Here is a 70172-nt window from a genome sequence, read left to right as displayed (position 1 = left end):
CTTCCCCTGCCTAATCCCTGAACTTGGAAATCTCGTGTGGAGCGATAACTCTGGCACAAACACATTCATTTATCATAGTCTGCTTAGATGCATGTATTCCACCGTGAGACATGTTATTTGTGAAGTAACAACTGTTAAGCTGCCAGCAAACCAGTCAGTGGCATAAAATCCAGAAGACCGTGGGATAATACCTTTAAAGCTGAGGAAGATAATTATCAGCCTAGAATTTTATGTACGGCTAAGCCATAACATAGGGGGCAAAACTGGGAGGCAGTATTTTCAGAGCTACAGAGTGAAAGATAATTGAATTATTAAAGGATGTATTTCCGGGGCACCTGGCTTGCTCAGTCAGTAGAGAATGCAGCTCTCGATCTTGAGGTCATGAGTTCAAGCCCCATGTTGGGCATAGAGCTCATACTGAAAAAAGAAATACATATGTATGTATGTATTTCTTCCAGGAGGACAGAAAAGACTACCAGGAGGAAGGTGTGGGACATAAGAAACATGGCCAACATAGAAATTAATAAAATATATGGGTAAATTTAAGTGTTTTATGGATTATCTAGCTAAGAGTTATTTCAAGAAAACCCCATAAGGTTCTTACCCCCATCTGACAGATGAAGAAACTGAGGTAAGAGAGGTTAAGTAACTTGTTCACCATCACTTAGCTAGTGAAGGGCAGAGTCAGGATTTGGAGCGAAGCCATCTAAAGTTATGTGTCCTGGGCTCTCCAGTGCCTCTCCATAGGCAGGTGGCGATTTCCCTTCCCTCGGCTCTTACCTCTTCCTCTGGAGAGTACAGGAGCCCTGAAGGTGGGGGGCGGGGGTTAGTTGTTCTTGTGTCCTTAAAGCCATCACATCAGTGGGAACACGGCAAAACTCAACAAAAGCAGGTGAAATGGAACAGAAATCTTCATTTCTAGGTCAGTTTGGTCAGAAAGGATGTGTGATAATGGATGGCGATGATTTCTAATGGTGTTTTCCCCACAACACTGACTGTTCCAGGCAAAATGATGGTCATGATAACAATGATGACAAAAATGAGGGAATCTCTATAAAGCATAAAAAGAGAAGGAACCACACTGAAAATTCTGCCACTGCCTTTGTAAAGTGAGACTGTCTGGTCCATCCTACCACTTACCTCCTTAGGTTTTGATTATAGGGCTTTCTAATTAAATTTCTTATGGAACAGGTTTTCATAAAGTGTATTTCCGTAGATGGAGAGTAAAAAGGAAGGAGAGTAACATCTCTTCACCCTGTTTCTAAAAGAACACAAATAGATGTATTACAAAAGAATAAAGCTACCAGATCATAAGAATGTAAATCAAAGGATATATTAAGGGCTATGCAACCTCACAATTAGTTTTTTTAATTACTTGCCCTGAAAAATTTTCAAGACTAGTCATTTGGATGACTAGATCCAGACCATCATGGAATCATTGGAGATGACCTTTCAGGCCAGAAGAACCTCTGAATGTCTCTCAAAATGAATGAAATGGCTACTGGGCCAATGCAGAGGATAATTGTCCCTTTTCTAGTTTAAGGGAAACAAAATCAAGTATTTTCTTTTTTTTTTTTTTTTAAAGATTTTCTTTATTTATTTGTCAGAGAGAGAGGGAGAGAGAGCGAGCACAGGCAGACAGAGAGGCAGGCAGAGGCAGAGGGAGAAGCAGGCTCCCTGCCGAGCAAGGAGCCGGATGTGGGACTCGATCCTAGGACGCTGGGATCATGACCTGAGCCGAAGGCAGCTGCTTAACCAACTGAGCCACCCAGGCGTCCCAAATCAAGCATTTTCAATGCCATGTATTAGCCTACTCAGGTTGCACTCGTAATACACTGAAGCAGAAAACTTTCCCAAAAAATGCGGGTAAGCCTGGATTTATTCACAGACAGCATTCCAAAGTCTAGGTCAGTTTGGAAATTGGAAAGCAAATGGCTGTAAGTACCCATATGCCTGAGCAGACTGGGGTCCCTCGTCTCCCACGTTAAGTCATCCTCTGGGGGGTCAGGAACTTAAGGGACACCAGCGGGTTGGCGAGCATACAGAATTCCCCTACATCCAAATCAAAATCATTTTGCCACATACTATTATGTAGTAGGTTTTTTTTCCAGTATACTTGCTTTTTTTGCATTAATTCTGCTTAAGTTACAGTCTTCTAGTTTACTTTTACCCTTGAGGTTTTAAACTTTTTAGAATGGAAAAAAATCTCAAAAAGTCTTAAAAAGTACAAAGAACACTGAGATCCCCATTATTCAACAACTGTTAACTTGTGACCAATCTCATGTCTGCCCCTGCCTGCTTCCTGTAGTATTTTGAAGCAAATCCTAGGCATCCCATCTTTTATGCATAAATACTACAGTGCTTTTAAATACGTGTGTGTAATCTAACCTTATATACCTAAAAAATGGATAATTGTCTTAAGATGTCAAAATTTGTTGCACTCTTTTTTGAATGAAGACCCAAATAAGATAACTATATTGCGATACTGATGAGCATCGTAAATGTCTTCAGTCCGCTGTAGCAGTTTTCAAACTAGAGCTTGTCAGAATCCCCTACAAGGCTTATTAAAACAGAGTTTCTGATTCTAAGTCTGGGGTAGAGCTTAGTAAAGCTTAGTAATTTGCACTTCTGACGAATGCAAGGTGATGCTAAAGCTATCGGGCTCACTCACATTTTAGCTCCCCACTGTCTCTCATTTTCCCCCTTGCAATTTATTTATTGAAGAAACTAAGCTGTTTACCCTGTAGAGTTTCCCTCAGTTTGGGTTTTGCTGATCGTATCCTGTTTATTCTTGCCTGCACTTGTCGATGGGGAGAGAACACCGTGTGTGGACATCACTGGGCTCAGGTCCTTGTCACTGTACCCTGAGTTCACCTGCAGCAGCCTCCCAGGCTGTCTCCCTTACTCTGGCCTTTCGCCCGTCCTGTCTTGAGAATTCTTTCTCAATTGTCCGTCCAGCTCTTGCTTCGCCAAGGAAAGTGGTCCAGTGGCTGCCAGGAGCGTCTGAGTAAGCTGTTTGGCACCGGTCCGGATCTCTAGTCCATTCCGGTCCGGATCTCTAGTCCATCCCGGTCCGGATCTCTAGTCCATTCCGGTCCGGATCTCTAGTCCATTCCAGTCTGGATCTCTGGTCCCCGCTCTCACCCTGATAAACCTAGGCTCCAGTCAAGCAGAATTTATCTTGAGAATATATTTTCAGTCTTTTTGGACATCATTACCCTTGTTTTCTCTGCCTAGAATGTTCTATTCCCTTCTAGGCTCTGCTCAAGCATCCTCTCATAAGTTTGCTTTGACCGTTAGATGGCCGGTTCTTTCCCCTCTCTGTATCTCTGTGTTTTTCATATATGAATCACTTATCAAAAATGGGCAAGTGTCTTGACTTTCTAAGCCTCAACTGCCTCATCTGGAAAATGGGGTTACTATACTCTAGTCAATCTCCCTTATCCAACCTCCTCTTATGCAAGTCTTCCCCGCATCCTCCCTGTTCTGTGAATGCTGGCTGGTGCACACAGCACGTCAGATGCTCTTAGCCATGCTTATGCACTTGAGCCCCCACCTGGGAACTGTGGGATGTTATTTGTTTTGTTAATTTTCGTCACACAAATTGACGATATCTGCAGATTCATAAAACAGGAATGCAAAAAGAATTGCATCTATGAAAATGGTTTGGAATGACTCAGTAAAAGCAAGTTGCTAAACATAATTGCTCTGACTTATTTGTGGGTGAAATAACAGAGACTGAAAAAGTAATAACAATTTAGGAAGATTCAGCACTTCTATCATTTTTTAGGGTTTCAGTTCATATCCCACATTAAGGAAACCAAAACTGGACATCAGAGGCACTACGTTTGGTTTTAAAACATTTTATCTTTGGAAAGCATCCACCATAAAACGTTGGATTTTTGTCATTTCAAGTTCTGTTTGAATTCTTAAGATTTTTTAAAACCCTGAGTTGCGAATATTTGGTTCTTTTGTATTACTGCTAAAAAGTATGCATGGGATACAAAATAAAGATAATTTTTTTTTTCAAAATAAAGATAATTCTTTGGAGTAAATGAGCCAGTCATGCATGATCAAAACAAAACCAAAACCCCACAAAAAAACCCAAACTAAACTAGTGGGACTCCAAACAATAGGCCCATACTCAAGGAAAAGGCCTTGGCCCTACATCAAAAGTGATAGGGTATATATTTGTATGTTTTAAGTTACGTGTCTGAAGTATATAAAATATTTTTGTGCATGTGATTCTACTCTGTAATTGACCTTTTAGGTCAGAACAGCTCAGCAGCACCCAGTCACATACAGGGATTAACAACGTGGAGAATCCTCTAGAAGGATGAGCAGCACTCCTCTAGAAGGATGAGCAGCACTCATTGTAATGCATATCGCGATGGAAGTAGCTGCACAGAGAGAAAGGAACCATTGATGGTCTCTGGCAAGGATTTTGGGTACTGGTCAGCAAAAATTAGCAAAAACCCTTGCCTTCAAGGAGCATAGAGTATAGATGGGGCAGCATTTGAGGAAATCAACAGAGTTTGCTAAGTAGAGAGGAACCCTGTGCTCTAGGAGCAGAGAGGAGGATGTCTAATGGATCCAAGAATAGCTTCCTGGGGGTCCAAGCGTGGAATTCTGAAGTTGGCAGAGAAGAAGCTGCAAGAAAAGCATTGGAGACAGAAAGAATAACGTGGAATAATGTTCAAAAAAGGAAGCAGGCAGGAAACAGGAGGTCGTTGAGGATGACTGGATCATTAGGGAGAAATGACAAGCCATGTGGCCTCTCCATGATCGGGTAAGGGATACAGTTTGAAATGCCCAAGAAGCCCGTCTTCACAAGCAGAGAACCGGCGTAATCAGATGCACATTTTAAGATCACTCTGTGGCAGGGTGGACACAGATTAGAGAAGGCAAGCCTTCGGACCGGCCAGGAAGCCAACCACTCGTCACATACTTACTAAGCACTACTGTGTGCCCGGGATCCTGTGGTCACCAAAAATAAGAGTTACAACGAGTTCCAGTCTGGTGAGGGAAGTAGATGTCAAATTGTCAGACAAGTGGACATACAGGCACAAAAATTAAGTGTTTTAAGAAATCCCCGCGAATCACTGAGTATAACAGTGTGACTGGAGTATATGAGGGATTGTCTGGTGTTCCTTCTTCGGATCATGGTTTCCTCTAGGGAGCCGTGCCTCCCTACTCCATGTGGTATGTCGTGTCAGTCACACTGTCCCTGCTGTCCCTTGAAGATGGGCGCAGAACCAAGGCTAACCAGTTAGAGCACTCTGCCCTCCTGGCCCCAGTGACCAGGCTCCAGACTGGACGTACGGGCCAAACGAAAGCAATTGGGAACTACTCTAATGTTTGATATGCGGATCGAAGAGAGGACGCTGGGGTGGCTCAGACGGTTAAATGTCTGCCTTCAGCTCAGGTCATGATCCTAGAGTCCTGGGATCGAGTCCTGTGTCAGGCTTCCTGCTCATTGGGGACCCTGCTTCTCCCTTTGGCTGTTGCCTCCCCTACTTGTGCTCTCTCTCTGCGACACATAAATAAAATCCTAAAATAATAATAATAATCTATGTGTGGATCAGAGGAAAGAGAAGTCCTCTCATCCTTTGGATCACAAGCTGTAAGTACATTGGTTTGAACCATTCAGCTTTCTTTCTGATGAAGGTAGAGAACCAGAGAATGAATCCCATAAACATGAAGTAGTAGAGCAGAGGTGTGTGTGTGTGGTCTGAGTGGAGGGGACATTGACAACATTATTTGAGCCTCTAGATCTGCCTAAAGCTGAAGCCACATTTGAACTTCTCGGGTACACTGAAGGGAATAGAGGAGGAGGGACATGCTCTGGGGTACATAATAAGTCCATTTATTTTTTTATTTTAAAGATTTTTAAAAATTATTTGAAAGAGAAAGAGAGCATGAACAGGGAAGGGGGAAGGGGCAGAGGAAGAGGGAGAAGCAGACTCCCAGCTGAACAGGGAGCCCAACATGGGGATCAATCCCCGGACCCCAGGGTCATGACCAGAGCTGAAGGCAGAGGCTTCAATGGCGGCGCCCCATTATGAGTCCATTTAGACAAAAATGAATGAAAGAAGCTTGTGGGATAACGAGGCGGGAATGCCTCACGGAGGCCGCATACATGTTTCCAGCGTCCAGCACTCAGAAGGGACATCAAAGACGGAGTTACGTATTTGGGAGTCATCAAACACCAGTGAACGTTGAAGTCACAGGTTTGGCTGCGATTCTATGAGAGAATCTAGAGATCGTGGAGGAAGAAGACCGAATCCTGGGGACATTATCATTTAAAGGGAAAACAGAGATGTCAACACAAAATAACAAGAATACCCGGGAGAAAGGGAGGCTCCTCCAGCTGGCAAGGAATAACGTTAAGCTGTGGGCAGCCTTGGTTCTTCCCATGCACACTCCCCCCACCCCACCCATGAGCGTATCCTGCCTTTCTCATTCCCCCCACGGCGGTCTACAGTCCCCTCCCAGCTGGCTTATTGCATTAGCAGCCTGACTGGCCCCTTTGCTTCCACTCTTTTTGTGAGGTAACAACAATGTGTGATTCCTTTATTTATTTTTAAAGATTTTATTTATTTGACAGGAAGAGAAATCATAAGTAGGCAGAGAGGCAGGCAGAGAGAGGAGGAAGCGGGCTCCCAGCTGAGCAGAGAGCCCGAGGTGGGGATCGATGCCAAGACCCTGAGATCAAGACCTGAGTCGAAGGCAGAGGCTTAACCCACTGAGCCACCCAGGCGCCCCAATGTGTGATTCCTGTAAAAAGTAAGCCAGAGGGGTGCCTGGGTGGCTCAGTGGGTTAAAGCCTCTGCCTTCGGCTCAGGTCATGGTCCCAGGGTCCTGGGATCGAGCCCCGCGTCGGGCTCTCTGCTCCGCAGGGAACCTGCTTCCTCCCCTCTCTCTCTCTGCCTGCCTCTCTGCCTACTTGTGATTTCTCTCTGTCAAATAAATTAAAAAAAAAATAAAATCTTTAAAAAAAAAAAAAAAAACAGTAAGCCAGAGTGTGTTAACTCTTCCACTCAAAACTCCCCATTGGCTCCCTGGATTAGTTTGCTTCAGCTGCTGTAACAAAGTACCACAAACTGAGTGGCTTAAAGAACAGACACTATTATTATTATTTTTTATGGTCTGAGGGTAATGGGATCAAGCCCCGCATTGGGCTCTGCGCTCAGCGCAGAGTGTGCTTGTCACTGTCCCTCTGTTTCTCCCCTGGGAGATGCCCGGCCTCTCCAGTGCTCACTGGCTGGATCCGAGTCACACGTCCATCCGCAAACCCATCAAGGTCGAGGGCAGTAAGAACCCTGGTGGGCTCAGTCTACTCATGATTTGATCTAGTTATAGGAAGGGAGGTAGACACTGCAATAAAGTCAGGGCTCTGCTAGCCTGGGAAAGGGAAGAAACGGCTTTGGCCCAGGTTACTAATACTAGGCGGTACGACGGTTCAGAGAGGCCCCTCCAGGTAGGTCCCTGCCCGGCCGGCCGCCTCCCTTGTTCTGATTCTTGCTCTCTGCTGCCACCTGGTGCAGGGAGAGTTCTATCACGCCCAATATCCACCCAGCCTCAAGTTTGGGGGGTACGGGATAAAACACATTGGTGGTCACATTTCAAAAATGCCATAGCTGCTTGACTCTGTGATCCACATTCTTGAATTCCTTCTTTGTCGCGTGGGTTTGCTAAGAGTTTTCTAACTTTCCCGCGGAGCCCGCTCGACCTGCCGCTTGTGTGCGTGCGCCACCTAGTGACCGTAACTGGCTCTGCCTGCTCGGTGGCGCACGACGGGCTTTGTTCGCGGAGCCACCTGTCCGCTGTGCTTGGAGAGGCCGGCGGGGAGAATGGACCACACACCCCCAGAGGATTCTAGCAGGGGTGTGATGGGGCCAATGGGAGGGTCCCTATGGTTGGTCCTAAGATACAGACCTCACAGATGCATGGCAGGTGTGTTAACATTTTCCATTCCTAGACCCTCCTCCTGTCACTCCTGCTTCTAAGACATTTCCACGAAAAACAAAACAAAACAAAACACAATGAAAAGAATAAAAAAAGGTTTGTTCCTCCCTCAACATGGCAACCAACCTTAAAAATAGGAGAGAAAGGGGCACCTGGGTGGCTCAGTCAGTTAAACATCCAGCTTTTGATTTAGGCTCAGGTCGTGATCTCAGTGTCCAGCCCAGGGTAGAGCTCCCCACCCCCCAAAATCGGGCTCTGCACTCAGTGGGGAGTCTGCTTGAGATGCTCTCTCCCCTTCTCCCGCTCTCTCTGCCCCTCCCCCACTTGTGCATGCATGCACGCCCTCGCTCTTTCTCTTTCTCTCAAATAAAGAAATCTTTAAAGAAAAATAGGAGGAAAAGAGAGCAGTGGACCCAGGAGGGTCCCCCTCACCTCTCTGGTCGCCTCGGCATCTTTCCTCTTGTTGCACGTCTCCGTCCAGCCCCGCCCTTCCTCCTCCCTGTCACCTTCCCTCTCTTGCGCAATTCTCTCTGCCGGGTCCTCGGCCGCCCCTGTTCTTCCTTGAGACCTTGCTACATCCTCAGTTTTACCACAGAATGCCACTTTAACTAAATGCCTGACTTCTTCATGACGGAAATATAAATTACACAATTACATAATATAATTACATAAATATGTCTGATAATACATGTTCCAAAATAACCACTGCTCACACGTGGGTATCTGTAATGGTGTATTTTTTTAAGATTTTATGTTTTTATTTATTTATTTGAGAGAGAGAGGGAGAGAAAGATTGCAAGAAGTGGGGAGGGGTGGAGGGAGAAGCAGACTCCTGGCCAAGCAGAGAGCCCGATGCCTGACTCCATCCAAGGACTCTGGGATCATGACCTGAGCCAAAGGCAGATGCTTAAATGACTGAGCCACCTAGGTGCCCTGCGATAGGGTAAATCATGTGTCCGCTTGGCTAGGCTGCAATGCCCAGGTGTTGGGCCAAACACCATTCTAGAAGTTGCCGTGCAGGTACTTTTTAGATGTGATAAACATTTATGATCAGTAGACTTTGAGTAAAGCCAAAGATCTTCCCTAATATGGGAATGGAACCTCATCCAAGCAGGTGAAGGCCTTAAAAGTGGACTGAAGTTTCCCAAATCAGGAGGAATTTTCCTCAAGAGCACAACGTCGAAACTCTGTCTGAGTTTCCAGCTTGCTGCCCTGCAGAATTTGGACTCGGGACTGCACGTCAATTCTTACTTACTTACGGACTTGAGACTTGCCAGTCCCCAGAACCATGTAAGCCAATTCCTTAACCTCTCTCTCCATCTCTCCCTCTCACTCTGTCTCTATAATGTATCCTATTGGCTCTGTTTCTCCGGGAAACCCCACCTAACAGAAGCTCTGTGGTGGAGATGGCCAGCTACTCCCCAAATGCATACTCTGCTAACTAACTAGTTAACGAACTGTGAGTTGCACTTGGCTATGGCCATGCAACTAACTTCTCCCCACTGGGACGGGAAGAGAAGTGATACGAGACACTGTGATGCGGCCCCACTCCAGCTTCTCGCTCTTTTTCTTTTCCAGATGACTGCCAGGGTCACATGGGGAACATCCTTGGAAGCCATGTGTTGGTGATGGCATCCTGGGTCCTTCAGTAATTCTGGGCAGCAGAGCTCCCTCCTCCCCATCCTGGCCGCACAGCTCTTGCACATTCTAACCTCGATGTCCCTGGACTGTTAGGCAGGTTGTAAATAAATTTCTACTGTTTTCAAGTTATTGCATTTTGCATTTGTTTGATAAACTAGTTTAACATACCCTAATACAGAAATGGGTACCTTGAAGTGGAATGCTATTTTAAAAAAACACCTAGGGTGCCTGGGGGGCTCAGTCAGTTGAGCATCTGCCTTCAGCTCAGGTCGTGATCCCAGGGTCCTGGGATGGAGCCTTGCATCACACTGGGCTCTCTGCTTGGTGGGAAGTCTGCTTCTTCCTCTACCCCTACCTCCTGCTTGTGATCTCTCTCTCAGCTCTCTCTCTCTCAAATAAATAAATAAAATCTTAAAACAAAAACAAAAACAAAAACAAAAAAAACACCTAAAGTATGCCTGGATGGCTCAGTTGTTTAAGCAGTCAGCTCTTGGTTTCAGTTCAGGTCATGATTTCAGGGTCCTGGTGATGTAGGAAAGAATGTTGAGGTTTGAAGTGGATGGCAAGAAAGAACTCTTGAGACATCTTTGGTACAAAGAGGTGACTTTATTAAAGCATGGGGACAGGACCCGTGGGCAGAAAGAGCAGCAATGGGGTCATGAGAAGTGGCTCATTATATACTTTCAAGTTGGGAAGGGGTTAGGGATAATGTAAGTCTCTAAAGAATTTTGGAAGCAAGGTTTCCAAGACCTCGAGGAGGCTAGCTGTTGTTGGGAAAAGGTTATTTATTACCGTCTAATAAAACCTTCATCACGAGACCCTTCAGATGTATATCGGTGGACCACATGCTTGGGGGATGATTGCCAACACTTATCTTGGGGGGGTAGAGATAAAGGAAATTTCCAAAGGAATTTTTGTGTGTTAAAGTAGATTACCGGGGTAATCTACTGGGGTGAGGGGTGGTCAAAGCTAAGACGGCCTTTTGCCCTTAGCAAAGTGTCACCATCGAGGCAGTTGAGTCCCTAGAGGAATGTCACATTGCCTGTTTCAAGGACTTGTCAATGGGCTATAGGTAGTAAGGAAATTTAGTAATTTTTCATCTGTCTTTGTTTCCCACATCACTGGGATCAAGACCTGCTTTGGGGTGCTCAGCGGGGAGTCTGCTCAAGGATTCTCCCTCTCCCTTTTTCCTTTCCACCTGCCCAGGCTCTCATGCTCTCTCTCTCTCTAAAATAATAAATTTATTTTAAAAGATTTACTTATTTATTTATCAGAGAGAGGAGTATAAGCAGAGGGAGTGGCAGGCAGAGGAGAAGCAGACTCCCTGCTGAGCAAGGATCCCAATGTGGGACTCGATCCCAGGACTCTGGGATCACGACCTGAGCTGAAGGCAGACGCTTAATCTACTGAGCCACCCAGGTTCCCCTAAAATAAATAAATCTTCAAAAAATAAGATACACACGGAAAACACAGGCATTGGTTTAGTAGATGCCTAGCAGAAGGTTAGGAAGTGATATTACCAGCTGGAAAGCTGGAGTATCCGTGGTTGGTAAAACGTTGGTAGAACCGTTTTTGTGGGGACTTGATAGGCAAATCCAGTTCCTACTGTGGGTGGTACATCTAGAGTAGGTGTTTGGAATGAGCCAGAAGGTATGAGGTGGCTGCCTCCTGCTGTTCTTAGCTAGGTATTACTAGCAAGAAAGGAGCTCAGGTCAGGCTGCTGGTTTTGAAGCAGAAGAAGGGAACGAAGAGTCCAGAACTGGGGACCCTGGAGATATTGAAGGGCCAACTGCTTCAAGAGCATAAATAGCAAGAGACAAGACTTGTCTGTCTTGTCTCCGGGGCCTCTCACGAAGACATCTCAGGCCAACAAAGATCTCATCCCAGTCTTGCCTGGTTGTTTCGGGCGGTTCCACGGCAGGTGCTGATCAACTGGGGAAGAGGAGCCTAGGAGCAAGGAAGCCAGTCATGAAGCAGCTTACGGACTCTGTCTAGAAAAGGCTCCCGACACATGGACTAGATAGAAGCAAACATAGTAAATGCCTTGTATGTTTTTGGAAAGTGTTCCCGAAGAAACCACCGGAAGCCTGGCTGGAAAAAAAAAAAAAAAGTGTTTGTTAAAATAAAACAAATCTTGTGCTCCCAAACTTGCAGACATCAGGCTGTGAAAGTCACATAGTTCTCCAGAAGGCACACTCCTTTGCATCTGTTTGAGGATTTCTATTCACCACAGGTTTCTAGTATTTCAAACAGGACGTGCTTGGCTGTAGCTAATGTTTCTTCTGCTTGAAGTACATCAGACTTCTCGGATTGCTAAACTTATAGTTTTCATGAAAATTGGAAAAATGTTGACCATTATTTCTTCGAACATTTTTATTTTCACCTCTCAATGCCCCCACTTCTGAAATTCCAGTTACATGAATGTTAGGTCACTAGATAGTGCCCCACAGCCCAGAAATGCTCTGTTTATTGTGTTTTCCAGTCTTTTTTTCTCCTTGTGTTTCACTTTGGAGAATGTCTACTGCTATGTCTTCAAACCCGTTCCTCTTTTCCTCTGCATAATCCCATTTGGTATGCTTTTAAATATCAGATATTACGTCTTTCCTCTCCAGAAGTTTGATGCGGGTCTTCTATATATCTTTCCCTCTTCATCATGTTTATTTCTCCCCCTCTACCTTCATAACCATATTGAGTGCTTTTATAATAACTTTTGACATCCTTGTGTGTTAACTCTGTCATCTGTGTGGGTCTTTCTTTTGATTGATTTCTCTCCTGGTTGTTTGCATGGATGATAATTTTTGGTGGCTCTGGACATTCTGGATTACACTTTTTTTAGGTGCTAGACATTGTCGTATTCTTTAAATATTTGGGGCTTTTGTTCTGGGGCACAGATGAGTTACTTGGAATTGATTAGATCCTTCTGAGCCTGGTGGATAAGCGTTGTTACAGCAGACCCAAAGCAGCCACTAGCCTAGGGCTAATGTGACCCCACTGTTGAGAAAATATCCTTCTGAGGACCCTACACAATGCCTTCTATTTATAAGGTCTTTCTATTCTGGCTGGTGGGAACAGTTCCCAGTCCCATATGAGCTCAAGGGATATTCCTGTTTATTCCTTTCTGGCAGGTGTTCCCCTTGGCCTTGAGTTGTCTCCTCCCCAGTACTACAGATCAGTACTCAGCCCTCAAACCAAGGGCAGTCTGCTGATCTCCAAAGCTTTTTGTATAGCTCCTTCCTTTTTTAGCCCCCTTCACATTCTCAAACTGGAAATTCTGTCTCCTTGTTTGGGAAGACAGCCGGGCTCTACTTGGGTTCCTTCTCCCTGCCCTGTGACCTGAACGCTCTTTCTCGGCAGACAGCTGGCAAAGTTGAAGGGCTCCCTGAGGACCACTATCCGATGTTACCTGTTGTCCTGTATCTGTAAATTATTGTTTCCTATGTTTAGCCCAGTTTTCTCGTTGTTTGAGACAAGAAGATAAATCTGGTCACTGTTACTCCATCATCATTGGAAACAGAAGCTTCCGATGAGGAGAGCAGATACAAACAGTGCTACAGTCAAGGACTTAACATTGTCCGGGTTCTCTCAGAACTTTTTTCCCACTTCTTATCTTTATTAAGGTATAATTGACAAAAATGTATGTATTTAGGGTGTACGACCTGGTGTTTTGATAGAGGTATACACTGTGAAATAATCACCACCATCAAGCTTATTCACCTGTGCATCTCCTCACGTGGTTCTCGTTTTCTGTGTGTGTGTGTGTGTGTGTGTGTGCATGACCCTGGTGGGTAGCCCCATCCTTCTGTCTAAGCGAGGGACTGACCCGGACCATCTAGGAGCCTAGACTGCCACCAAGTCTCCCAGATCCTACCTGATCACCTGGAGGCCCTTGAGCTGGGGTAGCCCCGGGGTGACCCGCATCCATTCTCCCTGCCTCACCTCCCCGCGGCCCCGCCCCGCCCCGCCCCGCGGCCCCGCCCCCGTCCAGCGGCCCTCCCCTGAGGGCCGCTCCCTCTGCCAGCCGGTCTCTCCGCGGCCCCGCCCCTCCCCGAGCCCCGCCCCTTACCGCGTCCTCCAGGGCCCCGCCCCTCGCCGGGTCTCTCCGCGGCCCCGCCCCTCGCTACCCGCCCCCCCCACTCCCCGCCCGCCTCTCTTCTCCCGCAGGCCCCGCCCCTCCCCGCAGGCCCCGCCCCTCCCCGCAGGCCCCGCCCCTCCCCGCAGCCCCAAACCTCTGCTCCTCTGCCGCGCGCGTCCCCCATGTTTCTCCGAGCCCGCTCGGCAGCTCTCGTTCCGCTTCTCCGCACCCTTCGGCCTGTTCCTGTTGCGGCCATGAGCACCGGCACTTTCGTTGTGTCGCAGCCGCTCAATTACCGCGGCGGGGCCCGCGTGGAGCCGGCGGACGCCTCGGGCACCGAGAAGGCGTTCGAGCCCGCAACCGGTAACGGGGCGGAGAGGGGGCGGCGGGCCCTGCGCGGCGGGTGGCGGGGGCTGCGGCCGTGCAGGGGGCGGCGGCGGGGCCTGGGCGCGGGGTGGCGCTTCCCCGCCCCACTCTTGGAAGTATTCTGCCCTGAACCTTCATTTAGTGCGTTGGGCAAACGTTTGCTGGGCATACGTGAGTGGAGAACAGAGTTACGTGTGCAGGCAGCTGAGGGCTCCGTGCAAACACGAATGCATCTGGACGGGGACGGGAGGGGAGTCTAGGAAACTGGGACAGCTGGTGAGTTGCGTCTGGGGGCGGAGGGGTCGTGGGTAATGCTACAGCGGCTTGAGAAGAGTCTACAAAGCCAGGGTGCATGAGGTTGTGCCCCTGTTCGCTATTAAAGTGTATTCAACTTTGCGCACATAAGAGAATTAGGATTTCCAGAAGGACGCAGGTGGAAACATGAGTGTGGACAATGGAAAGGCGTGCGCAGATGACTCTAATGAGCATGAATGAGGACTTTGTCGCCATCTCCTAGCCTTAAACTATTTCTGTGCATGAATCAGAATTGGGGAAGGGGTAAAAAGGCCACCTTTTATCCAGTGCTGGAAGTTGCCAAACACTGCTGGGCCCTGGGTTTGCTCTGAGAATTCTGAAGATCACACAGCCAGTGAGGAAGAGGTTTTAGTTTTGGTTTGTGTTTGTTTTGCTGAGCTTTATGGAATATTTGTGGGGAGAAAAATGTAAATGTTTTGTGCAAACCAGAATGGCCTGTAGCCAGAGGGACAAAACTGGATTGCAAAGAACTGCAGAATTTAGAATTGATCAATCCCAGTGAACCACACAGCACTAGTAACCTTAGAGCAGGAAGGAGCCCCAGGGATCCGGGGACTTTGCTGGAGGAAACAGCCTCTCCACCCCCATCCCCATAGGCCTACAGGAGAGAGAAAAAATGCTCTTTATTTTAATTACCATCCTTAGCCACTGCCCTTACCGACTGGTAATTCAAATTTGTAGCAGAAATTGCAGGCTTGTGAAATCTTTCTGGAAAACGCAGAGTCCCTGGAGTTTTTGGTGGAGGGAAAAGGAACTGCCGATTTGGGGTACTTAAAGAATTCTTGTTGGTGGAGTCAGTCACAAGCCTTGATATGTGAGGTTCATATTTTGCACCGGGATATAGGGAATATGGTTGGAGTAAGAAAAGGAGAAACCGGATTTTTTTCCGTTTGAGAAAAATTTTTTCTTGTGTTTAGGGATAAGTTTTCCTGATGTTTATTAATCATATTCATGAGGTGTCAGCACTATGATTTGATTTATGTAGAATACAGAGCGGAATATAAAATCAGAGTTCAGGGGCACCTGGTAGCTCAGGTCATGATCTCAGGGTTCAGGCATCCAGCCCTGCCTCGGGGCTCTCTGCTCAGCGGGGATCCTGCTTCTCCTCCCCTCTCTCTGCCTCCCTCTCTGCCTACTTGTGATCTATCTTTGTCAAATAAATAAATAAAATCTTTAAAAAAAATAAAATCAGAGTTCAGAACCCAGGAGACTGAGGACTTTGAACTTCAATTTCGCAAGACCCCTGAGATTCTCAAACATTGTTAAGGAGGGTTGCAAAACCCAGCTCAGCTGTGAGATAGAGGAGGACATAAGATAGGGTTCGTAACCTGAAGTTCATGCTGTGCTTAGGGGCAAGGGACACGCTCTCTGTAATTCTCTGATGTGCTGACATACGTTTTTCTAGAGAGAAGTCTGCAGCTTTTATTAGATTCTTAAAGGGTTCCGTTGCCTCAGAACAGAGTGAAGAACCTCAGGCATTGGGGTGGTCATGAAGTCAGGCCATAGTTAAAAAACAGGAAGGGGGTCGCTACAAGGCGCTGTGGATACATAGTACTTCCTTTAAACTTGAGATAACTTGAGATAACTTTAAACTCGAGATAAACTTGAGATAACACTGTATTTCCTGTTACAGGCCGAGTGATAGCCACTTTCACGTGCTCGGGAGAGAAGGAAGTAAATTTGGCTGTCGCAGATGCAAAAGCTGCCTTTAAAATATGGAGGCAGAAATCCGGCATGGAGCGCTGTCGAATTCTTTTGGAGGCTGCCAGGATAATAAGGGTATGTTTCACTTTCTTTCTCTTTCAGAAATGTCCCCTTGGAGTTGCTCTGAGGGTTCTCTGTGCTCATCTGCCATTAGACTTTGATGCTGTGTTAGGTGATACTTTTTTTTTTTTTTTAAGATTTTATTTATTTATTTGACAGAGATCGCAAGTAGGCAGAGAGGCAGGGAGAGAGAGAGAGGAGGAAGCAGACTCCCCGCTGAGCAGAGAGCCTCATGCGGGGCTCCATCCCAGGACCCTGGGATCATGACCTGAGCTGAAGGCAGAGGCTTTAACCCCGCTGAGCCACTCAGGTGCCCCTAGGTGATGCCTTTTTTGCAGAACTGCAGAACATTTCCGTGTGCTCACCTGGGTATATGGGACATGATTTCTTTAAGTAGTTGCTGTCTGGATCTTGGCTCTCTCTGACCTCTCCTTTGGCAGGTTGTTTTCTCTATCTTTGTTCTAATGTGTCCTTTGCAGCTTGTCTCCTTTTTAACTCTTTGTATTTGTTTCCAGTTTCCTTTTTCCTCTGATGACTCTACCACTCTTTTTTCAGGTACATATTCTACCGTAATTGCCTGGGAAGATTTTGTAAATTTATAGATGTTTCCTTCTTAAAAAACAAAGTTAGGGTGAACCTGGGTGGCTTAGTCAGTTAAGCGGCTGACTCTCGATTTCAGCTCAGGTCGTGTTCTGGGGATTGTGGATGGAGCTCTGTGTCAGGCTCCGTGCTCAGTGGGGGGATCTGCTTGAGAGCCTCTCTCCCCCTCTGCCCCACCTCTGTCCTCCCTCCTGCTCACATGCTCTCTCTCTCTCTCTAAAATAGTGACAGAGTTGGGACGCCTGGTGGCTCAGTGAGTTAAAGCCTCTGCCTTCGGCTCGGGTCATGATCTCAGGGTCCTGGGATTGAGCCCCACATCAGGCTCTCTGCTCAGCAGGGAGCCTACTTCCTTCTCTCCTCTCTCTGCCTGCCTCTCTGCCTACTTGTGATATCTTTCTAATAAAATCTTTTGAAAAAATAAAATCAAGACAAAGTTAAAACTTCCTACAGTCTTTTTACAAAATTTTTATTTATTTATTTTGAGTAATCTCTACACCCAACGTGGGGTTCGAACTCATGACCCTGAGATCAAGAATTGCATGCTCCACCACTTGAGCCCCTAAACTTTTTAGTCTTTTTTTTAAAGAATTTATTTATTTGACAGAGAGTGAGATAAGGAGACAGAGCACAAGCAGAGGGAGCAGCGGAAGGAGAGGGGGAAGCAGGCTCCCTCCTAAACGGTCCCCGATGTGGGACTCGATCCCAGGACCCTGAGACCATGACATGAACTGAAGGCAGAAGCTTAACCACTGAGCCATCCAGGTGCCCCACCTTTTTACAGTCTTAAAAAACAGAAGGACTAGAGATGCTCATTACAAACAATTAGAAGTCTCAGAAGCATGTACACCAAAATATGAATCGTGGCTACCTCTGACTGGTAGAACTCTGGTGAGTTTTTGTTCTCATAAGTGTGTTAAGTCAGAAACTCTGACATGTCTGATAATTACCATATTTGCAAATATATATATGTGTGTATACACACACACACACACATAAATATATATATGTATATAGTGACAGGAGACATGAGTTGCTGGATTTGATAAATTTTTTTTTTTAGGATTTTATTTATTTATTTGAGAGTGAGAGAGTGCATAAGCAGAGGGGAGGGGCCAAGGGAGAAGGAGGCTCCTCACCGAGCCAGGAGTCCAACATGGGGCTGGATCCCAGGACCCTGAGACCATGACCTGAGCTGGGGGCAGACGCCTCACCGACGGAGCCACCCAGGTGCCCTGAGAAGGGTACAGTTTGTCACTCACAGCAAAGTGCAGCAGCGAGAGGGGTATATTAGCCCTAGTTTTCTGAGCTCCAGTCCTCGAGGGGAGATGCAGTGAGAACCACAGGTTACCCTGTTGCTTGCAGAGTTGCACCCCAGGAGGGGAACCCTCAAGTTCCGAGACTCCGTTTAGACAGGAGCTGCTCCCACACTCCCTCCCCTGGAGCGAGAGCAGTGACTCACTAAGCACATCTCCTCCGGGGTTCAGGGGGAAGGTGTTACCAGCTTTACTACCCTGGGAAGTAAGCAGGTGTCTCCAGAAATGGGAAGCAGTGAGCTGTGCCTCTGCACTTCCTTCTGGGCACGTCTGTCCTTAGGAAGACACTGTGTCTGCCTTCCAAGGCCTTTGTGTCTCCACTTTCCAGCGTCCTCTGCTCAGAAGGCCTGGTGACAGGGTTCATGGAGAATTTCCTCTCAACGAAGTATTTTCTTCTGTCATTAAAAAATTATTTTTAATAGACCAAAAGTGGTAACTCAAGCAGATAATTTATTATTTTAGTTTGTTTTTTAGTTTTCCTAGTGTGTAAGCATTTAGGGTTTTGTCCTCTTAAGAATTAGCCCTTTGGGCCCCTGGGTGGCTCAGTAGATGAAGCGTCTGCCTTTGGCTCAGGGCATGATCCCAGGGTCCTGGGATCAAGTCCCGATTCTCCCTCTCGTGCTCCCAATTCCTTTGTGTAGGCTTTGATTTCCATCTGGTGTCATATTTTTTCTGATTGAAGGAATTTCTTTAGCATTTTTTTTTCCTTAAGATTTTATTTATTTGAAAGAAAGAGTGAGTTAGGAGCACACGAGCAGGGGGGAGGGGCAGGGGGCAAGGGGGAAGCAGACTCCCAGCAGAGCAGGGAGCCCGACGCGGGGCTCCATGCCAGGACCCTGGGATCACAACCAGAGCCGAAGGCAGAGGCTTCACCAACTGAGCTACCCAGACACCCCATCAAACTGTTCCATTATGGGTCTCAAATTTGTTATGATTAACTTGAGGGGAGGATAGGGCTGCTGTTCGCAGTGAGCTTTTTCTCTCTCCCAAATGTAACAGCGCCGCTCCTTTCATTTAAAATGCAAGCGGTTCCTATTTTTAAAAATTGTGCAGTATATTCTGACTATTGAATATGGGGAGATGTCCGGTAATATATGTGTCTTTTTTTTTCTTTTTTTCTTTTTTAAAGATTTTATTTATTTATTTGACAGACAGAGATCACAGGTAGGCAGAGAGGCAGGCAGAGAGATGGGGGGAAGCAGGCTCCCCGCTGAGCAGAAAGCCCGATGCGGGGCTCGATCCTAGAACCCCGGGATCATGACCTGAGCCGAAGGCAGAGGCTTTAACCCACTGAGCCATGCGGGCGTCCCTATATGTGTTTTAAATCTAATCTTCGGTTTTACCCAAAGGAACGGAAGGATGAGATCGCCACGGTGGAGACCATCAACAATGGCAAGTCCATCTTCGAGGCCCGCTGGGACATCGACACTTCGTGGCAGTGCCTGGAGTACTACGCTGGCTTGGCGGGCTCCATGGCCGGTGAGCCCTCGCCTGGCCCTGGGAACCGCGGGCGGGCGGGTGGGAGAGCAGACCCTGGTGACCCGGGAGAGAGATGTGGGGACAGATGTGGGGATGAAGACAGCCCTGGGCTAACAGTCCTGGGCTTGTCACTCTCCGCGTGGGTGACCCTGAGAATGACTTCATCTTTCCTTGTTGAAATTGTCTTCGTGGGTGGTCATGAGGTTCAGTGAGAAAATACACGTAATGCACTCCGCACGGCTCCTGAGCCAAGTGGTTAAAAAAAACAGTTCTTGCAGGAGTCAGTAAGCATCATCATGTTTACTAGTTCTGCCTAATGAGCAGAAAAGGTTTCGTTTCGTTTTGTTTTTGACTCTGTGAGGTTTGCTGTAGCTGGTGTTGGATGGTCGCCGGCACCCCGCAGGGCTGTGGGAGCCAGAGTCTGGGGTGCGGGTCCGCCAGTCCCCATCTCGTTGCCTTCAGGTTCTTACCTGCTAGATCCTCTAAGGTTTTAGAGACTTACATTAAGTCGAGTAAACGTGGCTTTGAGGGACGTGTTGGAGTCTTTCTTGGAGAGAATGTGCGGAGGTGCGCACACAAGTCCAGAGTGAGCCTTAGAGTGGAGTCGGGGAGCGCCCGTGTGCCGGGGACAGTGGGAGGCTGGGGACAGTGGGGAGGCTGGGGACGGCGGGAAGCTGGAGATAGCGGGAGGCCGGGGACAGCGGGAGGCTGCCGAGTGTGGCACCCAGTGTTGGCGGCGTGTCCGGAAAAGCAGTCCTGTGTTCTCTGTGACTCCTGCTTCCCTCTTAGGCGAACATATCCAGCTCCCAGGCGGCTCCTTCGGTTATACCAGAAGAGAACCGCTTGGTGTCTGTGTGGGAATCGGTGCCTGGAATTACCCCTTCCAGATCGCCTGCTGGAAGTCTGCGCCTGCCTTAGCCTGTGGTAAGAAAGAAGGGTTCGTCATGTGGGAGCCATCATTCTGGCCCTTTATTCTACCTCTCACCTCTTTGTGCATGCGTGCCCGTGTGCACATACACATGCATACACACACTCCTTCACACACTCACACTGCACGTCAGAAGGGCTGCCTGCCTTGGGGCACCTGAGGCCTCAGAGGACGTGTGTCCCTTCCTGCCGTGTTGCTCTGGGACCCGGCAGTGTGGCTTATGCACACGGATTGCGTCTATATTATTCCTGCTCTTACTTTATTTCTTTTTAAGATTTTATTTATTTATTTGAGAGGGAGAGAGTGCAAGCAGGGAGAGGGGCAGAGGGAGAGGAAGAAGCAGGCTCCCCGCTAAGCAGGGAGCTGGATGTGGGGCTCGATCCCAGGACCCTGGGATCATGACCTGAGCCGAAGGCAGAGGCTTCACTGATTAAGCTGCCGAGGAGCCCTATTCCCACTTTTCTTTATCGAATTTATTTTTGTTATGGAAAAGAAGACCATTAATTTTGGTCTGGGAGGTCTTATTTTTTACTGTCAAATTGATGTAGATTGGTGCTCCTTTTAAGTTCTCTTCCTTTCTGCACAAGAATTGTGGGATGAATTTCTGTGGAGGGAGTCACATTCGGGAGTTTGGCTTCACTTAAGAAGCAGAAGGTAAACTTCCTCCTTCATAAGACAAATCATAAACAAGGTTTCCGTTAGAGAAACTTCAGCTGGCTGACCGAAAAAGTGTTCTCCTACTATTTAAAGAGGAATCAGTGGGAAAAGATGATTTATTGTATCTCAGGAAAAAAAAATCCTGACGTTAAGGAAAGCACTAGAGCTGGGACGCTGTGTGGAAATGCAGCTTTCCTCCTGTCATGCTTTGTGCCCTTCTGCTCTCTGCAAGTTCCCGTGCGAGGCCTAGGGAGCTGGGACAGGAGGAATAGAGCTAAGTCACTAGCTTTGGAGACTCATCAGAATTCACCTTTCGGGTCTTCCATTTCAACTTCTGTAAAATGGGAGTGAGCACAGCGCTCCTGCTGCTATGGCCTGCATTAAATGAGATAATAGATGTGGAAAGGCCTGGAAATGCGAGTGTCGGGTGTTCCTGGTTGAGCCTGGACGCGTGCTGGCCTGGGATCTGCCCGTGGCGAGGAGCCAACGTGGGAGGAACAAGCTGGGTTTACTTACTCCTACCCGTGCGGGTCTAGGAGTTGATGGGGGGCTGGGGGGGGGGGACAGGAAACACTTGGAATTCTCTTTGTCTTGTTCTCCTGTCCTGTCCTGTGCTCAGAGGATCACTGGCCTCAAGAAGTCTCGTGTTCTCGCATCTTGGGTTCTCGCAGGTAACGCCATGGTCTTCAAGCCGTCTCCCTTCACGCCGGCGTCCGTGCTGCTGCTGGCCGAGATCTACACGGAGGCCGGCGTGCCCCCGGGGCTCTTCAACGTCGTGCAGGGAGGGGCGGCCACGGGCCAGTATCTGTGTCAGCACCCCGACGTGGCCAAGGTCTCCTTCACTGGGAGTGTGCCCACCGGCTCGAAGGTGAAGATCAAACCGGCATCGGGTCCCACAGACGGCGGCGGCGGGCCTGCCCGGAGTCCGCGTGGGGGGCCTCGCTTGGGATCCTGGGAGGGAGGCCGTGGGGGGCGGGGCGGGGCGGAGAGCGAGAGCGGAAGTGCGCTGTCAGCGTGCGGCGCCGGCTCGGAGTGCGGCGGGATGAGGAGAAAGCGGGGCTGGCGGCCGGCCCGAGCGGATGCGAGCCGTCAGCGCCTGCCCGTGCCTCAGAGCGCGGGGTCTGGGCTGCCACTTGATCCCTGGTGTCTTAGGGCCTCTGCAGCAACCTCCGCAGAAGGACGGGCACTCGCTCAGCTTATCTCTTATTTCTTTTATAAAAATTATTTTTACTAACATATAATGTCTTATTTGCCCCAGGGGTACGGGTCCATGAATCATCAGGCTTCCACACGGCACAGCCCTCACCAAAGCGGTTTCTTTTTTTAAATTTTTTTATTTTTATTTTTATTTATTTATTTTTTTAAAGCGGTTTATTTCTGATGTATCGTTTTGACCTTAGCTGTCCGCCTCGAGCGCAGCCATAGTCGTGAGAGTTTCCGCCTGGGACACGCGAATGAACGGCATTTTGAAAAGGCGCGCCCTCCGGGATGCCGGGTGCCGTCCTGCGGACCCTCCTCAGGGTTCTGGAAGAGGCTGCGTAGGCCAAGGGCCGAGTCCCTGACGGGAGCAAGGCTGCAGGTGGTGCGCAGTCCGAGGCCTGGAGGCTGAGGGTCTGGCTGACGCCGGGTGCGGGGTGTCCGTGTGACCCTCCCGCGTGTGTGTGTGCTTGTCTGTCAGATCATGGAGACGGCAGCTAAGGGAGTCAAACCCGTTACCTTGGAACTGGGAGGCAAATCGCCCCTGATCATCTTCTCGGATTGTGACATGGAGAACGCCGTGAAGGGGGCGCTGATGGCCAACTTCCTCACGCAGGGCGAGGTATGCACCTGTCCCGGGCAGAGGTTTCAGAGGCATCTCCCCCCTTTGTCGAACAGCACGTTTTAAAGCGTTTTGTGCTGAAATAATTTCAGACTCACAGAAGTGTTGCACAGAGAGGGCGAAGGACGCCGTGTACCCTTGAGCGCCTTTCTCGGATGTGAACATTTTATCTCGTTTCCTTTGTCATTCTGTTTCTCTTTCTATACCTGGGTATGCATTTATTTTTTTTTTCTGAAGTGTTTGAAAGCTGCGGACTTAAGATCTGTAACTTTTACATTCCTGTGTGTATTTTCTAGAAACAAGTGCATTCTCTTTCGTAAGCACGGTGCATTTAGTACAATCAATGACCTCAGGAACAGTAAGGCACTCTGCAGCCCCGTCTACATATTGTCATTTTTTACAAAAGATTTTATGTATTTATTAGGGAACACGAGCAGGGGGAGGGGCAGAGGGAGAAGCAGGCTTCCTGCCCAGCAGGGAGCCCAGTGCGGGACTGGATCCCAGGCCCCGGGGATCATGACCTGAACTGAAGGCAGATGCTTGACCCACTGAGCCACCCAGGCGTCCCCACGTAATGCCATTTGCTTGATACTAGTCCTTTTAGGAGAAACAAACAAAACAAAATCACAGTTTCTTTTTTCTAGTCCAGGATCGAATCTGGGAAGGAATGTTGCATTTACTTGCGTCCCCACAGCCTCCTTTATCCTCGAACAGTCAGCTGTTCAATTGTTTTTGTTTTTCAGGACCTTGACATTTTTGAAGAATAGAAGCTATTTATTTTGTAGAATGTCCCTCATTTGGGGTCTGTCTGGTGTCTCCTTTTGCTAAGATTTGGGTTATGGGTTTGAGACAAAAAGCACCTCAGAAGTCATGTTGTGTCCCTCTTAGTGGTTTGGTTGACTCTGCTGAGGCGCTTCTTCTCTGGGAAGTCACTGTGTCTCCCTCTGTGGGAAGACGGGTCACAGAGCAGACCGTGCGAGAGGATTCTGTGCCTCCCCGGGCTCTCCCCCACTAGTCATAACTCCCTTGGATGATTTTTGCTGAAAACATTTTCTTTTATGGGGGTTCCCAAATGGTGATTTCCCAGTTCTGTTTTTCTGCATTTATTAGTTCACTCTCGTCTGTGAGAAGGAACTTTCCCTTCTTCCATATTTTTTCCACTCACTTATTTTTACTCTTACGGACTATGGATTCTTCCTTCATTCTATGGATTACAGTCCATTTACTGCCATCATTTATTTTGATCCTCAGATAATTGCAGATTCGACTCATGGCATCTCCTGTGACCTTTTGATACGTCTTCATTATTCTGTGAACATGGGTACTTGGCTCTGTTTTTGGACTTTGTATCTATAGTTCTGATAACATTTGAACAGTATTTGTGCTCACGTTCTACGGGAGGATCTAAATGGTCATAAATGATTTGTGATTTTAGAGACAGAGAAGTTCGCTGTGAAATGCCTCAGGTTTTCATTAGGTTTAAGCCCTTCGTTCTTGGTCTGTTCTTCCTCTCCTGTCTCCTCTGCCTCTTAAAATACACAGCCCCACCGAGCCTCTGACAGGAGGCAGTAGGAAAACTCGTGTGGGTCTATGAATGGCCTTAAGGAAATGTAAACAAACAAAAAGCTAGAACTTTCCTCCAGAACGGCAGGTGGTTTCTTTGCTGAGAGGGTGGTATGTCCACAATTCCATGGGTAATTCTGTCCAGGACGGGGATAATTTTTAGAGCTGGAACTAACCTTTTAAAAAAGGTATACTGTCTCTTTTAAGAGTAAAGCTGTTGGATTCTTCCCTCTTTTCCTTTTTCCTTCCCTACACACGTACAAATTTGTGTCTGTCCTTCAGGTTTGTTGTAATGGCACAAGAGTATTTGTGCAAAAGGAGATTCTTGATGAATTTACAAGGGAAGTGGTGAAACGGACCGAGAAGATAAAAATCGGAGATCCCCTTCTGGAAGATACGAGGATGGGTCCCCTCATCAACCGCCCACACCTGCAGCGAGTCCTCGGGTTTGTTAAGCTGGCAAAGGAGCAGGTGCGAAACAGGTGGAGATGGGCTGGGGCAAGGTGGAGGGGAATCATTCCACGTTCCTTGCTGGGTGCACTTTCCCTGTGCTAATACCCGCTTGGCTCGTGATGTCACAGTGTCCTCGGCTCTGTTCTGTTTTGTCCCTGCAGTGGAGTGACTAGGCGCCTGCTCAGGACACACTGAACGTTTCAGGGATGCATTTCAGGGTTATACTTTTTTTTTTTTAAGATTTTATTTATTAGAGAGCATAGGCAGCAGGTGGGGAGGGGCAGAGGGAGAGGGAGAAGCAGACTTCCTGCTGAGCAGGGAGCCCAATTTGGGGCTGGAACCCAGGACCCGGAGATCATGTCCTGAGTTGAAGGCAGATGTTTTAACCAACTGAGCCACCCAGGTGCCCCAGGGTTATACATTAAGCAGAAAATAAGCATTCTTTTTTTCTTTTCCGGCAGGGTGCTAAAGTGCTGTGTGGTGGAGACGTACACGTACCCGAAGATCCCAAACTGAAGGACGGATATTACATGAGACCTTGTGTACTGAGTACGTCCCCTTCCTGTTCGCTTTCAAATGGTTTGAATTAAGTGTCAGAAAAGGATATTTATAAAATATGTATACGGTATACAGCAAGTGTTGGTAAACCACGACCTCATTGCTCAGATTTAAGGAGTAGAAGTTCTTCCTTACCTCCCATGTGGATGGGAGTGTGGATTAGTTTCCTTCCTCTTGGACGGCACCGTGCATTAGTTTACCTGAGACTTAACTGGGTCGACACGTGTTGTTCCGGAAGCAAGGAGCTAAAAAAAAAAAAAAAAAAAAGGAAGGTCATGTTTGATAAAATAATGAATTTCATTTCTCAGGAAACTTGCTGAAGAATATGTTTTTCTTTGAACAATATGTCATCAGTATAATAAAACCAGTTTGTCAGACAGTCTGGCAATATTTTAAAAATTTTGTAATTTAATAATTTCTAGCATGTCCTTTCAATCTTAAACATCTCCTGGTTTGGACAGACAAGTGTGTGGCCATCCTACTGTCCTCAACCCTTTTACTTCTCCCCCTACCTCAGAGGTGCCCACTGCTCTAGGTCATGTTGTTATTGGCTTTCCTCTATTATGTTACAGTATATCTTAGATCCATATATACAATATATCTTAGTGTCCCCATAAAAATATCAAGTAGTTTCATGGCTGTTCAACGTGGTACTAGAAGTCCTAGCCTCAGCAATTAGACACAAATGAAAGGCATCCATATCGTCAGAGAAGAAGCCAAGCTCTCACTCTTGGCAGATGGCGTGATATTCTCTGTGGAAACCCAAAAGATTTCACCCCAGAATTGTTAGAACTCATACAGCAAAATGGCAGAGTATAAAACCAGTGGACAGAAATTAATTGCATTTCTATACACTAACAATGAGACAGAAGAAAGAGAAATTACAGAGTCGATCGCATTTATGGTTGCACCAAAACCGGAAAGATACCTAGGAATAAACCTACCTGAAGAGGCAAAGAATCTGTACTCAGAAAACTATACAACACTCAGGAAAGAATTTGAGGAAGACACAAAGAAATGAAAATATGTTCCATCCTCATGGATTGGAAGAACAAACATTGTTAAAATGTCTATGATACCTGGAGCAAGCTACACATTCTGGGCAATCCCTATCAAATACCATCAACTTTTTCCCACAGAAATGGAACAAATAATCCTAACATTTGTATGGAACCAGAAAAGACCCCGAATAGCCAAAGGAATGTTGAAGAAGAAAAGCAAAACTGGTGGCATCACCATCTCGAAGTTCAGGCTCTGTTACAAAGTTGTAATCGTTAAGATGGTGTGGTACTGGCGCAAAACCAGACACATAGATCAGTGAAGTAGAATGAGAACCCAGAAGTAGACCCTCAGCTCTACGGTCAACTAATCTTTGAGAGAACAGGAAAGAATGTCCATTGGACAAAAGACAGTCTCTTCAACAAATGGTGCTGGGGAAATTGGTCAGCCACATGCAGAAGAATGAAACTGGACCATTTGCTTACACCACACACAAAAATAGACTCAAAATGGATGAAAGACTTCAGTGTGAGACAGGAATCCGTCACAATCCTAGAGGAGAACACAGCAGCAACCTCTTTGACTTTAGCTGCAGCAACTTCTTGCTAGACACATCTTCAAAGGCAAGGAAAACAAAGGCCGAAATGAACTACTGGGACTTCATCAAGATAAAAAGCTTTTGGACAGCAAAGGAAACAGTCAACAAAATCAAAAGACAACTGACAGAATGGAAGAAGATATTTGCAAACAATATATTAGATAAAGGGCTAATATCCAAAATCTATAAAGAACTTATCAAACTCAGCACCCAAAGAACAAATAATCAAGAAATGGGCAGAAGACAAGAATAGACATTTCTTCAAAGAAGGCATCCAAATGGCCAACACACAATGTGGAAAAAATGTTCACATCACTTGGAATCCGGGAAATACAAATCAAAACCACAGTGAGAGATCACCTCAAAGCAGTCAGAATGGATTTAAAAAAAACTTTTTTAAAAAGATTTTATTTATTTATTTTACAGAGAGATGCAGTGAGAGTGAGTACACAAGCAGGGAAGTGGGAGAGGGAGAAGCAGGCTTCCCGCAGAGCAGAGAACCTGATCTAGGGCTTGATCACTGGGATCATGACATGAGCTGAAGGCAGACACTTAATGACTGAGCCACTCAGGTGCCCCCAGAATGGCTAAAATTAACAACAGCTGTTGGTGAGGATGCAGAGAAAGGGGAACCCTCTTATGCTGTTGGTGGGAATGCAAGCTGGTGCAGCCCCTCTGGAAAACAGTATGGTTGTTCAGTGTGGTTGAAAGTAGAGCTACCCTATGACCCAGTAACTGCACTACTAGGTATCTACCCCAAAGATACAAATGTAGTGATCTGAAGGGGCCTCTGTACCCCAATGTTCATAGCAGCAGTGTCCACAACAGCCAAACTATAGAAAGAGCTGAGATGGCCATTGACAAATGAATGGATGACAAGATGTATATACATACAATGGAATACTATGTAGCCATCAAAAATGAAATCTTGCCATTTGCAATGATGTGGATGGGAACTAGAGGGTATTATGCTAAGTGAAATAAGTCAATCAGAGAAAGACAATTATATATTCTCACTCATACGTGGAATTTAAGAAACAAAACAGGAGGGTGCCTGGGTGGCTCAGTGGGTTAAAGCCTCTGCTCAGGTCGTGATCCCAGGGTTCTGGGATTGAGCCCTGCATCGGCCTCTCTGCTCAGCAGGGAGCCTCCTTCCTTCCTCTCTGCCTACTTGGGATCTCTCTCTCTGTCAAATAAATAAGATCTTAAAAAAGAAAAAAGAAAACAGGAACATAGGGGAGGGGAGGGCAAAAATAAGACGAAATCACAGAGGGAAACAAACCATAAGAGACTTAATCATAGGAAACAAACTGAGGGTTGCTAGAAGGGAGAGGGGTAGGGGAATGGGGTAACTGGGTGACGGGCATTAGGTGGGTACAAGATGCATGAACACTGGGTGTTCTGTAAGACTGATCAATCACTGACCTCTGCCTCTGAAGCTAATAATACACTATATGTTAGTTAATTTCAGAGTTAAAAAATAGTAAAAAAAAAAATCAGTAGTTTCATAGGCTTTAGAAAACTATATACAGATCGAATCATGTTGTGTAATTACATTCCTTACACCTTGTTTAGAAGACAGATGGAGCAGGTCTTTGTCCCTAAGTGACAGCGGTGTCCCTTTCCAGCACTTGATTGTCTGGCGCATTTTAACCTTAAGCCCTCACAAAAAGAAAAAGATCCGCTGAGGTTTCAAAGCTGTGAGCCCACCATCCATACCATGGATTAGCTTGTACTTATTAAGTGAATAGGAAAAGCTTACAATGTATTTTTAGATATAAATAAAAAATAGAGATTTAACAGTGGTGTGTATGGTATTAACCCAGATGTATTAAAAAATAAATGTATGCATGGGAGAGAGAAGGAATGGAGTTTGCATCCTGACATTAACAGTGGGTTTCTCTGGTTGCTGGGGATTGGAGCTGATTTTTGTTGTACTTGGTGCATTGCTGAATAGGCCACGTTTTTCACAGGGATTATATATTTTACAATGAGGAAAAAAAGTTATGCATAAACAGGCCGTGAACCTGGGCAAAGAACAGGGAGCTGACCAAACTAAGGTTTATTCCCGTCATTCTGAAAGCCTGGTTTGTGGTCCCTGACGTCCGTGCCACTTGGAAAACGTGTTAAAGGGGCCGATTCCTGCCTCCCGCCCTCAGTATAACTCGCAGGGAGTGGGGCCCAGCGATCTGCTTTTTAATAAGCCCCCGGTTCATTTTTATTTGTATTAAAGTGTGGGGGTCACAACAGAGTCTGGGTTAATTTTTGATCCCTTAAGATCTGGGGGCTAAAGTACAGTAGATGTTCTGTCTCGAATGGGAACCTGCCCTCCTCCCTCGCGGCAGCTGCTACTGCAAGCCCGCGTCAGCCCTGACTCTGGGACAGGGAAGTCACTGCGTACAGAGCCACCCGGTGTTACCAACCCGCAGGAGGTGATAAAGTATTTCCTGGGACTCTTGGATAATTTAATATTCTGGCCAATCGTTTCCCTAAATGTCCTATGTGGATTACCGCTTTTCAGAGAGTTAGAACATAATGAACTATCCTGAAGCACAGGCTGAGAGTTATTTATTATATCTTTAAGAGAGTGCAGATGTCCCCAAAGTAGAGTGTGACATACGGGTGACCAGAGTGCTTTTTGTACTTTGTACATCAAGGCCTACCACCTCTTGATGCAGACTTGTCATCTTTGTAGATCCGTGAGGAGTCATTTGCAGACCTCGCGGCTGGGCTGCAGCTGGTGTTTTGAGCAGGGTTCTCAGGCGTTCTTAGGGTTGTGTGTTTCATCGTTACTGCAGAGAAGGCGTTTTCAAGCGCCAAGCACGGTAATCCGTCACTGATGTCTGGCTCTGTTACGATGTTTGCAGCTAACTGCAGAGATGACATGACCTGCGTGAAAGAGGAGATCTTTGGACCAGTTATGTCCATTTTACCATTTGACACCGAAGCTGAGGTCCTGGAAAGAGCCAATGATACCACTTTTGGCTTAGCAGCTGGGGTCTTTACCAGGTACGTGGGGAAGGACACCTCAGACAGCTTTGCAGGAACAGGGGATGTAGGCCGGATCTGCCCAGAGAGGCCACTGCTCTCATTTCCTCTCTGGAGTTGACATTTCATCAGCATTTTCTGCTCTAGGTGAGGTCCAAAGGTGCCAGAGAAGCGTTTTGTAGTTTGCCCTGACCGGCCAGAGCCCTCTACTGTTGCATTGAAATTGACCTGTAAACAGTGTTGATGAACATTCTGTCCTATTTCATTCATTGAACTAAGGTTAAGATTCTGATCTATGTAAAGCATCAGGTTGGGTGCCTACTGAAAATCTACCTGTCAAGGAATTTAGAAACCTATAAGCATATAAACACTGGGCAGTATTCTCCAAAAAGGTGATATTTTTCACGACTTTATGGTAGTTCCTATTTGGAATGCTTTGCAAAATATGTGGGCCTTTTTTCGTTTAGTCTCTTGTTTCCAGTTGTGACTCTCATAAGTAAAATTGTGATTAGTATCTTATACATAAAGATCAACCACTATAATACAAGTAAAAAGTGATTTGGGAGTATAATTTCCTTGAAAATGATTGCAGGCGGCTTGACCATATTCAAACTTTGATTAGTCTTTGGCAGTTATGGGTGGTTCTCTGGGACTGCTTTATACTTTGGAATTATTTTATACTGCTTTATACTTAGAATTATGCTGGCTCACTTTTTTTTATAGCTTTGTGGTGAGGAACTGATGAATGAAACAGTGTAGGGGTACCTGGGTGGCTCAGTCAGTTAACTGTCCTCCTTTGGCTCAGGTCATGATCCCCGGGTCCTGGGATCAAGTCCCACACCTGCTTCTCCCTCTCCCCCTGCCCCCTACTTGTGTTCTCTCTCTCTCTCATTGTCTTTCAATTTAAAAAATCTTAAAAAAAAAAAAGAACCCTGAAGAAAGAAAAGATTGAGGAGCTGTTGTTTCTTTGTTTGCTTGTTTCTTATATTTGAGTAGACTTTATATTTTAGAGTAATTTTAGGTTCAGTGCAAAATCAAGTGGAAAGCGAGGCACAGAGATTGCCCATAAACCCTGCCCACCCCACCCCCCCCGACCCCCCGCCATCATCAGCGTCCCCGTCCCGAGGGTGCGTTGGTTGTAACTGATGAACCTACTTGAACGTACTGCAATTAACCCAAGGCCACAGTGACGTCAGGGGTCCCTCTCGGTGTTGTCCAGCCCATGGACTTGGACAGCGGGATCCACCGTTACGGGAGCTCTCAGAGTCCTGCCCTGCCCTCTCAGAAGCTGCTTTCTTCGTGGTGAGGACTGGCTGGGTTAAGTGTCTGTTCTCTGCTGCCGCAGGCCGGGCAGAGGTTCTCGCAGAGGGTGACTCCGGCACACCGCTCCTTTTTTAACAGCTGTGTAGGATTATCTGTACCATATAATTTACCCATTTAAAATGTACAATTCACTGTTTTTTAGTGTATTTACAGGGTTGTCAAACCGTCACCATAATCTAATTTTAGAACATTTTCAGCATCCCACGAATACGAGCAGTCACTCACTCCTCACCGTGCCCTGCCCCCAGGCCCTGGGCACCACTAACCCACCTACTCCAGCTGCGGATTTGCTTGTTGTGAATGTTTCGTATAAATGAAATCATACAGTACATGACTTCTTGTGACTGGCTTTTTTATTTCTGGTCTCATTTAAAATTTTATTAATACAATAACACATTTTTATAATGCCTCATATATATTATAGTGTACACATAGTATTTTATGCTCATGTCCACAAATTTTATGTTATATGTAGCAGGGAATACATGAAAATTCTCACAAAGGACCTGTATTGCTAACATTAATCAATTTAACTCAACCACTTATATATCACTTTAGCTACCCAAGTAATTGTAAGTATCAGAGTATTTGGACTGATGGACATAAGTCAGTATAATCACTGATGAAATGTTCCACTTTTCATCTCATTATTTGATGACACGATACCTTTTTTTTGGTCTACATTATTTTAATCCAAATCATGTTTATGATACACATATTTGCATGGGTTATCAAACTTGGAGTCAGAAATAGGTTGAATACTATGTTAACAAAATGCAAAAAATAGAGATTAGATCATAATGTAGATTCTATACCCCACCGATCTATATAATATAGGCCAAAAAACATATAATTAAAAATGTTTTCTTCTGTTCTTTTTTTTTTTTTTTTTGACTGGCTTCTTTGACTCAGAATGTTTCCAGGGTTCATTTATATTGTAGCAGGTGTCATTACTTCCAGAATACTATGTATGGATACATCTTGTTCATTCACCTGCTGGACATTTGGATTGTTTCTACTGTTTAGCTCTTTTGCATCATGTCTCTGTTGACACTTGTATCTGAGTCTCTGTGTGGTTATGTTTCATTTCTGCCTGGGCTGCATACCTTGGGGCGGAATTGCTGGATCATATGGTGACTCTGCTTGACTCTTTGAAGCAGTGCTCAACTGTTCCCCCAAGAGGCAGCGCGGCCTCTTGGGGCAACAGTAATGACGTGGGAGGGGCCAGTTTCTCCACATCCGGGGCATCCCATGCTTCTCTCCGCCTTTTTGGTTTCCACCATCCTGGTGGGTGTGAAGTGGTGTTTCAGTTTTTTCAGTTTTTTTTTTTGTTTTAAGATTTATTTAAGAGTGAGCATGAGCAGGGGGAGAGGGAGAAGCAGACTCCCTGCTGTGCAGGGAGCCTGATGTAGGACTCGATCCCAGGATCCCGGGATCACTACCTGAGCTAAAGGCAGATACTTCACCTGGCTGAGCCCCCCAGGCTCCCCCTCAGTGTAGTTTTGACTTGTGTTCTCAGGAGTTGTCTTTTTCACTTTCTTGACAGTCTCCTTTGCAGTACAAAAATTATAAATTTTGACCAAGTCTCATCCTGTTTCTTTTCTTTTTGTCTGTTACTTTTGGTATCATGTCTCAGAAGGCTTTATCTAACCCAGGGTCCTGGGGACTTGTCTTTTTGAAGAGTTTTATGTTTTTTTTCTCTGACATTTTAGGTCTGTGATCCATCTGAGTTCATATTTATGAACTCAGTATAGTATAGAAAGGGATTGACCTTCCTCTTGGTGGACGTGTGGGTCGCCAGCTGTTCCAGCACTGTTTGTTAAAAGGACTCTTTTTCTCCCAAAGTGTTTGGCCCCCTTGTTGCTGCGACTTATAGATGCTTTCAGATGAGGCTATAAAGCTCAGGTCCTTCTCTCTTTTGCAGGGATGCCACAAGATTCTAAAACACAGTGAAGAAACGAGAACTTGGCAATTCTTTGAGACCTTTAGAACTGGTAGCCCAACTTTTCCTGTTAGAGCAGGAGCAAAGCTATGAATAAGCAGCTTGTTCTGTTGCGTTTCACAGGGACATCCAGCGCGCACACAGAGTGGCGGCCGAGCTGCAGGCCGGAATGTGCTTCATCAACAACTACAACGTCAGCCCCGTGGAGCTGCCCTTTGGAGGATACAAAAAGTCAGGTGAGGAGCCGGCGAGTGCGAAAGCAAACCGGGCCTCTCGGGATACTCGTTGTCATTCAGGCCCTACGGGCCAGCTTCCCAAACTGGGATCCAAACATACTATCCGAAAAGTATCCTGATTCCTGGTTCTCCCCAGACCCACCAGAGCAGTCTCTGGGAATGGAAGCCAAGCAGCTTTTTCTCCCCGCAAAAGCCATCCAGAAGGTTCTGACGTGTGTGTAGCCTAGCTTGTGAATGGCTGGTAGACGTCTCGAAGAAGTTTCTCTCATGGGTGGAATTGGTTTTTCTTCATGGTCTGTGGTCACTGGAGGCGTAAATCCGCTCCGCATGTTCCCTTCTTGGGGTGGTCATTGCCATCCACTGTGGAGTGTATATGGTATTTAAGATTTTATTACTTATTTGAAAGAGACAGAGTGTGTGTGCAAGTGGGGGAAGAGAGGCAGAGGGAGAAGCAGGCTCTCCGCTGAGCAGGGAGCCCGATGCGGGACTCGATCCCAGGACCCCGAGATCACGACCTGAGCCGAAGGCAGATCCCCAGCTATGGAGTTTTTAGAGGTCAAGCGGCTCTGACCTCTCCGCAGGCAGTTATTAACTTGTTTTCAACAGCAGCCAGTCACTAGAGTTGCCCTGGACGCCATCCAGGAATGCGGTCCCTCAGCTGCCGCCCGTTGCCGACGTGGACGCGGTCAGTCAGGCGCGCGTTACGCGTGTGGAGGCCCCACGTGTGAGGAGGAGCCTCGAGGCAGCCGGGGCAGAGCCCTTCCTCCGAGCTTCTCTTGGAGCTTGTTGCCTGTAAATGTTCTCCATAGTCTCCCCACCTTCTCCTGAAGATCGGCTTTGACTGTGGGGGCGCCACGCGAAGAGCCTGAGCCCTGGCCTCTTGGCCCGTATCCGTGGCCATGACAGTGTTGGCGATATCCAGAGCCTGAGGAGAGCGGACGAGATGGTGGCTGTTGGGTTTACGTTTTGTTCTTAGCCTGGCATTCCCTCGTCACACTCCTCTGACCCCCCTCGTCCCTGCACGGGCCTAGAGGAGCTGCGCACACGGGCACGGAATGCAGACGGGGCACCAGATGCTGCTTTATGAAGACGAACGTCAGTGTAGGGAAAGGTTTGGAATCTGCAGCAAAGGCCTCAGAGCAGCCTGTTAGGCCACCTCTCCCTTCCTCACATTGGCGTGTTCGGATCCGTGCGCTCAGCTCATCTACCTGGCACGAGAGAGACTAACATGGACAGATGGGAGGAGAAGCAACCTGGGCGACCCCACCCAGCTAGCTCCGTGCTCAGGGTGTGGAAGGGGACAAAGGCCAAAGCCAGGCCTTGCCAGGGCTGTTGTAGAAATCACCTTTGAACGGTGCCCCTGGAGGCGTGAATGTGCGGGGACGTGGCCTTACCCTGTGGAGGCAGACCTGCGTGAGCCTGAGGCCGGGTGCCCGGAGAGGCCAGGTGTGGGATGCTGGCCCTGTGGCGTGTGACCTAGTGACCGGGCTACCTGCAGAGTCCCCCCGGTGTTACGAGTTGGCAGGGTGGGAAAACAAGCTGCTCTTAACAGATTTGGTGTAGGAAAAGGTTAAAAAATCTCTGTTGTAGAGTCAAGTTTTCAGTGAGCACCAACTTTTTTTTTCTTACGATGTATTTATTTTAGAGTGAGCTCGTGCACACTAGTGGGGGGAAAGGGAGAGGAAGACAGAATCCCAAGCCGACTCCCTGCATTTTCCACATTTTGTTGCAGAGGTGGCCTTCCCCATTCGGACCTGTGCAGTCAGGTCTGTGCATCTCTGTTTATTTCATAATCTCAGAGTTAGTCTATAGGGTTAGCTTTTAAGCAATAGAAGCAATCTTTCTTTTTCTTTTTTTTTGTTTTTGTTTTTTGGGGATTTGAGAGAGAGGGAGCAGGGTGGGGGGCAGAGGGAGACGGAGAGAGACAGAATCTGAAGCAGATAGCGGGGCTCCCTCTAACAACTCTGAGATCAAGACCGGCGGAGCCAGGCAGGCACCCCAAGTTAGCAGTAACTTTCGAAGGCGTCCGCCGATTATTGTAGGGACTGTTTTCACACTGAATGGGAAAGCCTGAACGTTTTCAGATCTCAACCTGGAACGGTAGGTATGTAAGTTCAGATTCCTAACGTAGAGATGAGACATGGCTTTTTCCCTGTCTCCTCCCCAAAGGCCAGTGGGTCCCTTTTCCCCCTGCCTCGCTCCATCACTGATCGGAGCAGCTGAGGACTTCATCCCAAACCTTGTCGGTTCTATGTTCCTCCCCTGCTGGGGTCAGCTGGGCCTGTCCTTGATGCTCACTGAGGACTTTTCAGTCACTTGGGTCATCCTCACCACCCCCCCTTCCTTTCAGGGTTCGGCAGAGAGAACGGCCGGGTGACAATCGAGTATTATTCGCAGCTGAAGACTGTGTGCGTGGAGATGGGTGATGTGGAGTCTGCCTTTTGAAAATGGGCGGCGTGGCCGGGGCGGAGCAGGGACCAGATCTCCATGGAACAGACTTCTCCCAAACTGTGTCTTTTGGGAGAAGAGATTGGCTCAGTGTTCTTCATGTCTCAGTCCCCTTCCTAACTGAAAATGGGCCTAGGTGCCTTTTAGATACTAATCAGGGAAGCTGCGGTTCCTTGTCTGTGAAATCTTTCACCTCCTTCTGGAGAACAGAGAGAGGGACCAGGATTATTCTTCTCCCACAGATCTGAGCCACTGATGATGCTCGGGTTCTGGTTTGCCTTAAAGAGCTATTTCCCAGTTAGGCTCCTGGTGGAGTAAGTGGACACGATTTCCTGCTCATTGACATGTTTACGCTCTGGGCCCTTGTCATTTCATTGAGAAAGCCCACGGTCAGTATCGTGATGACAGACAGGGTCACGTTCTGACGATGGTTACCTGCCAGAGGGAAGCACTTTTCCACTCGGTGCTGGTAGAGGAAATCAGTCCCCGGCCCTCGCAGGACAGATAGCCTGCTCTTTTTTTTATATATACAGACTAGCTGTATGCTACTGTCGCACACGAAAAAGAAATAAATTACACGGTTAATCCCTTCAGCTTTGTGTTTTAAAATGAACCCCGTCTCCACGGAATGCTAGTCCGCAGAATAGGGCTGAAGTTCCATATGGAAGGCCAGGGGTTTGTCCTTTGCACTTGGGACACAAGGCTGGGCTTCTGTGGCTGTCATGAATGCTGTGGCCCCGGGGAACTTGAGGCTCCATGTCCTTCCCTGTCCTGACACACAGTGCCTGTCTTTGCAGAGCCGTCAGGCCATGGGAACTTCTCAGCCTGTCGTGGGGGTCCTCGTCCTGTCCCTTTCTCTGCCTTTTAGGGAAACAGTTTATGTGTATTAGCTGCGTGAGTCAGGTTGTCCGGAGACACAGCGGAGTAGAAAAGGGAGCAGGCAGGTGGGTGTAAGGGAAGATTTGTTAGATTTATTAGAAAAATCGGCTTACGTGATCATGGAGGCTGAGAAGGCCCCCTATCTGCCATCTGCCATCTGCAGACCCATGAAAGCGGGGCCTGTGATCCAGTCCGAGTCTGAAGGCCTAACCACCAAGGGGGTGGAGGGTCTAAGTCCAAGTCCCAAGGCCCGGGAACCGAGAAACAGAAGCACTGGCGTCCGGGGGCAGAAGACAATGGGTGTCCCAGCTCAAGTAGAAACCAAACTCCCCTTTTCTCCATCTCTTTTGCTCTGTCTGGGTCCCGAACAGATTGGGTGATGCTCACCCACACTGGGGAGAGACATCTGCCTCCCTCAGTTCACCAATTGCTGGTAACTTCTGGAAACCCCCTCCCGGGCAAACCCTGGAGTGGGGGCTCTTTAGAGCCTAAGAGGTTAGTCAGGTCCCCTGGTTGCTGCCTCCTGATGCATGAAGCTTCACCAGCAGGGGGCGCCCGCGCTTCCCACACTGCGTGCTGGACCGGCCTGGGGTGCACCCTGCTGTCTGGCATGCAAAGTGCGTGTGCCGTGGTTTGATCTCAAGAACTTTGTGGGAAGTGCTATCATTATCACCGTCCAGTCGGGTGAACTGAGGCTAAGGGAGGCTAATAAATTTGTCCCCAGGGCACACAGCTCCCTGCTGCGGGGTCCTCTGCGGTGCAATGTGGAGTAATTAGACCCGAATGGTTCTGTCTCCTACAGCAAAGGCCAGAATGTGTTTCTCCACAGAAATAAACCGACTCTGGGACATACAGTGCTAGACGAGCAGTGAGGGGCAGTACTTACACCAAAAAAAATTTTTTTTTCTCCATGAGACAAAGGAATTGAACAGAAAGTAGCTGTTCCTCTCCGCAGCAGAGATGTACACAGTGGATTCAGGCACCCTGGGTGGGGCGCCTGGGGAAGTGGAAAGGCTGAGCTCTGGGCTTCCCTCTTCAAGCACAGCATCATTTCACGTGGTGGGGTTCCCTATAAAACTTCATTGGAGCCCATTCCACAAGAGCAAAATGACAAAGATGGATCACATGACTTTACATCCCATCCAGACTTGCAACAAAGGTGAAAACATCCCTTCATTCCCAGGCCACCCCTGTGCTGCTCCCCTGAGGCCCAGACTGTGTGATGTGAAAGGAAACCACAAGTTCTCTCATCCGAAGTGCGCTGCTTACGAAAAAATAAACACGAGAAACAAAAACCAAAAAAACGAAACCATAACCCTAGCCTGTTATAAAGTCAATTTTTCTCAAGTCTGGACCACAAATACCATTCATCATCACCATCATTTATTATAAAGGACATTTTAATATAAAAAGAATGCAAGTTAAAAGCTTTATGAAAACAGCCCTCATTTTCCTCCTTTTGCTCCATGCGGGGGATGATGTCCCAGCCACAGCAAGAGAGTACCCTGCTGGCCTCTGGGCGGTCATGCGGCCACGGCCGACGAGTCCAGTCCCCGAGCAGAGCACTCCAGCCTCAGGTGATGGAGGAGCAGAGTGGAAAACGCATGGATTTGAGAGCCGGGCCTGGGTGCAGACCCCATCTCTAATCCTCATGGGTCAAAGAGGCCTTGAAAGGAGATGAGAGCAATTACAGAACTGAGTTTTACTTACATTTTATTTGTCTGAATGTAAACAGCGTATGTGGCTTGTGGCTCTAGTACTGAGCAGCACAGGTCTAGACGCTACCCCACCGTGAATTGAGTTCACAGCCACATTCCGTCGGGGGCAGCCCTCATTGCCAGCCAGCAGCCCTCTCCAAGTCAGCTGAACCTGTTTGGTTTTCCCCATTTTGTGCTGCTGACGGTGTCCTTCCTTGTTTTGACCTATGCTATTGGGTTTTTGTATCTCTGTGAAGTTTCATAAAATTAGTCTATAACTTGAGCTTTTAAGCAATAGAAGCAATCTTTAAAAAATTTTATTCACTATTTATTTAGAGAGTGGGGCGGTGGACAGAGGGAAAGGGAGAGAAGCTTAAGCAGGCTCCATGCCTAGCACGGAGCCCGATGTGGAGACGGACCTCATGACTGAGATCGTGACCTGAGCCAGGATCAGAGTCAGACACTTAACGGACTGAGCCACCCAGGTGCTGCAGTAGAAGCAATCTTTAATAGAAATTTTCAAAATGGGCATCTGGGTGCTCAGATGGTGGCACCTGCCTTCAGTTCAGGTCATGATCTCCAGGTCCTGGGGTTGAGCCCCATGTCTGGCTCCCAGCTCAGCAGGGAGTCTGCTTCTCCCCGTTTGTGCTCTCTCTCTCAAATGAATAAATAAAATCTTAAATAAATCAATAATCCTTGTTACTGTAGATGTTAACTGTTAAGTGTAAGATATTCTTATATCCCAACTCAGGCTGACAGACTTTCCTTCCTTGGCCCCCAATTTTTCACGGCTGTGGCATGACTATGAACACACTACCACAACCGGGTGTTTCCCCAGCTTCACCTCAGTAAACATCCTCTGGCAGGGTGCGAAGGGGGCTCAGTACCCACCACCTCTCCCATCCAGTAGAACAGGCTAGTTCTTCTAGAAGGAGACTCAAAAAAGAAATCAGCCAAAGTCAAGTTTAGGTATGAGGCTAAGGCCAGGTAGTTTTTATTATATTTAGAAAAAAAAAAAAAGTCACTGACAATAAAAGTTAAGTCACTCAAAACGAGTGAGTTTTTGAAGACCCTGTAGTTCTTCAATGGCAGCATTTGGACCCACCGCCCAAGCCGGTCTTAACCCAACCGAGGTGCTGGAAGGCAGAGCATACGGTTGTGCCCATGAGGCCAATGAGGGCTATGGAGCCCAGGACCCCGCGACTCCGCTTGCTGGGCTCTGAAACAGGAGAGAGAACAGAGGTGACTGGAGGTGCCAGACAGAGGACAACGCCGTCCACACCCACAAGCCATTCTGGCAAGGCACCGGGGGTCGCGCGTCAGACCATCTGGTCCGAAGAGGTCAACCAACGCCTGGCCTCAGTGGCCAGTAAGTCAGCTATGGCGTGCCACGAAATGTGTCCCCAGAGTCTTCTCTGGATCCTCAGAGAACTGGGGATAATTAGAACAACTGTGCTCCAGGACCTCTGGGGGTGTCCCCACTTTCAAGAGGTAAGTAGAGTCAGGAGTCTCTCCCTGTTCTCTCTTGGGCAACCGTTTATCGTAGTGACTTAGCAGCAGGGGCTCTGGGGTCGGTCGGCCCGGGTTTAAAACCCGGCTTCCCAGTTTACACTCGTAGCTCTGAGCCTCCGTTTTCCATCTATAGCACAGGACACACTATCTGCATCACAGAAATGCTAGCAGGTTAAACAGCATCCACCGGATCTCAGAGCAGCAACGGACACACAGAAAGTGCTCAGTACAAACAGGTTTTGTTACTTTTCAAAGGTTAGTAAGAAGGAAGATACCAGACCTTCCCCCTAAACACCAAAGTACGTCTCCTTTTCTTAAAGCCCCGCTAAGAAGAAAAATACAGTGGCATGGGATTTTTAATTTGTTTCCTTGGCAGATGTCGTGATGTACTCACCTCCTGTGTAATAACCATAAGCATAAAGAACTCGTCCAACAATCCAGGCCAAGCCCAGGCCAGAAGCTACACGCTGCAAGGAAAAGGCTGGATCAGTATCAGCATTGGAGAAACATTCACATCTAGGGCTGTAGACACAATGCTCTCCCAAAACTCCCGTGGATATGGTAAAACGCTCCCCCAACAAAGTTAGGGTAGAGGCAGGTTATTTGTCTCAGGAAAATCAAAAAGATCTGTGATTCTTCTATGAACTGCTTGTGGATGGGGAAGGTGAGGGCTGACCTTCCTGGTGGATGGGGTGGAAGGAACCTTCTGGCTTGCCCTGGGGACTGAGGTGTGGGCATACGAGAGAGGGAGAGGCAGGCTGGGGTGGGGCATGAAGGGTAAGCCCCAAGAGGACCCTGACCCCACGGCAGGACTGGCGGAGAAGCCTGGCTGTCTCCACGGGTCTGCCACTGCATCTCTGAGGCTCCCCCCTCACCGCCCCCAAGAAGGGGTCAGAGCAGGCTGTGCTGCGGCCCGCACTTGGGCTGAGGGCTCCGCTAGAAAAAGTGGGCAGAGCGTGTCCTGTTGTCATCCCAGAACATGTGGTCTTGGAGGCAGACGTCTCCCCCTTCCATGGCCCTTGAGAAGAGAGAGTAAAACTCACATAAGATGACTAGTCCTACGTGAGCGCCATCCTGGGGTGACCGTCTGGTCAAAACCAGTCAGGACAGACTGGGAGGGGGAGCGGGGACATGAAACGTTGCACACCAGTCTTCATGTGCCTTCACCATTCATCAGTGGTGTCCCAAGGGGTAAGGTTAGTGCTTTAGGGTTTGTTTAGTTGATCTGGGGTAAGGTTAATGATCAGGTGTGTGAAACCACCAAAAATAAAAACCCCGGGCCCCTAAGTCTCTATGTGCAACCTGGTCTCAGCCAGGCCCTGCTTGGCCGTAATGTTGCACAGTTACCACCAGATGTCCCCAGAGTAGTTCTTCGAGTATTTTAGAGCCCCAAGCGCAGGAATGGAGTCTAGGGCAGACAGACTGGAAAGGGGATAGGGTGGACATCGGGATGCCTCACTAGAGGGACTGGCTTGTCGCTTTATTTAGGTAAGGTACACTGCAGACCACACTCCAGCCACGAGCCGTCACGGCCTACAAGGCCCTGTGGTCTGCTCCCCACGGAAGCCGTGCCGCCCCACTCACTGTTCACCGGACAGACTGGACGGGCTCTGGCCTCAGGGCCTTGCTCTCGCGCTTTGCCCAACGACGTCTACCACCCGCAACACCTGCTCCCTACCCTTCTGTAACTGTTGCCTCATTGTCACCTTGGCAGCTGCCACAGTCCTCACCTGACCTCCTCACTCACAGCGGTCTCCCAATCCGCAACTCCCTTCCCACCCCCCTGCTGGGTTTTCCTCCGTGGCACGCATCGCCTTGTGGCGAACTGCATCATGTACTTATGTGCTCGAGTCAATGACCCTGAGTAAGAGTTGACCCGGTGTCTGGGTCTGTTTCGTTCACCGCTGTGACCTCAGGTGACCCATCAATGCCTGACTATGACAAAGGAGAAAATCACGGACATGAACCCTGCAGGATCAGACCTGGGTTCAAATTCTTCTATTTTCTACGTGGCTATTTGCCCCTGGGATGGTTACATAGTATCCAAGAGGCTTCTCCTGATCTATTAAAAAAATGGGGAAAGTTCTATATGCCTTAAAGAACTTTTTAGCAAGAATGAAATTCTTCTTAATGGGCACTGAAGATGTTCATTCAATATCCATTTTCTGCATTCCTCCCTAATAGCTCAGTGAACTAAGTCCAAACAGACAGGCGCCTGGGTGGCTTAGTCAGTTAAGGGTCTGCCTTCGGCTTGGGTTGTGATCCCAGGACGCTGGGATCCAGTCCCACATCGGGCTCCTTGGTCAGCGGTTCCCCCTGACTCCCTACCCCCCACCTTATGCACATACTCTCTAATAAAATCTTTTTAAAAATCCAAATAGATGAAAACTCCTTGGGAAAACTTACCGGGTGGTAAACACCTCCAATAGCTAGGAAAAATAAGAAGGGAGGATACACTTCCAACCTGGAATAGACAGAGACCTTTTTGTAAAAAGTGCCCATCTGACGTGTGCCGTTACTCCTTAACGCTCTTATTTGCTGAGTCAGACACTGGAGAGTAAAACTGAACGCTGAGGGCAGGGAGAAGCCCTACCACTAGGATCTACCCTCTTTCCTCCTGCGTGGGAGCCAAAGTCCACAGCTCTGAATACGCTAACGAGGAAGGTGGTGGCTAATGCCAGCGGATTTCCTTCCAGAGCTCACAGCCACTCCCTCCCCAGGGCTGGGAGATTCAATCTCAGCTTAGACAGGAAGCCTCGCGAATGCTGTTGAAGGCCAATGCAACTTTGAAGACATTTTTGAAGGATTATCCAGAACCCCACTCTTCTAACAACTCTGAATATTGTCTGTCCACGGACATATTTTCTAAGACCCTTTTAACTCCCGATCACCATCCCAGCTGCTCCTCAGTGAACGGAGGACCAAAAGCCGAGGTGCTGGGCAGAGGACACACAACACTGCAGACCTCCCCAGGGGCCTGCGGGGCGGACACTCACGTGTTCTGGTGGGCGCGCTGAATGCAGTTGAAAAGGTGCCCGTTCTCCGGGTCCGTGCTGTACATGGTGGGATACTGTGAGGACAACAAGATACCGTGGATCGAATGGTCAAGAGCAGCATTGAGTGTTGAGTTACAGCCAACCTCCAAGATCATCTATCCTCAAGCAACTTCTACTTTACCCTTGACAGGTGATCACTTTCTGCCCGACACCACAGTGGGGTCTCAACTCTCAGAAGCAGATTCAATATATTTCTTTTACTATCCGGTCCTAAGAATGTATGTCTGTGCCAGTCACACAAGGGAGGGAGGCAGCTTGAGCCAGACTCCCTGCCCTTGACATTGTGTCGTGACCGCTGGATTCCCCACACAGCACAGACACCCCAGGGGAACAGCTCCTTCCCACGAGCTATCAGATGCCACAACCTTCTAAGATTTTCTTTAATGGGAGAACAGAAATTGAGTGTGAGAACTTTAATGGATGTGTCCATTAAAAAAAAAAAAAGGAAAATCCATAGGAAAACTTAAAAAGAAGCTCTAGTCAGAGTCTAACAATAAGTTGCTGAACAGAAGCAGACATTTGCGTTTGCTCACCAGGGACAACCCCAGTAATTAGTCCTTTTAGATCAGCAGGAACGAAAGGAAGCATTTCGTAGACCTTCTTCTTAGGGCTACCGTCTAAGCTCAGGCTAACCTCAGCCCCACACGTTTCTTTACTTGGGAAACAGACAATCACCTTAAAACACCATTTTTAAAGTGGCACATGAGGGAAGACTTACCATTTAACTCTCTTTATTTAGTTACTTTGTATTACTTATTTTTAAAAATCCAAGTATAATTGACACACACGAGTTTCAAGGGTGTAATGTCAGGATTCGATGTATGTGTGTGTGGTGGAGTGATCACAGTAAGTCTAGGTACCACAGTTGCAGCGTTTTCTTTTGATGAGAGCATTTAATATTTGCTCTTAGCAACTTTCAAATATATAATGGAGAATTATTCATTATGGCCGCCATGCTGTACCTTGTAGCTCTTGTTTTTTTAGATTCCACATGTAAGTGAGGTCGTGAGATCTAGGTCTTTCTCTGATTTGTATCACTTAGGATGATGCCCTCAAGGTCCATCAATGTTGTCAAAAATGGCAACATTTCATTCTTTTCTATGGCTGAGTAATATATATATATATATATATATATAATGTGTTATATATAACACATATATATGTACATAAATACGTATATGCACATATCTTTCTCCACTCATCCACTGATGGACACTTCGGTTACTTCCATGGCTTGGCTACAGTAAATAGTGCTGTTATGAACATGGGGTGCACGTATCTTCTTGAGTCAGTGTTTTCATTTTTTCTTTTTCGGGGGATAAATACCCAGAAGTGAAACTGTTGCATTATACTGTCGTTCTATTTTTAATTTTTTGAAGACCCTCCATTATTTTCCATAGTGGCTGCACCAATCTACATTCCCATCAACAGTGTGTTCCCTTTTATGCCCCTTCGACAGCTTTGGCTATTTCTTTTTGTTTTGCTCATAGCCATTCCCCACCGGGCGTGAGGCAGCATCTCACTGTGGTTTTGATTTGCATTTTCCTGATGATGAGTGACAGTGAGCACCCTTCCATGTGCCTGTTGGCCATCTCTATGTGGTCTTTGGAAAAATGGCTGTTTGGCTCCTTTGCCCAGTTTCTAAATTTCTAAATTCTAAATTTTTTTGATTTTTTTTTTTTTTTTTTTGCTATTGAGTTGTATGAATTACGTATTTTGGAAATTAACCCCTTATCAGATGTATGATTTGCACAAATTCCTCCCATGCAGTAGGTGGCACTTTTTCTTTTGTTGGCAATTTCCTTTGCTGCACAGCAGCTTTCTGGTTTGATGTGGTCCTGCCTGCTTATCCTCGTTAGAAAGTAACACTCTTCCTGGCACACAGCTCCAGCCAACGGCCATACTGTTCTTGCCCCAACACAGTTGGTCTTTTTACAAAGAGATCAAGTGAAAACAAGACGGAGACTGCTCCCCAGCAGGGTCCCCCATTTCCTGCCTTCTTCCTGCCTGAAAAGGGCAGGATTTCGAGTGGATATGGTTCTCAGACTGCCACTGCTGGCCTCTGGCTTCTCCCCTCTCCTTCCACGACTGAAAATAAGTTCTTGCCTCAACAGATCTAGGATCCCACTCACCTCCACTTTGTACTTCTTTCGGGCCTTGGAAACGTTGATGGCTAGATGAGCTACCATTATGAAGCTGGCGGCACCGGTGAGAACCACAAAACCATATTCCTTAGAGAGGACCGCCATGCTGGCTCTGTGGAAAGAAGACGAGTTAGGATACCACTCAGCACCTCAGGCACCCACGGCAGGAGGCCCGCAGCTCGGGGCTTCACCCCCTCCGAAGGTCTACCTACAGATCAGAAAGCTGTGAGTAAACGTGATGCAGACGTCACTGTGTGTCACACAACAGACCCAGACCAGACCCTTATGCAAGTATGCAATGTACATGCAGAAGAGCGTGTGATCATATCACGTGTTCTCTTCCGATGAAGCTGTACCACTGCGGTAGGCACTGCTGGAGGAGGACACAACTGCTGAAAAACCAGTTTCACAAAAAAAAAGGTTAACAGGGCAAAATCTAAAGGATTTATTAAATTTGAGAGAGAGGAGAGAGGTAGGGGGGGTGAAGCAGGATATGAAACAATATACGGTGATTCCATGTTTTTGCGTGTCTGTTGGCATGGGGGGGCGGATCACAGAGGGCAGGCACCCTGGGACTCCCTTTGATCCTGGGGCACACACTGGTCTGGGAGAGGGCAGGAGAGCCAGTGGCAGGCGGAGCCCATCATACTGCTAAAAGACTGGGCTCCGGGCAGCTCCGGGGAGCCAGGTCCGCTCCTCAAATTCTCACTTCAAAACTAGCCCTGGGGCGTGATCTGACGCCTGCAACTTATCTGAAATGGATCAGGAAAGGACAATACAAACCAACAGAGCCAAGTGTTAATTATGGAAACCAGACAGTGGCTCTACGGATGGTAAATGTATGATCGTTCCAGCTTTTCTGTATATTTGAAAAATGTCATTATAAAATGGAGAACAAGCGAATCTTAGCATTTTTCAGGGTTTTACCATTTGAGCTATTTTAGCTACTGTTCTGCCCCAGAAGGAAAGGAAAGAGAAGAACCGGACTGGCCAGCAAGGAGAAGAGAACTTGGCAGGTGGGAGGAGGCCCTCATCATCTCACAGTAGGATCAGTGCCAGCCGTCCAACTGCTCTGACTTTGGTCAGCAGACCACTGAGGCAGGCAGGACACGGAGCACAGCCAGCATGCTTCCCAAGATCCTCACCTGCCCAGGCACCGCGGGCCAGGCTGCCACAGGCCAGCAGCTCCTGCCTATGTTCTGCATCTGGTTTAAAACATCCACCCTCCTAACTCGCTCATTGCAATCTGTCCTCCAAGCCTAGGAGGGCTCCCCTGCCCCAGAGTGTTTCTGGTTGACCTCATCAACAACCCAGCAAGATGGAATAACCCTATTTCCCAAAGAATACCCCGATGGTGAAGGCATGTTGCTGGGTCCAAAAGAGAAGGCACCAGAGCTGGGATTCACATTTAGATTCTAACCCGGTTCCACTGTTCGCTTTTAATCCTACTTGACAACAGAGAGCTGCACGGATGCTGGGGTCACAGCGCCTTACTCAGTGTGGAATCTGGGGCCAGAAAGCAGCTCTGTTCCTCAAAAGTACTCTTCCCTTCGGACTCCAAAGTGACATTTAGTGCTGAAGTCCTAAAGTCTGCACTGCCACCCCTTCACCATCCATAATAATTCTCCCCAGTTTCTCCTTCTACATTCTTTACCCTGCACGGTATCCCAGGGGTGCTCAGCCCACCGTGCTTGGGTTAGGGAAGGAGGGGACACACTGCAAAGGGTTATTGCCATGACTCAGCAGGGGAACGCCTCCTGGACACTCTCTCCCCACCATCAGGTATGGCTGCAGAAAGCAAGCGGTCTCTGGCTGCCCTCCAAACCTTCCTGCCCTCGTTCCCTTCTAGAATCAGTTGCTTCCTAAAATGCAGAAAATCAGCTCCAGGAGGTAGCAGTTGCCGAGACAAAAATATAAGACGAATCCTGAACACCTCTTTGAAAATAGCAATGGGTGAGCCTCCCAACCTATGTGATGTACTTGGGGCTGAATAGCATTTGGCTAGACAGGTCATTTAAAATGAAGCTGTCACTCACTCTGTCAGGACAGTCAATTAAGCAGAGCTGGCTTAGGTCAGTATTTGCACGCCAAAAGAGTCCTGAAGTGAGAGCCCATTTCCAGACCCCAGTCTCCAGACAGGACGCCAGGCTCCCTGGCAGCATGGGGTCACCCGTGTTTGTGTAGCACTTTTCAGCCACTTTTAACCCCCCTCAAAAATCCCATTAGCTTCACTTCCCAGAAAAGGAAATGGAGGCTCAAGCAGAAGAAAGCAGAACTAAGACCCGAGCGGGTTTTAGAATTCTTCCCCAAATACCCAGGCATGGCAAAATTTCATGGCTTAGTCACCGCCCTTGGTTTTCCTGGTTTGCACCGCCTTGGGGTAGGAGAAGCTAAGTGGCCAGACAAGTACCTCTTGAGCAGATCTTTCTGTTGCAGGCAATGAACACTCAGGTGACTGCTCAAAAATTTACAATCTGAAATTAGTATTTACTACTGAGCTCCTCTCCCAAAGTGTGTATGTAATCTCGGATTCACACTCTAGTGAAAGTTACCCTCCTCCTACCTTGCTACAGTGATGGGTATTAGGGAACAGCAATCTGGGTAGGGGCAAGCAGAACCAGAAGAACAAGTACCTTTGAAGGGCAGAGAATTTTTTTTTTTTTTTTTTAACAACGGATGTGTCTTTTATTCACAAATAAAAGCCGTAGCAAGAGGTTATCTACATATTTGTACACAGGTCTGAGAGCCCCTAGAAAATGCACAAGGGTCAGAAAACAGAGCCCATTGTGACGGGGATACACGTACGTCGGCAGGCGCCCTCCCGGTCTGCATTGGGCAAGAAGAGCCCCCCACGGACCCCTGCCCCCACCGGGCGCCCCCCCAGAAAGAACCTGGCCTGAGGGATACCTTCCATAGAAAACCATAAAAACATAGATCATTTGTCTCCAAATTCCCACTGCAAATACTGCATTTATAGGCAAAATGATATAAAAATATGAACCTAACAGAACCTTTACAAAACCCTTACCCCCCCCCCCATTGTGTGTGTGTGTATGTTGGTTTTGTTTTTTGCTTGTGGTTTTGGTAAGAATTCCTGCCGTAGAAGAAGGCGCCTTGTGGGCGCTGCCCTCTCTGTATCCTCAGGACAGAGCAGGTCCCGGGGGGTTGGGAAGGGCAGAGAATTTATAGTAAGGGGAACCCAGAGTCCAGTGCTAGAGTGGGTGGTTTGCACAAGACTGCATAGCGAGCCATGGGACAGCAAGTGTGCTCCCATGGGGGCAAAGTGCCTACCTCCCTGAACCTCTCCCTGCAGGAGCCTGGACACACCTGCAAAGGCGCTAGAACAAAGTCCAGGAAGCCAGCTGGAGGATGGGCAGCACAGCCCTTCTTGACCCCCTTGTACTCCCGCCAAGTGAGGAGTCCTGCTTCAAACGCCAGAGCAGGGAGTGCTACCCAGCTCCCACAAGGGGTGACTGTGTTTGACATCCTGATGCCAAGCACAGAGTGTGCCTGTAGACACCTGTGGAATAAACGAAGCGCGCCACCGCGCCACCGCTCCAGGCGGCTTTTGGGAATGACGCCTCCAACCAACAGAATGTTTGTCACCAGGAACTAAGCCTCACATAGAGCAGGCGCCTAAGGAATTTAAGTTCCCTTTTGTTCTCCTTAAAAGTATCTACTAAAACCTCTGAAGCAGAGAAAGACAAGGTCAGGACACGAAAAAAGCTCTGTCACGATCGCTGTTGAAAACATAAATCCAACAGGGACTGGAAAATGGTTCAGGTTTGTCCTTTCAGGGGACAATCAGCTTCATTCAGTCCGAGTTCCCCCCACTCCCCCCAAAATTCCCATCACCGGCTGAGTCCTTCTGTTCTGAGGAATGCAGGGCAAAGACATGGATGCTCCCACCCCTTAAAGATTGGCCTTTGTGGGTTCGGGTGCAGGTGTGTGCACTGGTTAAGAGGAGGCAGTGCAGTTGACAGAGGCCCAGCCCTGGCAGCCTCAGCCATAGCCACGCCCGAGGCTGTCCCAGCCCTGGAGCTGGCAGATAGCTTCTCTGGGGCACAGGCTTCCGCACCTCTGGCATGGGCGCTCCCGGCGCTGCACATCACACTTTGTTGATTACATACCTGCTCTGCTCACCAGCAACCCTTCTAGCGACCCAAGAGGATAAGGTGCTCTTGGGGGTGGGAGCTCTGCCCTAGACCTGGGTCTTGGACATGGTGCCAGATGCACAGCATGTGGCCTAACAGCCCCTTGGGAGCTCAGTTTCCAAAGCAAGTCTAGAGTCCTCTGCAACCCGCCTTGCTGTACAATGGCGTTGGTTAATCATCACCTTGTTTTCGAGGCTGGTTGCACTCCAGCTGTGTATGTGAGAAGCTATAATCTGTATAAATAGGACAGAATTTAGGTGCCTATTTAAAAGTACCTCATCCGCACGATTACACAGTGGTGGGGAAGTGCAAAAGCGAACCCTCTGGAGAAGAGCCCCACAACGGGAATATCCTTTACATCCTTCGTACCTTCTGATTCATTAGTTCCACTGGGAAGCTAGCTGGAGGCCATACTCAGAAACTCAAGACAGATTTGGTTCAGAGACATTCACCTAAGCACCATTTGTAACCGTAAGGACAGCAATGGCACAAGGACCAGGAAAAGAGGACGAATTAAAGAAACAAGTGCACCCATAAACAGAATAGTGTATAACCACTAAAATGGCGTGCACACGATTAAAGGTGCTGAAATGGGCTTAACATAGAGCATGTTAGGTTAAAAAATTTCAAAAAGTGTATATACAGAATAATCTTAGTTTTCTCCCTAACAGGAGAAATTTTAAAAGAAAGTATCAAAATTATAAGCTTAATTAATCCCAGACAGGCGAACTGTAGACTTCCTTTGTACTTTCCTATAATTTCCACGATGAGCAGATACAGACCAAAAAGTCGTATGGAAATGGCCTGACAACAGGAATTGAGAAATCAGAGAACTAGAAAATACACGGCTATGGGACCCGTCATATGGGACTTCCAGCCTGAATCTCGTCCCTCACTCAGGATGTTCTGGAATGACACTGAGCTCAGAACCCGGTTGCCACACTTCCTAGTTGTGTGGCCTTGGGGAAATTCTTCACGTATTTCAGCGGCCTCAGCCTCCGTATCTCTTAAATGGAGACACTGGTGGTACCCACCCGCCCCTGCAGTTGTTGCGAGGAACACTCAGGGAGACTCGGGGATGGGGACACTATCAGCGCCCAGCATGATGACTGGCAGGGGCGGAGCACTCAGCAGGAGTTTGGGATCAGGTTGTGTCATGTGTTAATGTGAACCGTCTCTGCCCTGATTCAATTATAAAAGGGGATGTTTGAATGAATGATAATCTACATTTAAGAATTTATTTAGAATGGCTATTTTAACACAGCTCTTATAACTATATATACTCACTTCTTTTTCTGAACTCCTAGCCAGCTACGTTCAAGTATCCGAAAAGCAGGAGTGTTCAGGAGGAAGCAGGTTTCCAGCGTGGACCTCGGAAACTGGCACTGTGGCCAGAGAGGCCCAAGAGGGGAGGTGAGCACGTGTTCACTTGCTTCTTGCTTGTTCAAGTTTACTGAGCACCTGCTGTGCACCACTCACTGGGGGCCCCCATGCTGGAGATGAAGAGCCCAGACTTGGGTCCCTGCCCTCATGAGGCTCATGTTCTCCTGGGGGAAACAGGCAAACCAGCAACTTAAACACACACCCAGTTCCAGATATTCCCCTTCAGCGCCATGATCAGGAGCTGGGGACCCATGTACCCTACGAAATGAAAGTGCATGTACTGGGGAAAGGCAGAAACAGCACAGAAAGGTTTCTGTCTCCCCTCCCGTGCTTTCAGTTAACTTCCCCAGCCAGCCGTCTTGAGATGGCTCACAATTGTTCAGTTGAAAAGATATTAAGTTGAAGGTTTAAAAGAAACTAGATTTTGCATTTATTTTTTTTTAAAGATTTTATTTATTTATTTGACAGAGAGAGATCACAAGCAGGCAGAGAGGCAGGCAGAGAGAGAGGAGGAAGCAGGCTCCCTGCTGAGCAGAGAGCCCGATGTGGGCCTCGATCCCAGGACCCTGAGATCATGACCTGAGCCGAAGGCAGCGGCTTAACCCACTGAGCCACCCAGGCGCCCTAGATTTTGCATTTAATTTCCTATCACTTATTTAAGAGTAGAGGTCCTTTTGGAAGTGTTTTTACTCCTGGCAGACTTGAATACTGTTTTATGATTTGTCTTCTCCTATGCAGAGATCCACAGGTATAGAGACAGCAGGAAATCTGGAGTCAGATGGGTTTGTGTTTAGATGCTTGCTGCCTCTGTGAGTTCGGGAATGTCATCTAATTTCTCTACAGAACAGGAGAATACTAACTACTTATTTCACAGGATGATTTGAGGAATTAAGGAAATAAACTAGGGGTGCCTGGGTGGTCAGAAAAACATCTGGTTTGGGCTGAGGTCGTGATCTCAGGGTCATGAGATTGAACCCCACATCGGGCTCTGTGCACAGTATGGAATCTGCTTGGGACACTCTCTCTCTCTCTCTCTCTCCCCCTCTGCTCTTCCTCCCACATGCTCTTTTTCTCTCTAAAATAAATAAATCTTTAAAAAAAGCAAAGGAAATAAACTAGATAAGCTTCTGGTATGAACAACTTAATACATGCTGGCCCAAATATGAAGGCATATTGTAAACACTGGTAAGTGTATGTCTCTGCCCACATAGGTCATACTTCCTAAATAAGGAGACACTGGTTTTCCTACAAATCAGTAAGGTGCTCTGACTCAGAAATTAGGTCTGATTCTGTTTGCAACAGATTCAAATTCAGGAAAATGCTGGTCGACTTAGATTCCCAGTGTGGGCAGCATACAGTGTCTAGGAGAATTAGTTTTCTAGTGTGGACAGCACAGTGTACCTAAGAACACTAATTTACTCATTCAACCACAACATGAAAATGCTTACTTTATGCTAGGCATCTGCTGAGGGGTGGGGGACACAGCAGTGGACAGGATGGGGTCCCCAATCCTTAAGCCATCGACATCCGAATGAGGACAGAAGTCTGGTAACAAACACGCCGAGGCGCTAGCTCGCACTCAACAGCAATCGTACAGCCATATAAATGTCAAAGAAATGTATTATATATTTAAACCCACATGGTACCATATGTCAATTATATCTCAATTAAGACCGGGAAGACTTTGCTGCAGCGACATTCACACCCACACACAAACAGGCACTCAACATTCCAGGCAGAGAATATTCAGGTCAGAGTACACGCCAAGTGCCAAGGTCCCAGGGAAGGAGAAGCCTGGCACACTCGTGGGACAGAAAGGCGGCTGGTGTGGCCAGCCCTCCCCCCACCCCCACAGATGGTGGGAGCACTAGGAGACAGGGCCAGGGAGGACAGATCCAGATCATGAGAGGGGCTTTACCTACCACATAACAGTCAATACTTGCTGCTTCTCCTCCCAGGGACTAAGAAGAGGGGAGAAGGGAGGAAGCAAAGGTGCGAGACTGTTGTTTGTTAGTAGCAAAAACGTTCACTTCCCCAAGGGAAAGGTGTACAACCAAGCAAGCAGCACCATGGTTAGCCAAGATGGCCCTGGGGGAGGACTCAGCTCTTCCACATGGAAAGAGCTTCCAAGGCACGAAGGAAGTACCTTGGAATCAGTACTTTGGATCAGTACCGACCCCAAATGGAAGGAAGGAAGAGCTCCAAAGAGGAACCAATGGACACCTGTGCCAAGATGCATGAACAGACCAAGATATGTTCTTGGCTTTGGTGAGGGGGACCCTTGGACAGCCGGGTTTTAGGGGAAGGGGAGAAGGTGGGAGCCCCTGTGCTGAGGGTTAAGAAACAAGTGCCGCAGGACATCGCGGGCAGCTCCGCCTCCGGTATCCATTCCACTGGCCCATCCTGCCCGTGCTTGGTCCAGTGCCAGGTCCTACCCCTTCCTCCACCATTCCTGTACTCCGCACTGACCCGCATGGGCTGCAGGCGTGCGTCTGAATGTGCACATGTGTTCCAGGCTGCTCGCTTAGCTATTCCCACACACTTGAATGAATACTGATCGATGGAAATAGTACACATTTCCGACCATGCTAGGGGAAGAGAATGTCTCCTGCTTACATTTTGTATAGTAACTTCCAGGAGGACAAAAACACAGTTCGGGGCTGTCCTATGTTCCACATCAATGGTTCTCAAACTTCAGCAGCATCAAGGTCAACTAAGTGTTAAAGTGCACCCCATTGCCCAGAGTCTCTGATCCTTAATGGAGTTTGGCAATCTGCATTTCTCTCCCTCTTTTCTTCCTTCTTTCCTTCCTTTCTTTAAAGAGAGAATGACCCTTAAGCAGGCTCTACACCCAAACTAACTCCTCACGGACTTTTCCAGCCCACGTGGCAGAAATAGCAAAGTGGGAAATAGTATCACCACTACATCCCGAACACATCGCAGAAGACCTGCTACTTCTCCCCTGTCAGGCCCATGGGAGAGTTTCCATCAATTAACAAATCCCCACAGCGATCCTGTGTGGTAGTTACCGTTCTCATTCCTATTTCACAGAGGAGAAAACTGAGGCAAAAGTAGTTCAGCAACTTGTTTAAGGTCCCACATCTAGTGAGTGCAAAGCTGAGGTCTGAACACAAGCCAACTGACCCCCGGGGTCTACCTCTTTGCTACCACACCCCCCTGTGAAGGGTTTGCCCCTTACCCAGGAGTTAGGTTACTCCTTCCCCCACAGTAGGGAGTGATGAGGAGAAACACCTTTGCAAAACTCCAGCTCCAGGGCAGGACCTGTGGTTTCTAGGCAGGGGCCAAGTGGAGGAACAGAGCAGGAGCACCAGAGCCCAGGAGAAGGGAGAGCCGGATCCGTGGAATGCTTTACATACAGGATCGTGTCATCTGTGGAAGACAGTTTTACTTTTTCCTTTCCACTGGGAATGCCTTTACTTTTTTTTTCTTGCTAGATCACCCGGACCAGAACCAATATGGTGTTGAACAGAAGTGGCAAGAGAGGACATCTTTATCTTGATCCCCATCTTTGGGGGGAAGTATTCAGTCTTTTATCATTTAATATAATGTTAGCTGTGAGTTGTTTTTTTTTTAATAGATGCCCTTTTGAAAAATACTTTAAAATGAATTACTTCTACATCATATTTTTTAAAACAGCAACACTTCTATTTTTAACTTTTTTTTAAAAAAAGATTTTTATTTATTTATTTGACAGAGATCACAAGTAGGTAGAGAGGCAGGCAAGGGTGGGGGAAGCAGGCTCCCTGCTGAGCAGAGAGCCCCATGCAGGGCTCGATCCCAGGACCCTGAGATCATGACCTGAGCTGAAGGCAGAGGCTTAACCCACTGAGCCACCCAGGCACCCCCTAAGTGTAACTTTTTTTTTTTTTTTAATTTATCAGAGGATTAAATAGCTGAAAATGATTTTTGGAAGACCTCACCAGGGTAAGGAAAGAAAAGCAGCAGTATTTTGAAGCAGGAGGGGTAGAGGACAGCGGGCAACAGACATGGGTTTCCAGGGAGAGAATGGGGCAACTATCTTCAGCCCAGCGGATTTTAAGAAAGCCCCAAGGCACCAGTGCCAAGTGCCCCTTGAGAAGAGATCGAGCTTGGGCTTCAATGAGAAGACACGCTCCATTCCAGTGTCTGAGTTGGCAACACAGATTTTCATTAGGACATCTGCCTAAGGTAGTCCCCCCTCTCAAGGAATTTCACTGACAGGTTCTCTCTGAGAACATCCCACCTTAGTGCTTAGGGGTGTTGCTTTGATTCCCTCCAATTCCTGCCTCTGCCACCACTTCCCCTATCTCACTGGGGTAGGGGTTCCTTCAATTCCAAGGACTACCCAGAACCCTTCCTGAGCCACATTCATCAGAACACCCCAGGGATGAAGCTCTCCTTCAGTATTTACTCAAGTCTCTCTCGGCTGCCAACAGGAGCTCCCCAGGGTACAATCAACATTGCACAAATGGGAGTAAAAGGCAGACTTCGTATCTGAGCACTTGCCTCCAATGATCACTTCTGAGCCATGAAATTACATCAATTTATCTTTCACTAAATGAAATAACTTAGATTATTATTTTTTATTTATTTCTTTTCAATGTAACAGAATTCATTATTTATGCACCACACCCAGTGCTCCATGTAATCCGTGCCCTCCTTAGTACCCACCACTTGGCTCCCCCAACCTCCCACCCCCCGCCCCTTCAAAACCCTCAGACTATTTTCAGAGTCCATAGTCTCTCATGGTTCATCTCCCCTTCCAATTTCCCTCAACTCCCTTAAATTTTTTAAATTTTTATTAACATATAATGTATTATTAGCCCCAGGGGTACAGGTCTGTGAATCGTCAGGCTTACACACTTCACAGCACTCACCATAGCACATACCCTCCCCAATGTCCATAACCCAGCCCCCCTCTCCCTACCCCTCTCCCACTGGCAACTCTCTGTTTTGTGAGATTAAGAGTCTCTTATGGTTTGTCTCCCTCCCGATCCCATCTTGTTTCATTTATTCTTTTCCTACCCCCCAAACCCCCCACGTTGCATCTCCACTTCCTCCTATCAGGGAGATCATGTGATAGTTGTCTTTCTCCGACTGATTTATTTCACTCAGCATAATACCCTCTAGTTCCAACCACGTCATCGCAAATGGCAAGATTTCATTTCTTTTGATGGCTGCATAGTATTCCATTGTATATATACACCACATCTTCTTTATCCATTCATCTGTTGATGGACATCTAGGTTCTTTCCATTGTTTGGAATTATTTTTTTAAGATTTTATTTATTTATTTGACAGACAGAGATCACAAGAAGGCAGAGATGCAGGCAGAGAGAGAGAAGCAGGCTCCCCACTGAGCAGAGAGCCTAATGCGGGGCTCCATCCCAGGACCCTGGGATCATGACCTGAGCCAAAGGCAGAGGCTTTAACCCACTGAGCCACACAGGCATTCCTCAACTGGATTTTTTTAAAGGAGAAAGGATTTCAGCTTTCAGCTCTCTCTTCGCCCTCAAATAAGCAGATAAAAGCCAAGCTGGACAGTGGTCACCCCTACTTCCACCTGCAGGACTGTTCTCCTCAAACGGTCCTGCCATTTCTCAGCTGTGTCCCTTTTCACACACCCAGCAACGGGACAATGAAAAACACTCACAGACTGACTTGGACCTATTCTCCCTTGTTTCCTTAAAATTCTTATCTGGTTCCCTGTGCTAGTCATCTGACCTTCCTTATACACAGCTGCTTATTTTATGTGGCAAAACCCACCACTCTCACGAGACTAACATAAGGACGGTCACTTAAAGGGCTGGTCTGATCAGTCTCAAATGGATTTCCATGAGCCCCCAACATGGAAGGTGGTTCAGAGAACTGACGTTGTGTCGGGTGTCACGGCCCCCCAGAGCAGCTGCCCAGCCTCACTTCTGCCTCTAGCTGATTCGACAGATGAACAGTCCTCACAATCATCTCAGGTAGGATGACCTACATGAACCCATGCAGAGCTCAAAGGAGCAATTTTAGAGCCTGGAGGGAAGCCACACAAAAGTAATTCCCTGTTTCCATGATGGGAGAGAAAAAAGAGTCACAGAATTTGTGTCCATCCTACATTTTTCAAAATGCCAGTTCTGGCCACTTTTGTTTTGTTTTAAAGATTTTATTTATTTGGGAGAGAGAGAGAGAGAGAGTACGGGCAACCACGAGTAGGGGAGAGGGAGAAGCAGACTCCCCACTGAGCAGGGAGCCCCATGCGGGACTCGATCCCAGGACCCCAGGATCATGACCTGAGCCAAAGGCAGACACTTAATGAGTGAACCGCCCAGGCACCCCCATTCTGGCCACTTCTACATGAACAGATAACGAGATCTGTCTTAGTGTAAAGCTTCACGGGACAGTTAGATTTTTAAAAAAAGTACGTGGACACTGAAGAGAAGGAATAATCACCCAGGTGAGGAAGAACAACTACTCTCCACCATTGCACTGTACATTTGGTAGGTATTTCTCCAAGGGCTAAAAGTGCAAGTTAGCTGAATAGGCACAGCATTATTTATGCTGCACTTGATCATGAACTCAGTGAGGCGGAACAGCAGAGGCAGGCCAGAGGGTGAACTTCCCCAGCACATTCTGTGATTCCTCATCAGTGTTCCCGGCAGAACACTTGGAAAGTAGAAGCTAAGGGTCAGAAGGGTGGGGGATCTGTCCCTTTTAAGAGATCAATGTGTTAAAATCCAAATGCATTCAGCTTTAAAGATTCTTTCTCCCTCTCCCTGTCCCTCCCGCTCGTGCTCTCGAAGAAAAAAAAAGAGAAATCAAGTTTCCCGTGTTGTTTTAATTCCAACACTTCGGGGAACTGTCCGTGCTGCAAACAAACAATACCTAACTGTGTGCATTGGCTGGTGTGGGGGAGGACGGGGAGGGCGGGGCCAGCATGATGCCCAAGTTCATGGGAATAGTTCTGCCTGAATGGAACTGAGTCTCCCCTGGAAAAAACTGGTAATTCAGCTCTTAAGCCTCTAGGAAGAGTAGACTGTAACAAGACAGAACAACTTCGTTCTCCTGCTCGTGCGATGACAACTTTCCCAAACAGGTTCTTGACATGAAAGGCTCTGTGGGGTGAGAGGTGTGTTGGCACCTCCCCTAGGAGTCCAGGGCCATGCTGGGCCACCTGGAGCAGAGGTCCCAGGGGATGTGATCCCAGCGACAGCCTGCAGGATTTTTCCTGTGGTCTGGAGGCACCCACCACCTCAGAGGGCAGGAGAAAGAATGGGGAGAAGCCATGGGGCGCAAAAGATAAAAATCACTTTAACAATTAACAATTCACTAAATGGAGCTGATCTGATACAATCAATGCCAGGCGAACCATTTTACCTAAATAGAGTGCCTACCTCAAGCCTGCACCTACTACTATCTTCAGTATCGCTTTGGGGAATGGTTTCTTCCCTGATTTATCCCCCACTCCCTGCCAGGCACCACAGGAGGCAGCGAGATGCGCAAGGCTCCGATGGTCATCCAGGCTGAGAGCCAAGGTCCTCACCCCGCGGAAGACACAGTGATGGGGAGCCAGACAACACAGGAGGACCACGAAACAGGGCCGTAGCGGATTGAGAGAAGGGCTCTGAAGGACATCAAGTGATGGGCAAGAGAGACACAGGGCGGGTCAACAGCGAGGACACAGGAGTCAGGACAGGGCTTTGCTTGTGTAAAGAAGAGAAAGGACATCAGTGTGTCGGAAGGGTAGAGACTAGAAGGGTATGTGCAGTGATACAGATTAGCGTGGTAGGAGAAATCAATTATTGCGGTAATACCTATTATTAGCCTGTATTATTTAAATGTATGCCAAATACTATTCTAAGTAGCTCACCAGTATTAGCTGCTCAGAACATACCTACGATATCGTATTACTTTTATTTTGCAGATGAGGAAAAGGTTAAGAGCATCGGAAAGGTTAAGTAATCTGCCCAAGGTCACACAGCCATCACAGAGGAAGCCTGGACTCACACACAGTCAGAGCTGCTGGGCTCCAGAGTCTATGCTTTCAACCCTCGCCCCTACTGCCTCTTAATGAGATTGGAGATCAAGTCTGACCACATCTGACTTCTTTTGGAACTTTTCTATCTCCCCAAACTCTCTCCTGAGCATGAACTATATTAATAGGAACAGAGAGCTAATAATTAACTCCAAGTCTGTGACGGATTAAAGCCTGAGAACTTTCTAGTTGGAAGAAAGAAAAAAACTTGGAAGAGGTCCAAAAACTAACTTATTTTTAAATTTCTTTTAATGAGTGTCAGCACTGCAGTATGACAAGAGGAAAAATTCTAGGAAGGAAAAACTTCCTCCAGTCTTTCGGGTGTGCAGGTTTGCAAGGAGCAAAGCAACACAGAAATTGGTATTTCTTTTCCCATCATGACTTCCACACAACCTGTGCCTTAACTGGCATTACACAGAACTGAAGGTCATGGGGAAACTAAGCCCTGACTTCCACAAGAGGAAAACAAAAATCTCAAATGAGTCACAGTGACACCACTTGGATTTTCCATCCCAAGAAATGTGGGCAGACCGTAGTTAATTCTCAGCAGCTGCTGAGTCCTCACAAGGGTATCGGACATTCTGGATAAATGAACCACTGAGCTGCCTGAAACAGGGTTAGTCTCTTTATGCCTGTCTGTACTTAGGATGAAGCTGAGCCAAAATCATTCACGTTGCTTTGGATGGGAATTAAAATACCACAAATTAAGGGGAAAAAAAAAAAAAGAGTGAACTAAAGCACCGAAGTATTAGAGAACTGAGTTCCAGTTAATGAATAGGTCAACGCTGGCAAGAACTCAGAGGGTCAACGGGGGGACTTACAAGCCCAAACGATGAAATCCTTAAAAGTATTTGCAAATGTTATTTGGAAAGTACTGCAATTTTCCCCAGCTCCTCATTGATGTTTTTCTCCTCACAAGGGTTAAGTAGGTAGGTAGACACTGGAAGAGAGGGTGAGGGAAACAGGAATGCTTTTGTACACAGTAGTATCCTAGATCGTAACTGCTGAATCCTCCTTTTTCAGGAGGACTGCAAACTCGTAAGTGGTATTGATGAATTCAACTGCAGAAAGTGTAACATTATATAGATTCTTTTAAAAAAAAAAACACTGCATAAAAATACTAAATGGGGGGCGCCTGGGTGGCTCAGTGGGTTAAAGCCTCTGCTTTCTGCTCAGGTCATGATGCCAGGGTCCTGGGATCGAGCCCCACATCGGGCTCTCCACTCTGCAGGGAGCCTGCTTCCTCCTCTCTCTGCCTGCCTCTCTGCCTACTTGTGATCTCTGTCTGTCAAATAAATAAAAATCTTAAAAAAAATACTAAATGGCTCACGGTAGTTGTGGTTGGCAACTGTATTCTGAATCCAGATTCAGAATATTTAAATATTAAATAGGGAATAATAGGTTTAAATACAGCTAACTGTTTAGCAGGCATTAAATTACATCTTGCCGGCTTGATTTGTCATCTACTTCATTGCAAACTGCTCCAGGGGGCTTTTCAGCCTGTCTCTGGATAATAGGGTAAAACCCTTCTTTCTTGTACGTTCACTCCCTTTGCTGTCCTCCAAGTTAGGAAATTCCCTTTCATGACTGTCTCTTCAGGGCTCTAGGCCAACAGAAGGAAGTCTAAATTAGGGGGAAGACTGCCCTTCTCCAGTTTTGTTCCTTAATCCAAGGAAGCCCCTGGTGTACACTTTCTATAGCTGGCTACAGTGATCTTTCTAGTGTATCTGTTTTATATATAGTAACATCAGTTCAAGGGGAAAAAAAATTGCTTGACAAAGTTTTCTATTTCTGTAACACTGTGTCAGGACGGAAGCTTAACAACGCCTTCCCTGGGGTAAAAGTATTTCTTTGGATTAGAGGCTCGTTTTACTGAACTTGGTTAAATTTAACTCTTGTGAGAATAAACATTCTTGATCCCCTGACCAGGATACTATGCTCTTAATACTGAGTTCACTGAATTAAAACATAGCCTTGTAACTCTGACCGATAACCTTGGGTGCTTCCCACAAACTGCAGGCTCTCAGTGATCTACATATTTCCCAAGAGAAGCCCTTGCTGCAGCTCCCACGTACAGAGGACATCTCAAATCTGCAGCAATTCCACAGGACCACGCCTGGGTCCGCAGCACCTGCAAAAAGCCATCGGTCTGCAAAGCAGTGTCCTTCCCTCTAGGGCACCCTTTCTCCAGTTGAGAGATTAAAGCCCCAACTGTTACTCCTTTCCAACCCACCCTCTTGTCTCATCTTTTCCTTTACCTCCTGTTCCACACTTACTTGTCCCTTAAGCTACAAAGTAGCTCCTAAACTCCTGGTCGGAAAAGAAAGTAACAGCAGAAGCCACAACTTAGAGGAGAATGACTCACCCATGAGTCTCCAGCCCCTTCCACCGCCCTGCAGCTGCCCCACCACAGCGGCCCTGGGGCTCCCTGCAGTGACACAGATAAGGAGGAAAATTCTCTGAAATCCAAAGCAGAACCGTACGTTAAGAGTCCTCCTCCCTCGAGCAGTCTCCTGCTCTCGGGCAGAGGTAGGAAATGACCCATATACGGGTTTCAGTACAAACGGACAAACGTTTCTATGAGGCAGCAGGAAAACAAACACAATTCCCTGGAGGTTCTCCAGGAGGGTTCCTAGCAACACATCCACATCCGCAGCAGGCGCAGGGGGCTCCCAGGGCACTTGTTACCGATCGGGCCTGCAATGCCCACTGCCCCAGCAGGCACTTAGCAAGGTCGAGTGCGCTCCGGGAGGCAGAAACAAGAAGCCGGGTCTGCACAACGGAGAGAGGAAGAGAGGAAAGGAAGGTACTGAAGTACTGACCTTGAGAATCTCCCTGAGTTACAGAGAGCGAGGTGGACCTCATTTCAACGCCCCAAACCCACTCCATCAGGGGGAGGATGCAGGTCAGGTGGGGGGCAAAGGGGATGGAAAGATAGATGGAAGTGTACAGACCAGAAAGGGGAAAGGGAGCGCATCCCTATTCAGCCCGGGATGGCAGAGGTAGGGGTGGTGCCTAGCGCTGGACCAGAAGCGCCCCGAGGCCCACGCTCCGCGTTGCCAGTAAGTGCGTGGACTTACCTGGATCACCTCCGCTCGGCTGGTGCAGACCACAGCTCTGCAGCGAAGTGAGGGTGCCGCGCCCTTGGCCACCGGCGGGGCGGGGCGGGGCCCGAATGAGGCCCCGCCCCCACCCGAGGCAGCGCGAGACCACGCCTCCACGTCGGGGCCCTCGGCAGCCCGGGCGCGCCTTCTGAGTGTTAATTCGCAGTCACTGTTGGGTGGTTGGGCCGCGGAAACTGGATTTTCTTCCTCCTTACGGCTGTCCACACTTTACGCTTCCTCATCTCAAATCCTTGTATCAGTTCCCTTCCGTAAATGCCTCCGTGGCCTCCGTGGCCTCCTAAATTACCCCAGTGTCTTCATACTTTTAGGATCGGGTTTGCACGTCAATAATTTGTCCTTAGTAGGGCCACCGTAGCTTGCTTGTAGGCGCATGCGCGGCTTGCGCGACCGGTACGCGGAAGTGGTAGCGCCCCAGCTCCGGGGGACAGGGTGGGTTGGGTTAGTTTTCTCTGCTCTCCTGGGCCGGGAAGGCCCGTAGGGTCGCAGCTTGCTGCACTCGCCAAGTGAAAGGATTTAGAGATGTTGGGGCGTGTCCGTTTCCCCAGCTAATAAGTACTGTTGTAGCCAACTTTGCCGAGAGCCGGAAGGGAGCCCAGCCCGCGAGACGCCCGCACCCACCCTCGCCCGCGGCTCCCGCCGGCCGGCTCACTGGCGCCCGCCTCCCGGCTCTTTCCGTGGGAGCGAGTCCGCACCGCCTCGGGGACCCACAGACCTCTGAGAGTGTTCACAAGCCCACGTACGCCTTCGAGTCCAGCGCTGGAGCGGGCTTGAGGCGGTGAGGTCCTGACGGCGTGCAGGCGGGGTCGGCCTGAGGGGTCGAACTTGTTTCTGCCGTCCGTAAACTCGGCGGGAAGAGCCAACCCCACAAGGCACCAAGGTCCCCAGTTTTCTCGTGTTTTAAGTGCGTCCCTCTCCCCTTTCCTCTGGATGCCCTCACGTACTACCGACGGTCGCCACCTCCGGGTCTCACCTAGGGTCTCTTCTTCGGTGCGGGTACCTCCCCCCTCTGTGAGAGAGGATGCTTGGGAGCCGAATGGTTCCAAGTCAGGGTGTGGAAAGGTTGGAATCTCGATGTCAGAAGATGTCAGAAGGCTTTAGGCTGGATATTTTTTCCTTTCTCTCTCTCTCTCTCTCTCTTTTTAAATTTTTAAAATTTTTTTCCTTTTCATTGTGTTGATTTATCCGTACATTTAGAAATACTTCGACGGCTCATAAATTCTTTATTGCTGTCTCAGCAGTTCTCATGTCCCATGCCTTCAGCTTCTCCTTAGGTACGAGAAGGGCTTAGGTTTTAGAAGTTTCTGGCACGTTGAGTGTAGAGGGCTTGCTTTGATTGAGCGCTGAAAGGAAGAAAGCAGGAAGGCGGTTCTGCATTAGTGAGGGGGAAAATACCCCCTCGCTGCTGTAGACTGTGTCGTCCTAATTCCACTGTTGACATCTAGTCCCTCATGTGAGGATATTTCTTGAGTGGGGCCTTTGGGAGGTGATTTAGGCCATGAGGGTGGGGCCCTCATGAAAGGGATTAGTGCCTTTATAACCGAAGACCTTGGACAGCTCCCTTATTAGTCTGTAGATGAGGACACAGCCAAAAAGAGGGCAGTCTGTGAACCAGGAAGCAGGTTCTCATCAGAATCTTTGGCACCTTGATCTTGACCTTCTCAGCTTCCAGAACTTGGAAAAAGGAAAGTTTGCAGTTTAAGCCACAGCAGCCGGAACCCAGTAAGACACTTAATATTTTATAGGAAGAGGCAGCTTGAGGTGGTAAAAGGAATGACTGGAGAACCAGCAGCAGTAATTCGGCCCTTCCCCCAGTTATCTCTGACCACAGATGAGCACTTCTCCACCGGGGCAGGACCTTTTAAAAATCTCATCACAAGGGAGGCCCATCTGGGGGAAGAAGGAGGTGGAGCTGGCTTAACCAGACTTGACTGAAGACCGAAAACCTGTGGGACGAAAGATTAGGAGCAGTGGACTGTAGCAAAATAAAAGGGAACAAAAAGAAAGGGAAGAGGAGTGTCAGAAGAAGGTGGGAATGATTGGTGCCTGTTGCCCAGCCCTCTGGAACTCCCTGAGTTCCTGACCTTTTTGTGAAACCTGTATCTCCAGCCTATCACCGACTCAGTGAGCATCACCCCATTCCCCCAGTCTTCCAAGAAATACCCTTTTCAGCAAGTCAACCAGAGTCCATCTCTGTTTCAGAAAGAACCATTTACTGTATTGCAGGCTTCTCACAGGGCATCCAGAGCCACATTCGCTTTCTTTCCCACCACATCTTTATGCATTTAAGTACTACCTGAGCTAAAAATGTGGGCTTGGGAATCAGAATCCCGGAACAGCCATTTATTCAGCTGTGTTTTACCCTTGCATATGCAGGTTTGGTGCACTGCACCTACTCTGCTTGCCTGTTAGGAAGATAGCACAGAGCCTGGGCCTACTGTAGACACTTAATAAATGTTATTATTGCTGATTGCTGATGATGACACCTCAAAAGTCTCCTTAACTAGTCCCTCTGCCTTAGTTTAGGCTTAAGTATCCTCTGATCTGGACTATTACAGTAACCTCTGAGCTGGTTTCTCTTTTAGAATCCATCACCCAACTACCTTAGGTGTTACCTTTCTAAAGCAGACCTCTTTGATGGCTCACTAATGCCTTTGAGAGAAGCGCAGACTTTCACACATTGCATTTCAAGATCCTTAGCAATCTAGCCTCAAACCAGTTTTCCAGAATGCTCTCACTTAACGTTAATAAACATAGAAGTACCTACTAGAGGCCAGGCACTAATAGAGCTTACATTTTAATAGGGGAAACTAGCAATAAAAACAAGGAAATCACAGATCGTGACTGAGATTTCAATGAGGCATGGGAAATTTTTGTCATCTCTTTCCTGCTTCCGCCCCTCCCACCGTGAAAAAAAGAGCATGTTTTGGGAAACCATTGCTTCTTGACTCTGAGTCCCAGAATGAGACACATGGCTTGGCAGATCCAAACCTGCTTTGCAATCGGGAGCTGACTGGGGTGAACTCAACCAAGGTTAGCGAAGCCTCCTAGCTCAGTCACAGCCAGCCTGCAGGCTTGTGTGTGAGGCATAAATATTTATTGTGACTCACTGTGAGTTTGGGTTTGTTTGTTATTTTTAGCAAAACTGAATAATAGAGAACAAAGAGCCCTTGCTTGTGGACTGAATGTGTGGGTAAGGAAAAGAAAGAAATGAAAGCTTCTGTTCTCAGCAGTAGAATGGAGAAAAGCATGAATTATCAAGGTAGAGGAGATGGGTGGGGGAAGGGTTTTGGGTAGGAGAGTCGAGTTCAGGTTTGGACATCTGTAGTCTGGGTCGGCTAACTGCTGCTGGACAAATGACTTTAAAATAGGAATGGCTGAACACAGTAGATTTTTCTTTTCTTGTTCACAAAACAGTTCAATGTGGGTCTTCAGTGGAAATGTTTTATACATTTATTCATGAATCTAAGCCCTTTCTACTTTTGATCTGCCAGGCTCCATGGCTTCATCTCATTGTGTGGGAAGCTGGGAAATGATTAGCTGGCTGCTTGAGGTGAAGAGGATTTGGGGAACAACTAGCCAGTCTCTCCAGCTGTACCTTATTTGGGGGTGCCCTTTAGATATCTGGAAGATAAAGAGTTGCTGGAAGAGCCTGGCTCCCAGGTCTGAGCTCGAGATACACTTTTGGAAATGGAAGACATATGGATGGTATTTAAAATCACATGAGGAGAGAATAGAATGAGGTTTAGGACAGAGGTCTCTATCTACTATCGGCTTTTCAACAGTTGGAGGTCTAAACAAAGGAGGAGCAGCTAGTAATAGCTCCCACAGCTTTCTCTTCCACCTCTGTTCATATTCCTCACGCACCGTGACTGCGCTCGTTTCGCTCTCTTCTAGATTTTCCCTAATGTCATCCTCTGCCCTTAGCAGATGACCATGGGTCCCCTCCTTTCCATATCCTTAAAAATCCCAAACAGCAGTCTAGCCAGACTCATTCCTGGCTAGAATGAACATGGTCAGAAATGTTTGGCTGCGCATCAGTGGAAGTTCACAGGGACTGTCCAACTACACTACGTTTCTTAAATTCTCTTATAGTTAGGTTGGCTGTGTAAGTGACTTCTCCCTAATGGAATGTAAACGAAAGTGAGGTGTGCTCTCTCCAGACCTGACCTGTGCAACTGCCTGCTCTTGCCTTTCACACGGCTCGCAAGCTGGAGTGGTGATGACCAGGGTGACCTTGGGTGGCAGACCTACCGTCAGCCTGGGTCCCTGCAGGACTACATGGAAGAGAGCTTCTTGCCAACCTGGACTAGCTTCTGCAGGAAAGTCCGATGAGCGAGAAGTAAGGATTTACTTTGCTTGAGCCATTTCATTTGGTGTTATAGCATTTTAGACTCTTCTAAATATATAGAAATTAGGACCAGGAGGGGCACCTGATTGGCTCAGTTCATTAAGTGTCTGGTTCTTGGTTCCTGCTCAAGTCATGATTTCAGGGTTGAGAGACTGAGCCACATGTCAGCTCCATGCTGAGTAAGAGACCTGCATAAGATGCTCTCTCTCCCACTCCCTCTCCCTTTGCCTTCCACCCCTGCTCATGTGTTCTCCCTCTTAAAAAAAAAATTAGAACCAGGACTGGCGGGCCACCCTAATAAAAATCCCAAATATGTAGCATTGGTTTGGCAGTCCGTGAGGTGAACCCCTGCCACAGTGGTGGTGGCGGGGGAGGTAGGGGAGGGAATATAGTTGGTAAAACGCTTCCTGGGAGAACCAGGGAGGCAAACAGAGATTCCTCTTGGGCCTGTAATTATGGGAAAAGTTGGAAAGTTGGAAAGAACTGGAAGAAGAACTTCCAGAAAGAAAGAGCTTTCCAACTCCGTCCTAAGTTGGAAAGAACCAGAATTTTAGGGTGAGTTGGCAGCTGCTTGTTGCTTTTAGCAAGGTACAGGTCCAAACACTTTGGAGCTAGATGCTTTTGAGGATTCAGGATTTTTCTAAATTTAGAGAGTTAAGAGGGCATATACTGTATAGTACAAAATGCCCCAAATCAAACACATTCCCATTTCTGCAGTGAGATGTCTCATTATTTTCAAACTAAGAAGGATAAAGAAATAGCTCACATCAATTTAGGTCCAGTTTCACTACCATAGAGTTACAGAAAACTGGTTCTCAGAGCTTTTTGGGCTTCAGATTTATGGATTAAAGGAATTGCAGACCTGAATTAAAAGAGATGAGTCCAGGCAAGAGCTAACTCATTTTTTAAAAAAGATTTCTTTTGTATTAATGAGAGACAGAAGGCAGACGCTTAATTGAATGAGCCACCCAGACTCCCTAGCTAACTTATTTTCAAGCAGACCAGATAGAACAGATAAAATCCAGTATTTGAGGCATCTCTGGATTGTACCTCAAATTGCAAGAGATAAAAACTATCCTTGCTGGGGTGCCTGGGTGACTTAGTTGGTGAAGCGTCTGCCTTCAACTCAGGTCATGATCTCAGGGTCCTGAGGTTGAGCCCCCACATTGGCCTCCTTGCTGAGCAGGGAGCCTGCTCTTCCTACTTGTGTGTGTGTGCGCTCTCTCTCTCTCTCTCTCTCTCTCAAATAAATAAATAAATAAAATCTTAAACAAAAAAACTGTCCTTGCTCAACCCTGCCCCCCTGCAGTTAAATTTCTCAGTCCAAAAGAACCCAGCTCTGAGGCAAAGATCAGAATAAGTGTATTGCCTTCCTGCCGTATTTGGTGTTTCAGATGACCTTGAAGTAGCCTCTGTACGTTAGGAAAGAAAAATCTATGAGTAGCTGCAAATCTGTATTCATCTCTTTATGTAAACTTTTGTTAATACAAAAAGGTTTCTACCATATGCACAGTTCTTTGTTTTGCTTTTAAAAATTTTTTTAAGAAAAGATTTTATTTCTTTATTTGCCAGAGAGAGAGACAGAGCGAGCACACAAGTACACAACCAGGGGGAGAAGCAGGCTCCCCGCCGAGCAAAGAGCCTGAATGGGACTCCATCCCAAGACTCTGGAATCATGACCTGAGCTGAAGGCAGACACTTAACCGACTGAGCCACCCAGGCGCCCAGGTCTGTACCTTTCAATATTGAAATAAATGACCAGCTTTTCTTCCAGAAAGAGTTCTTGAATTTACACCTTTACTCCATGACACTATGCAACAATGAGCATATCTCATACCAGCCACAAAGATAGGGGGTTGTGGTGCCATGCAGCTCTGGAGGGAACCCACAGAGCTCACAGCCTCTGTGGCTCCAAGCTGCTGGCCTGCCATCCGGTTTCAGGGGAGCAACACTGCATCCCCTCATCTTGGCTCTCATTGCTTTACCTTTGTGTAAGCCTGAGAATTATCCATCTACCTTTTTATTTGAATGTTTTTTGTCTACTTCTAAAAGCTTTATGTAAATAAGGATATCAGCAGTTTGCTCTCCTGTACAACAAATATCTTTTTCCTGGTTTGTCAATGCTTTTTAGGCTGTATTGATTGATCAAAGAGAAATTTCATGAATTTATACTTTTGTGTGGTTACATTGATCAAACTTCTACCTTTAGAGCTTCTTGGCTTGGTGTCCTTCTTGGAAAAGCCTTTTCTGCTCCAGGATCTAATACAAATTACTCACGCTTTATTCACAAATTGTATGGATGTATTTTTAAATTTAAATTTAAATTTATTATTTTTTAGAGAGAGAGTGAGTGTGTATGTGAGTGGGGCAGCAGAGGGAGGGAGAGAGAATTGTAAGTGGACTCTGCACTGAGGGAGGAGCCTGACACGGGCCTCCAACTCATGAACCTGAGATTGAGCTTGACCTGAGCCAAAATCAAGAGATCCTTAACCATTTGAGCTACCCAGGGGCCCCTCTATGGATTTATTAAAAATTTTTGATAAATCTGGAGTTAATGTTGGCATAAATTATAAACCCAGGCTTATTTTTTCTAACAATTCTCTTATTTCCCCTCCCCTATTTTACTGTCTAGATTACCTATAAATCCACTAATCAGAAATGACACCTTTATTATGGACTAAAATGCGTGGATATTTGGGTTATTTCTGGGTTAGCTACCTTGTTTCACTGAGGTCTTTTTCTTTGTAGTAAACAATTTTTTTAAAGGATTTTATTTATTTATTTGACAGAGAGAGATCACAAGTAGGCAGAGAGGCAGGCAGAGAGAGAGAGAGAGAGAGGGGAGTAGACTCCCCGTTGAGCAGAGACCCCGATGCAGGGCTTGATCCCAGGACTCTGAGATCATGACCTGAGCTGAAAGCAGAGGCTTTAGCCCACCGAGCCACCCACGCGCCCCAGGTAGTAAACAGTTTTAATCATGGCAGCACTCTGGGTTTTCTGAGAAGTTATCTTTTTTTTTTTTTTTTTAATTTTATTTTATTTTATTTATTTATTTGAGAGAGAGAGACAGTGAGAGAGAGCATGAGCGAGGAGAAGGTCAGAGAGCGAAGCAGACTCCCCATGGAGCTGGGAGCCCGATGTGGGACTCGATCCCGGGACTCCAGGATCACGCCCTGAGCCGAAGGCAGTCGTCCAACCAACTGAGCCACCCAGGCGTCCCGAGAAGTTATCTTTTTGATTGGTGTCCTCGATGTGGTCTGTGGAATTGGGAATGAGGAATCAGCTGGCACAATTGGTGGTGCCAAGGCCAAAGAATTAGCTCGTGTGGCCGGGACGTCTAGGGCTGAGGACTTGACCTTTTGTGGTTGGTATGTTTGGTGGGACGGGAGTCAGTGGCTCAGCCCATGTGGCTGGGACTGCCAGGGCCACGGCCAAAGGAGACAGTGTGAGTGGTGAGGAGTTGGGTTATCACTGGGGAATTGGCTGAAAAAGCAAACATATTGAGAGTAATGGAATCCGGGTTTCTTAGAATCTGAAAAGGGAATTAAAACATGGAAAAGCAAAGGCTGGAGGAAATGCTGTGTGTTGGTTTTGAGTCGGAAATGTTTGTGAACTCATATCCATACGTGTAGACAGACTGAGGTGGACACGCACTTATAGGCAGTGTGTGCGTGGTCATGTACTTTTTAGCTCTGCCTCCAGTGAGGGTCTAGAAGTATCCCAGTAGCAATGAGTATAACCAGCGCCCGGCTCTTGGTTTCTAAATACTGTTTCCCACTGAAGGGCGCAGGGGATCTTTGGATAAATGGCTGATTCCAGATACG

The 70172-nt window shown here is 47.5% G+C and overlaps 2 protein-coding genes and 1 long non-coding RNA gene across 6 annotated transcripts; 2 read left to right on the top strand and 1 right to left on the bottom strand.

The window, feature by feature from the left end:
• Positions 1 to 13816: 13816 nt before the first annotated feature.
• ALDH9A1 (aldehyde dehydrogenase 9 family member A1) lies at positions 13817 to 59998 on the top strand. Of its 3 annotated transcripts, none has more exons than XM_044266777.1 (12): positions 13817 to 14044; positions 15996 to 16141; positions 19389 to 19518; positions 20308 to 20442; positions 21775 to 21971; positions 22782 to 22922; positions 24768 to 24956; positions 25400 to 25487; positions 29961 to 30102; positions 33470 to 33582; positions 50780 to 50885; positions 58765 to 59998. In XM_044266777.1, exons 1-12 carry the CDS (start codon positions 13864 to 13866, stop codon positions 58766 to 58768), a joined length of 1572 nt encoding a protein of 523 aa, XP_044122712.1. In that variant the 5' UTR covers positions 13817 to 13863; the 3' UTR covers positions 58769 to 59998. The 3 variants fall into 3 exon arrangements, with proteins under 3 accessions (XP_044122712.1, XP_044122711.1, XP_044122713.1); XM_044266776.1 differs by lacking the exon at positions 58765 to 59998 and adding an exon at positions 54311 to 54433; XM_044266778.1 differs by lacking the exons at positions 50780 to 50885; positions 58765 to 59998 and adding an exon at positions 35933 to 36623.
• Positions 39571 to 62062, bottom strand: MGST3 (microsomal glutathione S-transferase 3). Its single transcript, XM_044266780.1, has 6 exons — positions 61956 to 62062; positions 45307 to 45430; positions 43115 to 43188; positions 42525 to 42582; positions 40513 to 40585; positions 39571 to 39825 (listed from the first exon to the last, which is right to left on the bottom strand). The coding sequence occupies exons 2-6, from the start codon at positions 45421 to 45423 to the stop codon at positions 39689 to 39691; spliced, it is 459 nt and encodes a 152-aa protein (XP_044122715.1). The 5' UTR covers positions 45424 to 45430; positions 61956 to 62062; the 3' UTR covers positions 39571 to 39688.
• Positions 62063 to 62345: 283 nt separating this feature from the next.
• Positions 62346 to 67949, top strand: LOC122918403. 2 transcript variants are annotated; one of them, XR_006386592.1, is made up of 3 exons: positions 62346 to 62775; positions 66161 to 66339; positions 67921 to 67949. It is a non-coding gene; the product is annotated as an uncharacterized LOC122918403 (long non-coding RNA). The 2 variants fall into 2 exon arrangements; XR_006386593.1 differs by having other exon boundaries at positions 62346 to 62877.
• The last annotated feature ends 2223 nt before the right edge of the window (positions 67950 to 70172 follow it).

The sequence above is a fragment of the Neovison vison genome, chromosome 10 (genome assembly GCF_020171115.1).
Source record: "Neovison vison isolate M4711 chromosome 10, ASM_NN_V1, whole genome shotgun sequence".
In the NCBI taxonomy this organism is placed as follows: domain Eukaryota; kingdom Metazoa; phylum Chordata; class Mammalia; order Carnivora; family Mustelidae; genus Neogale; species Neogale vison.
Note: the sequence above shows the minus strand (reverse complement) of the source record. Positions and strands in the feature narration are given on the sequence as shown.

Coding starts and splice junctions, on each gene's coding strand:
- MGST3 (XM_044266780.1), bottom strand. CDS start 45,423: ATGGCGGTCCTCTCTAAGGAATATGGTTTTGTGGTTCTCACCGGTGCC. Junction 42,583..43,114: donor CAGCGCGCCCACCAGAACAC/GTGAGTGTCCGC, acceptor TGTCTATTCCAG/GTTGGAAGTGTATCCTCCCT. Junction 40,586..42,524: donor TTGGAGGTGTTTACCACCCG/GTAAGTTTTCCC, acceptor TTTTCCTTGCAG/CGTGTAGCTTCTGGCCTGGG.
- ALDH9A1 (XM_044266776.1), top strand. CDS start 13,864: ATGTTTCTCCGAGCCCGCTCGGCAGCTCTCGTTCCGCTTCTCCGCACC. Junction 20,443..21,774: donor TGCGCCTGCCTTAGCCTGTG/GTAAGAAAGAAG, acceptor GGGTTCTCGCAG/GTAACGCCATGGTCTTCAAG. Junction 30,103..33,469: donor GCAGCTGGGGTCTTTACCAG/GTACGTGGGGAA, acceptor TGCGTTTCACAG/GGACATCCAGCGCGCACACA.